Genomic DNA, 72089 nt, shown 5'->3' on the forward strand with positions numbered 1-72089 from the left:
TATAGCTAATTAGTTGAAATGACATCAAAATTTTCTAATTAGCTTTTGTAAACATCCTTGTGCCAAGAAAATACTAGGTGTTGAACCTCAATATATCTTTACTCCTAAAATATGATTAGAACAGCCTACAGTGCCGTGGAACGCATAAGGCTAACACCAGCTGTGAGAAATCAGTATCTATCAGCATCAGCTTAACTTACTTGGGAAGAAACACTTATGGCTCAGTTGGAATTAAGAAGTGAGGCCGACTCAGCACCCAGGGGTGTCTAAAGAAAGAAAAGGAAACAACATCCGGAAGTCCTCTTTTTTTGTTTTTTTTTTAAGATTTTATTTATTTATTTATTTACTTGACAGAGAGAGAGAGAGAGAAAGTGAGCACAAGCAGGGGGAGGGGGCAAGCAGAGGGAGAGACAGAAGCAGGCTCCCTGCTGGAGCCCGATGCGGGGCTCAATCCCAGGACTCTGGGATCATGACCTGAGCCAAAGGCAGATGCTAAACCGACTGAGCCACCCAGGGGTCCCTCCAGGAGTCCTTGTTGTGAACCAAAAATATGCTGTCTGGACCAAACCTAACAAGAATACACGATCCATCACGATGTCACCCAAACCTGCCTCTCTAGCTCATTCCCCAACTCCTCTCTTCTGATCCAGGTGACCTTCCTGGACCTAAAGCTGCATGGTGCCCACTGCCATGCTCTTTCTCTTATGCCTCTATTCTAGGCACATACTATTTTCTTTGTTCAAGAGGTCCTGCCACACACTCACTCAACCTTTAAGATCAAATGTCACCTCTGGAGAAAAGGTATTTGCTTCATTCTAGGGAGGGAATGGGGTCTAAACTCCTGCCACTTTTTTTTTTTTTAATAAGAAGCCGGAGTTTATTTCTATTTAAACAATACTCAAGGAATTTTCAGAAGGTCAAAAGGCCCAAAGATATCTGGGTTTAATGTAATATTATAGCCCGGTGCCGACTGCTGCTGCCTGCTTAGAAATCTTTAGGACAACCCTGGGTTGTTTGACGTCTCACTAATTCTCCTGGTCCACAAGTGGTGAATTCCTCTGAGTTTTGGCGTGATTCACATGAGGCTATCTCTCCAGTAATGATGACCAAAAACAATTCTAGAAGCAATCATCGTCATTGAGAGGAAGAAAGGTAAATGATCAGAGAAGAAAACCACCATAGCAATTTCAAGAAGCAAAATTATTAATTCAGTATAAACCAAACAGAAGTGTTTGCAGAATCTATATGAAAACCCTTCTTGCATTATTCTTTGAAACCTGGTCCCGTGACTCTGAGCTAGAGTAGCTGGGATCATAACAGATCTTATAATAACATGTATCTATATATTACTTTTCTCAGGCTCTTGCACAGTGCCTGGAAACTGGCAGATGTGTGATCAATGTCTTTCACGTAAATGGAGGAGTTGTTGATTCACCTGTATAAGTAGGACATTTCGCCCTTTAATCCGAGGTCAATCCCTCTTCTCTCTCGATCACAACAATAATAAGTTACATAGTAAGAGCAGCTAATATTGAGTACTTACTATGTGCCAAATGGTGCGAAGTCTTAACGTGGATAATTTCAGTTGACTTCACAAGTCATCCCCACTTTCCAGATTAGGAGCTTGAAGTTTAGACACCAAGTAATTTGCCCACGTCATTGGCCAAGGCAGTGCGCGAAGGGGCCAAGATCGAAGCACAGAAGCCATAGAGTGCGTTGCTGCGGTATGTGCTAGCAATTCATCACCAGCACCAGGCTCGTGGCTATTGACTCCTCCCCGGTGACGCCGATCTCCACTGAGCAGCTCTTCCCACCGCAGGCACGCGGCCTCAGACTCTCTACGGCTGGCCGAGGGGAGCACAAGCCCTTTGGATTTGTGGGAGAGCGTGGCGGCCATCTCAGTGTTGTCACCAGCCACTGGAAATGACCATGACGATGCGCTTGGAGTCTTTTTTGGTGGCTCTGGCCTGGTGGTAAGTGCAAGCTTCTTTACTCCTTATGGATCCCGCAGAGCCAAACCTTCCGTGGCGGGACCGGTTAGTACCTGGCTTCCTGTGATGTACCCGAAAGAGCAGGCCTCACCTAAGTCTCAAAGATAAAGCCCTGTAGTGGATGTGTAAGTTGTTGGCTAAAGGTCCCAAACTCAAAACTCGCAGTACCTCCTCAGTAAAGGCTTTCTGGCACCCAGACAACTCTTGTAAGTTATTTCTTTCCACTCCTCAATTCCTTGGTATTCTATCTGGAAGTCCTTTTCTGTTCATTCCCCACTCGGGGCTCAAGAGGAAAGCTGCTGTAAAACATGGCAGGCAGTCAATAAAAAATTGCAAATAACTGCATCAAAATGCCAGTTCACGTAATGTTTAGGTCCAATGAGAAGCATCCCATTTCTCTGGAAAAACTACTGATCTTTGAGATTTGAGAATGCAGCGGGCTCCCGATTTTATTTCTCCCTGGTAAAGGGAACAGTAGTGGCCTGGCAAATCTATGCGGAGGAGCGTGTGTGTTCTGCTTTGACTTTTCCCAGAGGTCAGTTACTGAAGGTTTAAGGCACAAATCCCATGCCTATTTTTCCTCGGTAGCCATCCGTGTTCAAAGAGCCCTGGGGAAGGCTGGTGGGACAGCTCCCACATGGACATCCCGTGTGCGTCCGTGCGTTTAATTCAGATACAGACCCCATTTTATAGCAACTTGAACATGTCATTCTAACGTACTGGAAAAGATGAGCAATGGGGCTGTGAGTTTTATCTGGATTCCTGGGCGCAGTACCAGCGAGACTCACGGCGCCTTTGCAGAGGGCTAGCAATGCCTGCTGATACCTGCCACGGGTGCCACCTCCGAAATGAGAGGCCCAGGGCGTCTGTTGGCTGGAGTCCGCCGGTGGATTCTCAGCTGGGGAGCGCAGGCTCCTGGGCAGTGATGGAAGTGTCCAGTAGGGGGCTGGCATTCTCTGTCTATAAGTAGCCCCAGTTCCTCTGCAGAGCCTCAGCTCCGCAGAGCTGCTGTTTGCTGGGAAGTCAGTGACGTGCACAGCATCCTGCCTATAGGATTTGAGGCTTTCTCAGTGCAGTTTTTTTTCTACCCACTTTAAACCTTCAGGTTCTAAATATCAGGAAAGATAGGAAATGCTGTATGAAAATAGCTGGCCAAAAGTTCTTAGTAAACTGCAGCCAGGGAGGCTCAGACTAGAATGGAGGTAGAGTTGATACAGAGTGGGTTTAATTCAGGCTGACTTTTTGTTGTCGTTTTGTTGTTAACTTATTGAATTTAGACATGCATTACTTTGGTCATATGAGGACCAGAGCAGCACAAGCATCGAAATAGTGCCAGGCCGTTCTGAATGCCATAGTGTATAGGTACTCAGACTTTTTGTCAAAGAAGATAAAGAGCCCAGCATAGATTTTATCCTCATCTCCACCCAACTACAAAATCAAAGTTAAGCAACAGCACGTAAGAGCACTTTTCAGGTGGGAAAGAACCTAGAGGATGGCTCTGAATGATTGTTTGCTTTTGAACTTGGAAGTGGACCACTTCTTGCACTGCAACATCTCCAATCGCAGTGCAACTCTCCCCACGAACGACGACTGGTTCCACCCAGGGATCTTCTATGTCATCCCTGCCGTCTATGGGGTCATCATTCTGATAGGCCTCGTCGGCAACATCACCCTGATCAAGATCTTCTGTACAGTGAAGGCCATGCGCAGCGTGCCCAACCTGTTCATCTCCAGTCTGGCCTTGGGAGATCTGCTCCTCCTGGTAACGTGTGCGCCCGTGGATGCCAGCAGGTACCTGGCCGACAGATGGCTGTTTGGCAGGATTGGCTGCAAACTGATCCCCTTTATACAGCTCACCTCGGTGGGGGTGTCTGTCTTCACACTCACGGCTCTCTCGGCGGACAGGTGAGTTCTGGAGGCAAAGTCACCCTCTCTCTGAGGGTGGCAGGTGCCCTGGGAAATGAGCCACCAGCTTGGGGCAGGCGTAGCTGTTTGCACAAAGGGAACTTTTACTCAAACTCGGATTTCCTTCCAGGCACGGTTTTCTTCTGGGGATTACTTCTGGAATTTGACATATTGGTTTAAGAAAGAAAAGTGAGTGGGTCGTGGGAAAAAAGGGGACGAATGAGAAAAAAAATTCTCTGAGCATAAGATTGACATGTATTTTCTGGAGACAAATCGGTTTAGCATTGCTTTTTCCTAACTTCTCCGTCCCTGCAAAATTAATTAACTGGTGAGGAAAAAAAAAACCACCACACCTAATAGAGTTTACACCCCAGGCAAATGTTTCTTAGAAGCAATTCCAAGTCTTCAGAGAACAGAAAAGTCCCACTGAATTTCTTCCTCAAAATATTCTTTCAGAAATAAACAAGACGAGAAAATAAGCAGCATTTCTTTGAAATTTATTTTCCTCAGAACATTTAACTTTTCTCACAGCTGATTTTGTATTTGGCTCTCTGTAATCAGAGAGCTGGTTTTTCTAAGTGTCCCTTCGGTGAAATCAAGCATTATTTGAATTTTTTTTCCCTTGAGAAAGTTCCATTGAAGTTTGATTTTGAATTTTAATATCTTTATTGATGTACTTCCACATACAGTGCCTTTGGTGGGGGCTGGTGGGGGAGGGAGTCCAACGTTCCATTCTGGGCAATACTCATATTTGTGAACTGCATTTCTCATGTGAACATGTTGCTTACAAATTCACATTTATTCATTCTGAAAGATTCATATTCATTCCTTGAACATTTACCAAGCATCTATTATGTAAAAAAACACTTGCTTGAATGAACCAGTGGGGAGATATCTGCAGGTTGTTCAACACATTGCTGCCTAGATCTAAGATGCTTCTGAGCTCTGGAAACTGGACACAGTAGTGAATAGACTCCAAAAACATCATGGAACATATGGTCAAATTAAGAAAAACTGGAACAATGAACCAGAGACTCTTAAGTTTTTATTTTAAAATCCACTGTATGTTATGCTGTTAAAGACACATGAGGATCTGAGCGTGTACGAGGAAGGGCATAGAAGCAGCTCTTGAAAGTTTATACTCTGAAGAAAATGTCCCACATTTTAATACATATGATAGTGGATTTTCATTTTATAGAGGAACAAACAGTCCCCAGGTGATCTGGCTTTGTCAGGTAATGGACAAATAAAGATAGTGTTATCAGTATTTGTAGACATGTGTTTATACTTGGCTGCCTGAAGTACGCTGTTCATTTTCAAAGATGGAAAAATAATAGCCCAGAGGCAAGGTTTGCACATCGTACCGGCTGGAGGGGGTTTCTCCATTTCTCCATTCTCGCCGCTCACCCCCCCCCCACCCCCTGCTTGCTGTCACCCAAACATTGGCCCACCAGGTTCGAGTGGCCACAGGCGGTCTTACGTGTTGACCCAGGACAGGCGAACTCTGGAGTTGGCAGAAGGTCTGTGGCTCATTACTAAGGGCCGAGGGCATCTCAGGATGGGGGTGAATTTGCCTGATGGGAAGATAAGGTTTTGGACTCCGGGCTGGTGGCCCGCAGTGGTGTAGAGGGTGTTTCCCGTCTTCTGGGGGTGGGGTGGGGGGGCAGAGAGGAAAGGAAGGTGTGGAATGTGAAGACGCAGCCGCAGGGGACGCTTCCCAGAGTTTCAGAGCAGCCCGAATTCCCCGCGGGCAGAAAGGCTCTTTCCGAAGCAGGGCTGCAGGCTTGGGCAGCTCCCGTGTGTTCTCAGCGGGGTTACAGTTACTGCGCGTCCTGCCCCTACTACAGGCTTCCCTGTAACGAACTTTCCGTGCCTTTGCTGAGGCTTCAAAAAGCTGATGGATCACCTGAATCACAGGTAGTGAGTGCATCTAACCGATTTCAACCAGAGTAAGTATTGAGCTAGTGAAATCATATAAAACCATACTTAGCTATTTATCTCATTTTTAAAACCTGCGGGGTCTCACAATAACCTCAGAGGCCGGCAGGGCAAATGCACGCGCACACACTCCTGTTTTGTCTCCACAAGGTACGGTCTACATGCAGTAAAGCGAACAAGTGTAGAGTTCAATAGATTTTTACTCATGTCTTCCTAACAACAGAACCGGCACCCAGATGGAGATACAGAATAGTTCCGGCACCCCAGGAGTTTCTTTTATGCCTCACTGCGGTTAATACCCACCCTCAGAGAGGAGCAATCACTCTTCTGAGTTCAGTTAACACAGATTATTTTTGCCAGTTCTTTCGTCTCATGTAAAGTGACGCCTGTCGTGTGTGTGAGAGCCCTTTCTGTTGGTGCACATGGCAGTGCTTTGTTCTTTTTAGCTCTTTGGTAGTAGTCCACGTATGCATACGCCTCCGTTTATGTATCTGTTCTTTTTTTTTTTTTAAGATTTTATTTATTTGACAGAGAGTGACAGCCAGCGAGAGAGGGAACACAAGCAGGGGGAGTGGGAGAGGAAGAAGCAGGCTCCTAGCGGAGGAGCCTGATGTGGGGCTCGATCCCACAACGCCGGGATCACGCCCTGAGCCGAAGGCAGACGCTTAACGACTGAGTCACCCAGGCGCCCCTATGTATCTGTTCTAATACTGATGGACATCGGGTTGTTTCCAGTTTGGGGTTCATAATAACCTACTCTGGATAATCTTATTCATGCCTTTTGGGGAACATATGAGTTTATTGCTCTTCGGTTTAAGCCTGGGAATGGAATCGCCGGATCACAGGGGGCACATAGTTAGTAAATACCATCAAAGAGTTTTCTAAAGTGCTAGTTTGTATTTGACAGGGTGGTAAAAGGATGAACCAGGAGACCCTCCAGACCAGATGGTCGTCACAAATCAATGGGGAGCTCAAAGCCCACACACCCATACACCTTCTCCCAACCCTATCCCAAATCTCCTGCCTCAGGGTTGCTGGGAACGGCCTGGTGATCACCATCCATCGCCGCCCCTGTAGGTTCACCAGCAGTGCCGGTACTCATCCCTAGCTCCCTTCTGCACTCCTCCCTTCCCCCAGGGGAACTTGAGAGTCGGTTAATATGAAGGGAATAACCATTTTCTGGCAAAATTTACACTGCTGCCACTGTGTCAGAGGGAGACTTCAAGGCAGTCCGAGAAACCAGAATTCTGGGTTTCACACAGCTGGCCAGTTGCAGGTTTGCATTCAAGCCCCTTCACTTTGGGTCCCTGCCCTCCCCCTCCTTCCGTGCCTTCTTCCCCTTACGCACGCATTGCTGTCCTCATACCTGGTGGTTACACTGACAAGTTCCTGGCTCTGCTTCCTTGCTTATGCTGTGTCCTGCCCACTCTCCAGAACGCTTTCTCCTTTCCTGCATAGAAGACGCTACTCCCCATGTGATGTACGGGCTTGGAATGGGCATCAACGGTCCTGCATTTTAGGCTTTTTGCTGCCATTACTGCCCATTTAAAGGAGTCAGACCAAGTCCCTTAACTGTCTGACCTTAGTTGAATCATCTGTAAATTAAGAGAGTTGAGCTAGATTATTTCTAAGGTCCCTCCAAATTTTTTCTTATCTCTCATCTTGCCTATTATTCAGAATATGGTTCGTTTCCTCCTTAAAACCCTAAGCTGGACCATTCTGGCCCCAAGTTCCTAACCATCCCCTAAACACAAAGCTTATTACTTGAGACATGAATTATCTTGTTACTGTATTCATCTTGCTCTTTTGAAGTATTTCACTCATTTGTCTTTTTTCAGCCTCTCGTATATTCATTGAGTTAACTTTTCAAGTAGATTATTAAGAATTCTGAGGGCAGGGGCACCTGGGTGGCTCAGTTAAGCGTCTGTCTTCAGCTCAGGTTATGATCCCAGGACGCTGGGATGGAGCCCCGCGGCGGGCTCCCTGCTCAGTGGGGAGCCTGCTTCTCCCTCTCCTTCTCTCTCTCCCCCTGCTTGTGTTCCCTCTCTCGCTGTGTCTCTGTCAAATAAATAAAATGTAAAAAAAAAAATGCTGAGGGCAGAGATTTCTTATATATTCTTCTATCTTCCACAGTGCCTCACATGGTTCCTTGCACCAAATGGGTGATCAATAAACAGTGATTAATTAAAATTATGGTTAATTAATGCATACTTCTCTTCTCATTCTTCTTCTCCTTTTTTCGGAATTCACCTGAAAGCATACTCTTTAAAATGTTTCATACAGTTGATGAGGTTGGGGAATATACGTGAGGTTCAGTGAGGTGGAGTCCGGAGCCGACGACCAAGAAAGAATTCTCGAGGCGTCTTTGGTGCAAAATGGTGGTTTATTAAAGCACGGGGACAGGACCCGTGGGCAGAAAGAGCTGCTGCCCCTGGGTTCTGAGGAATGGCCTATTATTTACCCTCAAGTGAGGAGGGGGTTAGGGATACCTAAGTCTCTAAGGAATTTTGGAAGCAAGGTTTCCAGGACCTTGAGGGGGCCGGCTTCTGTTGGGAAAGGGTCATTCGTTACTGTCTAATAAAACCTGAGTCATGAGACCCTTCAGATGTATATCGGTGGGCCATATGCTTGGGGGATGATTGCCAACACGTATCTTGGGGAGTCAGAGATAAAGGAAGTTTCCAAAGGAATTTTTTTACGTTTAAGTAGACTTAGAGGATCCTGGTGGAGGGGAGGGGGTCAGGCTAGGACTGCCTTTTGCCCTTAGCAAAGTATTAACATGCAGGCAGCTGAATTCTTAGAGGAATGTCACCATGCCTGTCTCAAGGATTTGTCAATGGGCTGTAGGTAGTAAGGACTGTTTCTTTGTCCTTTAGGGCAGCCAGGAGTGCCGGAGGAATGTTGCATACATCCAGGGGTGGGGTGGGGGGGTTACAGGATGTCAGCTTCTGCTTTGTCCTCAGTTTGCCTTCTGTTCCCTCATCACAGTCACCGGCTTCTTATCTTTTCCTCTCTATTAAGCTCTCACTGTTTGAGTAAACGTGAGAAAAACCTTTCTTTCTGAGTCTATGAACAGATTTGGGGGATGAAGACGGGTGCATGGATGGACAGATGAAAAGACAGGTGGATGGATGAGTGGATGGGCAGACGGATGGACAATGGTTGGATGGCTGGATATACTTTTTACACACTGGCTTTTCCTACTAGATGCCCATTTCTGTAATAGGTGCCTCAGCATTTTGTAAATGGAGTTTAAGACGAAAATTGGGTTCTCAACAGGAGAAGGGTAAGGAGAGTTGGTGTTTTCTTCTCCAGTAAATGTCAGGTTTAAATAGATGTAATGTTGGCAGCATATAATGCCCAAGTTATACTGTGCCTGCGCCAGTATTATTATTCAGTGCTGTTTCTGCTACAAGGGAGCTGGCAGAACGAATCCTGAAGGTAGATGTGTACAGGAGTTCCACTGTAATTGTGATCCTTCTTTGATTCCAGGGAAAAGACTGGTCATACGTTTTCCCCTCCCTTGTGATTTGGAATGTGTAAAGAAACAGGAAAGCATTACATTTCCGCAAACTGCTTGAAGTACAGATTATTTGAATTCATTGTGAGGAATTTATGAGACAATGTAGTTTCAGCCTTTCCTGCCATCTCAAGCTGCACGGTCCAGCATCTTAGCCACTAACCAAGCAAAACTGAAAATTCTGCTCCCCAGTCCCACCAGCCACATGTCAAAGGCTCAGTAGCCACATGTGACCCTACTGGACAGTGCAGATACAGAACATTTCCATCATTGTAGAGACGTCTGTTGGACAGAAAAGAGCTTGCTCTGTGTCTTGGGGCCCAAATCTCTTTTCCAAGATCCATGCTAGTTGGTCTGCCTCATTGAGGGCATCAGGAACTCCTCCCATAGGCAAATATCAAATGCCTCCTAGCTGCACGGGCTATTCCCATCTGTCAAATACCTTCTATTCGAGGATACCAAAAATGAAGAGGGAAGAAACCAGGCAGCCCAATACAATCAGCAGTCACAGGCTTGGGCAATTTGGGCTTATTGATGAGGTTTTGAGACCTTCTGAAAAATACATGTGTGGTGCACTTTCCAGGTCTGCATTACGAACTGCTTTCTGATCCTTCCATTCTCTTTTGCTGGGCCCTCTTCCGTCTGCCAGCCTGTCTTTCTATCTTCCTATCCCAAAGCTTGCCAGAACAAACACTGTTGTAGCTAAACTCTTTTTTTTTTCTTTTTAGAGAGAGAGAGAGAGAGAGCACAAGCATGCAATTGGAGGGGGGGTGGGGAGGGGCAGAGGGAGAGGAAGAAAGAATCTTAAGCAGGCTCCACACCCAGCGTGGAGCCTGACAACACGGAGCTCGATCCCACAACCCTGAGATCATGACCTGAGCAGAAATCAGGAGTCGGACGCTTAACCGACTGAACCACCCAGGTGCCCCTCTAGCTAAACTCTTCTCATTGCTTCCACATGTGCCTTCTGACTTCTCCCCTCTCTGACTTCATTTCCCTCTCCTTAATAGCTGGGCTCTATTCCCTCCATCTATCCAAATCCTTTAACTCCTTCGAGGTGCAGTTCAGGTCCCTTCTCTGTGAAGCATTCCCTGATCTTTTGCTTTCACTGATTTGTCCCCTTCTCAAGATGTTTGTGCCTGTATTGTCTATGAAATACCAAATCTGTCTTGCGTCGTCTTACTGGGTCCTTTGCATAGATGAGTTTTCTACATCCTTAATCATGTGGGAAGCTCCTTGGGGTCTGTGCCTTCCATGACACCCGGGCCCACCGTACAGCTAGTAAGAGGACAATAACCACAGCTTAGTTGATGTTTGAGCAGTGACAAGTAGAAGTCATCTGAAAGTTCAAACCCTTGTTTGACAGAGACCAGAAGATGGAATCTGGCCTTGTCACAACAGATTCAGAGTACAGACTATGATCCTGCTCTCCTCATTTTAAGTCCTAGTTCCTTCGGGGGAGCTGGAAACTTTTCTTCAGATGCCATCAAAACACAGAGTCTGAGTCCATTTCCCTCCCCTGGACAATGGGAGCTACTGATGCCAAACCTTACTGTTCTGAGGGAGGATAACCTGAGTAACTAAGGTGGTGTCCTTCTAAGGGGATCACCCCAGTGATGCCAAAGGCTCCTCTAATGTTCTAGAGGCCCAGCTTCACTGATTTCTAGGAGACTGGCCCTTTCACGCAAGAGAAGACTATTTAATTTCTTATAAAGCATCTCTTCCAGAAAGTCCCTCTGTTGGAGGGGTTTACATGACTCACCGGTTCATAACTTCTCTATAGTGTGATTTTTCTGAAGCATACTGCCTCTCTGGAAGGAAACTCAACTCGTGTTTCCCCAGGGTGATGGATCTGCCACGGCTGCTGGCAGACTCTGGAGTGCCCAGCAAGGCTCTTTCAACTGGACTGCTGTGGAGAGAAGGGCAGAAAAGGATTTTGACCTTGTCTCTCACATATTATCTTTGAAAGTGTTAGACTTTTGTGTGATCAATTAAGTATCATTTCTGGCAACTTAGTATGCATGGAGGCAAAAAGAAGAAAAGCACAAACTTGATCATGAAACACACTGCATAGCCTGAAAGGGCTTCCTGGTGAGGTTTTTTGAACTGTGCTTGTCAATAACATCCTTTGAAAAATAGACTAAATTAGCATTTTTGCACTTGTAAATCCTCCTGGTGGGTAGGGTTTGCATAAATTCTCTCTTAATTAAAACACATGTTTTGCAGAATAAAAGAAAAAAATTCTCCATTCCTCTCTTTCTACCTCCCAGTAATGGAACGAGGGATTTTGTTTCTTACAGTCATCTTTGGAATTCTGCTGATTAGTATCTGATATTTGCTGCTACTTGAAATGATTTGATTTGCCTAGCAACCTCTAAGAGGCTGCTGGTTCATTTTACACATTAAATATCGCTTTCTATAGGGGTGCCTGGGCGGCTCAGTTGGTTAAGCGTCCGACTCTTGATTTCGGCTTAGGTCATGATCTCAGGGTCCTGAGACTGAGCCCCGGTTGGGCTCTGTGCTGGGCGTGGAGCCTGCTTAAGATTCCCTCTCTCCCTCTCCCCCTGCCCCTCTGCCCCCTCTAAAAAATTAAGTAAATATCACTTTGTATAGGAGGTCTTTGCTGGCCACTCAGTCTGAAGGAGTGACCAACACTATTCCATCATCCAGTTTCTTTTTTCAGGTTGATTGAGGTGTGACTTACATATAGTAAACTCTTAGGTGTACATTTTTCTGAGTTTTGACAAACTTATGTAGTATGTAACCACCACCACTACAGTCTAGATGCAGAACCTCCATCACCCCAGACACGACCGTGTCCTTGTGCAGTCCCCTTCCTCCACCCTCCGCTCCGGAAAACCACTGATCTTTTCCAAAATTTCATATGAATGACATTATAAAGTGCATAGTTGGTTAAGTCTGGCTTCTTCCGACTCATGTCGTTGCATGTATCAGGAGCCCATTCCTTTTCATTGCTGGGCAGTGTTCCACTGCGTGGCTATACCAGTTTGTTGATCCCTTCCTCAGTCAGTGGGCATTAGGGTTGTTTTTGAGTTTGCGTGATTATGAATAAAGTTGTCATCAACATTCACATAGGGTTTTGTATGGATGAGTGTCTTCATTTTTCTTAGGTAAATGTCATCCAGTATTATTTTCTCGAGAACTATTTTGTTCATTTATTTGCTTACTTGTTTATCGTCTGTCTTCTACCACTAGAAATATAACCCCCTCAAAATCGGAGGCTAGCTCATTCATTAGCATATTCTCTAATACTAAAACCATCCCTAACCTGTAGTAGAGGCTTAGTAAGTGTTTGCTGAATACATGAGTGGATGGAAACATGAAGGAAGGAGTACAAAAATGAATGAATTCTGGTAGGTCCTACTGAGAGAACCTGAAAGGTTTTATGGGAACTACTTGGAGGACGCTTTTTAAGAAAAAACAAGTAAAATTATGAATGCAAAGTTAGATACAATGTGCCTGTTTTAAAAGGTTTAGAAAGATATGAGATTTAGAAATCACAATGGTATAAATTTAAATAAGTCGATAAATTCTACAAGCATCACAAAATCCAGAAAAATAACATAATATCTATTAATTAATTGCCTGACACACGTCCATCACACTTGTTTTCTTAAGTATTTTGGCTTCATCCTCATTTATCTCCTCTTAAAATGACAATGGTTTGGTGATATTCTTTCCTATAGAGAAATTAGAAAGACGAGTCAGACGTGTAGCATGGTTGATTAAAATGGGCTTATTATTAAGGAGAGGTTAGAAAAGTTTATTTCAGCTCCATAAGTCATTGCTGGTTATGTCATATATGTTTAGGATTATTGCATAATGTTTAAGATTATCTGAGAAAGCCACTCTCAAATTTCTTTCCTATATGGGCTGTACAATTTCACAGTATTTAAAGTCTTATGCCTTGAGTAATCTTAAATAATCGTTTAATTGATGTCCATTAACCTGTTTGCCACGGATGTCTTCGCTTTATGAGTTTTAAGTTTTCCTCATCGATGTTGCTATTTTGTGGGCAAAGTAACATGAGTCACTTTACACAGATGTCTTTGCTCTTTGTAATTTGGCTACAGGTTTCTGTTCTATAAACCCAGACGCTCTGAAAAATTTGGCTTTGCTGATATATTTGGATTTAAATCTACCACGTTATTGGATTTTTATTGGTCTCACCTGTCTCATTATCCTTTCTCCCTTTCTTCTTGCCTTCTTTTAAATTAGTGAAATATTTTAATTATTCTACCCCTCCCCATGAGTTTAAGTATATAAGCTCTTCTTAGTATTCTTTCAGGGGCTACCCTAGAGTTTACAACATGTATCCTTGACGTACTAGAATTTGCTATAAATTAGTACTTTCCCACTTCCAGCACAATTCAAGGATTGCAAAGCAAGGGCACTTTAACTTTATTTTATTTCCCTCCTGCCTTTTGTGGGCAGGGGAAGCTATTGTTATTTTATATTTTAATTCTCTTTGTATTTTAAAACCCACAACTCACTATATTTATTGTTTTTACATACTTTACCTTTACTCATATATTTACCTTTAGATTTAAATTTATTCCTATATTTCCCTTTTCTGTTGTTCTCTATTTCTTCCTGCTACTCTGACTTCACCTGAGATCATTTTACTTCTGCCCAAAGCATGCCCTTCAGTACCTCATTGAGTGTAAATCTAATGGGGATACATTTTCTGGTTTTGTGTGTATGAAATGCCTTTATTTGATGTCATTTGGGTAGGATATTTTCACTGGGCATAGAATCCTAGGCCAGCACTTCTTTTTTTTTTTTTTTAAAGATTTTATTTATTTATTTGACAGAGATAGAGACAGCCAGCGAGAGAGGGAACACAAGCAGGGGGAGTGGGAGAGGAAGAAGCAGGCTCATAGCGGAGGAGCCTGATGTGGGGCTTGATCCCATAACGCCAGGATCACGCCCTGAGCCGAAGGCAGACGCTTAACCGCTGTGCCACCCAGGCGCCCCTAGGCCAGCACTTCTGATCTTTCACACTTTGACGTTGCCATTTCTCGTACTCTGACTTCCGCTATGACAGATGTCAGTTTTGTTGGTGCTTCTTTAAAATTATTGATTTGGGGCGCCTGGGTGGCACAGCGGTTAAGCGTCTGCCTTCGGCTCAGGGCGTGATCCCGGCGTTATGGGATCGAGCCCCACATCAGGCTCCTCTGCTGGGAGCCTGCTTCTTCCTCTCCCACTCCCCCTGCCTGTGTTCCCTCTCTTGCTGGCTGTCTCTATCTCTGTCGAATAAATAAATAAAATATTTAAAAAAAAAAAAACTTGGAAATTAAAAAAAAATAAATAAATAAAATAAAATTATTGATTTGTCGCTCTGAATGATTTTAAGATTTTTTTCTTTATCTTTGGTTTTCAGCAGCATTACTATGATGCACTTATAGCTGTGGTTTTCTTTGTATTTTTCCTGCTTGAGAGTCATAGCTTTTCTTAAATCTGTGGTTTGAAGATTTTAACCAGTTTTGTCAAGTTCTCAACTATTACAACTTCAGATATTGCATCTGTCCCATTCTCTTTTTCCTCTCCTTTTTTATGCTGTCTACATATCACAGAATACTACAGGTTAACTTTAAGCTTTTCAAGTTTTCTTCCTCCTTTGCTTGTTTTTGCTTTTACTGAGGCAGAAAATTTCATCCTAGGGTCAGGCCTCTGTGACTAGGAACTGTTTTAAACACAATCTCATTTCACCATGTCTCATAAATTTCCTACTGCTTTTGCTGTTTTCCATCCTTTTTTCTCACTGTACTCCACTCTAGCCATTTTCAGCTCACGAATCCTCTCTTTAGCTGTGTCTAGTCTTTCCATTTGGTTCCCTCTTGTCATCTAATTTCTTGAATTAATCCCAGTATATTTTAAAATCCCTCTCTGGTAACGCTAACATGCGAACCTCTGTAAGTCGGTGTCTATTGTAGATTTTCTTCTTTTGTTTTTTGGCCATTTTGTTTTGCCTCCTGGTATATGAGGCAATTTTGTTTGACTACGTGATTTTGTATATGAAGAACTGTAAATAATTCGAGGCTCTGGATGTTATTCTCTTCCAGAAAAGATGAGCTTTTGCTTCTTGCAGATAATCAGGAGGTGGCAGTATATCTGACCCAATCAGGGACTGAGCAGATTGGAGGCTGGGCTTTGGTCTTTGCAAGAATTAGTTCACCCCTCCCGCTACGGTGTCCCCCTTCGGGAACCCGAACTGAAAGCCTGAAGTGTTTACCCGGCCTCCTCTCCTTCGTGGGCCTTGAACTCTGTTTATTGTCCTCCTTCCTCCTAAAACTGCTAGAAGCTCTGCTCAGCTTTATTTCTGTGCTGCTGTTTGAAACTTGGTAAATGCCTTAAGGGGGACATGGTAGTGAATAATAGCTTCATCTCTTTACGCTTCCCTTCTCTCCAGGATTTTGGCCCCTCAAATCCTCACCGCCTTGGTATTTCTCTGATGTTTTCAAAGAGATTTTCCAACTTTTCATTTTAGGGGAGTTACTCAGCAACAAGCTGGTTTGCCATTATCAGAAGTGGAAAATCCCATCCCACCTCTCTTAGAGACCTGGTCTGCTGCCCTCGAAGCTGCTCATATCCCAGTTCCTCTAAAGAAGAGTACAGAACTCCCTAGTCGGACCTGTGGGATCAGCATTCACAGCCTCACATTATCTCAGCAGTTTAGATTCAGAGAAGTGAGCTCTGGCTAACTTCAAAGTGAGTAAGTCAGGAGTCTCAGCTGAGGCCTGCAGCACTGGACACTGCCAAGGATTGTAGGTACATCAAAGCCTCTGGGATCTTTCAACTAAGCCAGGACTCTTAGCCCCAATAAGCAAGAGCTGGAGCCAACATTTAGTTATGCAGTGATTGATAACAGCTAAAATTTCGTGGGAAGGAAAGAGCCAAAATGTTCCTGAGCTACATTTCTTTAAACTTCACTTCTTTATTACTTTTTCTTTTTTTGTATTGTACTCAGACCAATTGGCCAGTGGGAATAGCTAAAGGTACATAGGAAAGAAGCGGGAAGAAAATGAGAAGTGCAGCACATAAAGAAATTTATTTCCAGTGTGAGAAGAACTTATTGTAACAATAATAATATGTCCATGTGACTCACTTATTTCTTTATGCTGTCTACATATAAATAGAATGACTACAGGTCAACTTCAGGCTTTTCAAGGTTTCTTTTTTCCCTTTGGTGGTGGTTTTGTTTTGTTCTGTTTTGTTTTGTTTTATTACCAGGCAGTGTCATACCAGGGTTGGGCTCTGTTATGAGAGATATGTTAAACACAATTAAAAATACAAAATTATATAAAAACAAAATTACAGTAGTTTCTCCATGAGAACATTTGGGAAATGCTTATTTCTTTTTAAATAAATGGGAATCAAAACAGATTTTTAAGAATTTCATTATTATCTATTCTTTTTCCCTTCCACTTTATTTTTTTTAAAGATTTATTTATTTATGGGGCGCCTGGGTGGCGCAGTCGTTAAGCGTCTGCCTTCAGCTCAGGGCGTGATCCTGGCATTTTGGGATCGAGCCCCACATCAGGCTCCTCCACTGGGAGCCTGCTTCTTCCTCTCCCACTCCCCCTGCTTGTGTTCCCTCTCTCGCTGGCTGTCTCTCTATGTCAGATAAATAAATAAAATCTTTAAAAAAAATAAATAAAGATTTATTTATTTATTGGAGAGAGAGCATGCATGCATGTGCACATGTGCACGAGTGGGGAGAGGGGCAGTGGGAGAGGGAGAGAAACAGACTTCCCACTGAACACGGAACCCAACATGGGACTCGATCCCATGACCCTGAGATCACAACCTGAGCTGAAATCAAGAGTCGACACTCAACTGACTGAGCCACCCAGGCACCCCTCCCCTTCTATTTTCAATGATTGGAAACACCACAGAAGAATAGGAAAATCAGAATTTGGCATCTTTTCAGGTTTTTCAGTAGAGGTGAAATTGAAGGTTAAAATGATGGTTTGAGGGAAACATGAACTACGGGATGAAGATAAGTATAGTAAATATTGAAAGTATTCTTTACTCATGCTTTAAAAAGACCTGAGACTGAAGAGCTATAGTCAAATATAACTAACTAGGGGATCCAGAGACCTACATTCTCGGCTAACCAAGTGTGGGGCCTCTGTGGGCACTAGTTTCCTCTTCTGTAATGTGAAGGGAATGGGACTCAATGACTCCTACATTTTATATTCCATAATTATATAGAAAACAGGTTTGTCATTAAACATGTACTCATATACCTGCACCATATAAAAAAAACACTTCATAGACTGACCCAGCATTGTCTGTTCTAAGAGCGCCTCACAAAGGGGAATGTAATATGTTAAGTATCATTCTGCTCTTCCTTCAGGGCTTTACCTGGGCCTAGCTTGCTTCCCCAACCAGATTTTAAGTCCTTCGTGGTCAGGGACTTTTATATCCATAGTGCCAACAGAGCCTGAGATATTAAATTACTACTTACCTGTGCCGATAAATTGACTAAGCATCCTGAACGATGAGTGTTTAGCCCTGGAAGACCAGCGGCAAAGGTCAGTGGCCTATTGTCTTCATTATCACAAATTAATAAGCCTAACAGGCAGAGCGCTGTGTAAAATGGAAGACAGACTCTCTCCTCCATTAAAGAAGGAACCAGCAATTTTGGTATGAACAGGCAGAGAACAACAGAAATGCTACCCACGTTCACACATTCAGTGCACATAGGCCAGGGGCCAGTAAACATTTTTTGTCAAGGGGCCATATAATAAATATTTTCAGCTCTGTGGACCATAAGGTCTCTGTTGCAGCCACTCAACGCTGCCATTATAGCACGAAAGCAGCCATAGATACTATATAAGAAAATGGGCGTAGCTGTGTTGCAGTAAAACCTTATTTACTGACCGTGAAATCTGAATTCCATGTACTTTTCACATGTCACAAAATGTGATTCTTCTTTTGATTGTTTCCTGACCATTTAAAATGTAAGAATTATTCTTAGCTCGTGGGCCATATGAAAACAGGCAGAGGGACAGATTTGGCCAGTAGATCCTTAGTTTGCTGTCCCTGATGTCGAAGTGTGTGCATGCTTGCTGACCGCAGTCATTTAGCAGTGAGTGTTGACTGTAACCTTTCTGAGTAGAGTTGACACACAATGTTACGTTAGTTTCAGGTGTACAGCTTAGCGATTTGACACGTTTCTACATAATGCCTGTTCCTCACGAGTGCAGCTACCATCCGTCCCATGACATCACTATTATAGCAAAGTAGGACCTAGGGGAATCCACGACCCCTGTGCAGTAAGCCAGGACGGACTTCCCAGGGGATATGGGAAAAACAGTACAACATGAATCAGACAGCTGGGTGCTGCTTTAAAGTATGAGGCACTGTCAGGTCCTGCGCATTTGCTTTCCAATCAAAAACTTGAGAGTCAAACCCCAACGTCTTTAAGATAGGTGTCTTTTCCAGCATGCCCTGGATCCACTGTGATACTAACAGTTGTTTAAATGAAAAAAAGGAGAGAGCTTTAACTCGAGGCTTACCCGGATTCCAGCTGGCATGGGTGGTGGGCATGGGGGCAGAGACTTCCCGTTGCTCATGGGGGGAGTGAAGATGTGACCAGGCGCTGCGCTTCTGACAACCGTCATGCACAGTGCAGCCTCTAAGTTCTTCTCGTGTAAGCAAGGCCCTTTTAAGTTGTGGAAAAGGGGAATTGTGCTCAGGGAGAATCATTTCCTCAGGACCTCCAGGGATTCGTCTGGGCTTGAAATGGTTAGAGAAATAGGAAGTGTTTGGGCTATGGGAGATGTCTTGCGAAAAGGCTGTTAGCACTTTTATACTAAAACTTTTAACTGAAAAAGTCATTCGAATGCACTGTCCAGACCATCTTCCTTGATGATAGCTTTGCTGACTCAAAGCAGACTTTTTCAGTTGGTTCTTAATTAAGATGCCCCTGAAGTTGCCTGGTGACAAACTTCTAAACTTTTCTTCCCTCCCTCCTTCCCTCCCCTCCTCCCTCCCTTCCTTCCTAAGTATATTGTGGTGAAATGTAAATAACATAAAATTGACTATTTTGATCATTTTGAAGTGCTCAGTTCTATGGCATTCTAGGGTACATTCACACTGTTGTACAACCATCACCACCATCTGTCCCAGAATGTTTTTCATCTTCCCAATCTGAAACTCCCTATTAAACTGTAACTGCCCTTTCTTTCTTTCATTGTATTGTTTTCTCTTTGTTCTTTCTTTTATTGTTAATTTTTGGAGGTCACGTTTACTGGAGCACTATTCATAGTGAGGACAAATTCAAAAGCACTGAATTTGAAACGATGTCTGAGTTTGAGCCCTGGTTCTTCTCATTGTCAATTGTGTAACTTTAGGCAAATAACTCTACAGGTCTCAGTTTTCTGATCTATAAAATGGAGATAAGGGTATTTACTTTTAACATATCATAGGACTATTGTAATTTTTGTAATGATGAAATGAGATACTATATTGACTTCTTTATGAAATGTTAGAATTCCTAGTCAAAATAGTGAGTGTACCATTAGCGTGATTGTTATTTATGTTCCTAAGGGAGCTGAGAGGATGCTGAAATCTCAACCAGGTGTTGTTCAGTGGACAATAATTTCTTTTCATGGAATTCGATAGCCTTTTATTTCAATTGTGCTTCCTTGTTTTCAAAGTGCTTTTGAAACACCTCATTTAGCTCCTTCTTCTAGCAAGTAAGGTTGATATCATTAGTTTCATTTCACAGATGAAGAAAATGGCAATCTGAAAGTCTCATGGTTTGAGATCTGGACCCAGGACCTCTGTTCAAACCCGAGCTCTGCCACTTGCTGGCTGTGTGAGCTCGGGTGACCTATTTCACCCCCTTGTGCCTCAGATTCTTCATCTGCGAGGAGAGGATGACCACAGTAGTACCTACTTCCTTGCATTGTTATAAAGGGATTCAAAAAGTTAATTCTTGAAAAGTGTTAAGAGCTGTACCAGGCACACAATCCTATGTTTTTCTTAAATAGTATACGATAAAATAAAAGGACCTGAGACAGCATGCTTATGCAAAAATAGCGAATTATGGAAGTGGGTGTAGAATGCAGGGCTCCCGGTCTCCCTCCAGGCCCTCCCCCTCACTAACGCTGCCAGGATCAACCTTCTGGGCCAGGGCACCCAATAAGCTACAAAGTTGGGTCAACATTTCACTCGCTATAAAGCCTCTCATAAAAGGTTATTTAAATATAGTGCTGTTAAATTTTTATAATTAGATGCAATGACTCATATGCCATGATGGTATTTTTGAGCCTTAATAACTGCTATTTTGGAAAAAAAAATGTGTTTTATTGAGATAATTTAGAAATTCTATCTTTATCCCCAATAATTTGAAATATATTCAAAAACTAACATTGTGTCTGATATTTCATTTTCTGTATATGCATTTGATAAACTGATGGGACCAGGAGAAGAATTTACATAGTGGTTGCTATTGGTGGCCCACCCCTATCCCTTGCACTCCCTGGAGGTCCCTTACAGACTTGGGCTTGCTTTTTCTCTGACTGAGAGGGATACCTGGCCATGGGAAGGTTTGAGGCAGGTGGGAGTGCTCCAGAATTAACAGTGGAGGACCACTGTCAACCAAAGAGGGATGGGAGTCCATGGGAAACACCTCAGCCTCTTCACACCTTTTTGGCACAGTTCTGGAATGTGCTCACCAGTCTCTCAGGAGGTCCCCAGCAGGCCTGTGCTCCAGTTGCCCAGAATGGCACACTTCATTGGCTTCCATTCCCTCCCTGTCCCACCTCCCCACTCCCTCCCTCCCTGTGCTTCCTGGGATCCCTTCTTGAACAAACTACTTGCACCTAAATCCTTGTCTCAGGGTCTGTTTGGCAGTGAATGACAATTTATGAAGACAATTTATTACGCCGAGTCTATTTCACCTTCCACCCTAGAGCACGGGTGATTTTTCTCTGTCTTTGTGATTTTTCCCTGTTCTCTATCTTCTATGTTACTCAGTAGAGCAAATGCAGGCCATGTCCAACTACAACTCGCAAGTGGGATTTATAAATGTTCTTCAAACTTTGGGGCTCATAAATTGCTAAAAAAGTCTAACAAGTTATAAATATATGTTCTTCCCTCCATAACATTTTTTGAGGAATGGCCTATGAACAGCTTGTGCCAGGATGTGTGCACAGCGACTGAAATTGAACTGGGTGACTGCTCTCCTTTGTCATTTGAAACATACCCACTGGCAACTGTAATATATCATCCCGCTTATACCCCTTCCGACAAATTCCCTTACAGGATTAGCACTGAGCTTTGGAATTAGGTCATCCTGCTGAAAGCCACTGGGGCCCAAGCGTCAATATTTGCCCAGCTCCTTCCGCCAGGGCACCGTGACATGTCCAACAGTGTTTGCAGCGCTCTTTCCAGTTTATACCTCAGCCTCTGCATCCCTTGCAGCCCAGAAACAGTACCTGCACTTCTCAACCTTCTCCGTGTCAGCAGCCCTTTCTCCAGGCCCGAGCCAGCCTCTGGATTTTAGAGCTTCCCTGACGCCGCTTTCAGCTTGGCTCCGATGTCTCATTCGGAGGGCCTCTTCAGACCCTGCGGCCTCTGACTTTACGAAAGCTCAGACCTCACTCTAGGCCTAGGCCACAGGGAACTGCAGGGTGTGTATATGGCCGTGAAAGAGGCAGGAGATTCAGTATAACAGACTCAAGGAAGAAGGGAATTTTGTCTCTACCTAGAAACACCGTGTTTTCACCATGGATGGAGCAGGTGGGGAACAGGCATTCTAATAAATTTTTTGCTCTTCTCCCTTAATTTCAATACCAGCAAAAGGGGGCAGAATTTGCCACCCCAAAATGTGCCTCTTTGGCATGAGAATTATTTTAGGCTAATTATTTTTTAAGAAACAGCAGACATAGGACAGGCTCTGAAAATCCTAAACAAAGTTACCCTTTTGTAAGAGACATTGACGTTTGTAAGGGAAATCTGCATCTGAGAGGACTGCAAAGTGGGGTTCACGTCCTCCAGGAGAGGTGCAACTTGATCTAACAGGTAAGGGAGGAAAATATCAAAACTTGTATTTATATTGATTTTTATTTAAAAATAAAGACGAATTAAACATTAGTAATACACAGTGTTGAAATAGAGGCTCACTCTCTCCCTGAGTCCACATCAGAGGATCCCTTCTTATGTGTGGCTCAGGCAGCAGGAGTACAAGGCCCAGCATATAGAAGGCTCAGCCATGGCACCTGGTTCTTCCCTGCACTTTCAGGCTTTGGAGAGGCTTCACAGATTGCTGGGTTTGGGTATGATCTAGTTTTAATTAAATTAACGTCCCCAAATGGATGAGTAGCTTTAAAATATTCCTGCAAAACAAAACCCCACAGACCGTCAATGATACTAAAATTGCAAGCCCAAGAGAACAATATGAACATAACAAAGGTATAGGCATATGACACATTCAATCACATTAGAATTACAGTAAAGTTGTTCTGATGACAAACGGGTTGACAGTTAATAAAATACAATAAATTATATAACACATTACATATATATATATATATATATATATATATATATATATATATATATATATATATATGTAGGCTCCATGCCCAGCATGGAGCTCAGCACAGGACTTGAACTCACAACCCTGAGATCAAGACCTGAGCTGAGCCACTCAGGTGCCCCTAACACAGTATCTTGAATTTGTTATTTTACTGTTAGTTTATATCTTTTTTAGTTTATCTTTTTAAAATTCTATATTTTAGCATGTTTTCTCCCTTGCTTATGAACTTCTGTATAATACCCACCCACATTCAACAATTAACATTTCCTCGACTTTGTTCTTGCTCTCCAGTTGTGTGTGTGTGTGTGTGTGTGTGTACACATATTTGTTTGTTTGTTTTGTTTTATTTTGTTGAACTCTGGAAAGTAAGGTGCAAATATCCTGAGTATTTCAGTGTGTATTCCCTAATAACATGGACATTCTTCTGCAGAACTCCAATACTATTATCACACCTAATGAAATTTCTTTTTTTAAAGATTTTATTTATTTATTTGACACAGAGAGTGAGAGAGCACAAGCAGTGGGAGCAATAGAGGGAGAGGGAGAAGCAGACTCCCTGCAGAGCAGGGAGCCTGACGCAGGGCTCAATCCCAGGACCCTGGGATCATGACCTGAGCCAAAGGCAGATGCTTAACCAACTGAGCCACCCAGGCGTCCCTTTTTTCCCCCCACACCTAATGAAATTAACAATGATTCCTTAATACCATCTGATATGTAATCACATTTCCCCCATTTGGGGGGATCAAATTAAGACATATGCATTGCATTTGGTTGTTATATTTCTTTTTTTCCAGTCCTCTTGAGATACAAACGACACATAACATTGTATAAATTTAAGATGCATAACAAAGTGATTTGCTGTACATACAAAAAGTGAAAAGGATTACTTGTTATATCCCTTTTATCTCCTTTAAGGTGTAACAGTAGCTCCCCTATATTCTTCTTAAAAAATGATGTTGACTGTTTTAATGAATCTAAGCAAGTTATCTTGTAGAATGTGCCAGAATTGGATTTGTCTGATTATTTCCTCATATATAGATTCAGGTTAAAAATTTTGGGCAAGGGACTGCATAGGCAATGTTGTGTTCTTCCCATTGCATTTTATCAGGAGGTACGTGACTTCAGATGGTCCCATTATTGGTGATGCTAAATTTAATCGGGGCCAAATTATGAATTTCCTGGGCCCTTGGCACATTTACCTTCATGGGACCCTTTCTCCGTAAAAAAAAATATTAAGAATTATATTTTATGGGGCGCCTGGGTGGCACAGCGGTTAAGCGTCTGCCTTCGGCTCAGGGCGTGATCCCGGCGTTGTGGGATCGAGCCCCACATCAGGCTCCTCCGCTATGAGCCTGCTTCTTCCTCTCCCACTCTCCCTGCTTGTGTTCCCTCTCTCGCTGGCTGTCTCTATCTCTGTCGAATAAATAAATTAAAAAAAAAGAAATATATTTTATAATTATATCAGCATAAAGATAAATATAATCCAAGACGGATTATATTCATTTTTTCTTCTCATTTTAAAAGAAATTGAAATACTTTCCTATACCCTTAAAAGTATCATGGGCCACAGACCTAGTGCCTATTCTAACTAGTAGAGAAGTTCACCCTGGATTAGACCACCTGGTTAAAGGGGTGACTTCTGGATCTCCCCAACATAAAGGTACATTTTCCTCTTTGCAATTAGACAGTAGTCTATGGGGAGACTCTCTGAGACTATATGAATATCCTGTTCCCCTAAAACCTCTCCCTCAATGGTTTTATCATTTTTGCCAGAATTAGTTATTACATTGAAGATTGCAGTTATTATCTTCCATGGAGGGATGAGAATACTAAAGTGCAGAGTCCATGATTTGTCCAAGACCATAAATCTACTTGGTAGAATCACCATTAGGAACCAGATCTCTGCTCCCAAGTCCACATTAGAGCCCAGAGAAAACCGGAGTATATCAAGAAGGAGTGAAAAAGAGAATTGGAGTTATTTGGCCTGGAGAGAACAGAAAAGGATAACTGTAATCTGTTACACACTTAAAGATAATGGTTGGATGCACACCAAGGACCAGCAAGTTCTTCATTGGCAGAGTAATACCTCAAAGGGAGATAAGATTCCATTGCTCTGGATTATAGTCATTTTACAAGTCAGCTAATAATTGCCTTACATTTCTTCAGAAAAGTTCCTGGCATTATTCTCAGGAGAAAATAAAGCCGATGTTTAATAGCCTCGTCAAATCTGATTAGGTGTTAGGATTCTAATTTAAGCCCTGACAATGTGCCAATTACCTAGAGACCATTTAATTCCTTTAGTTTTCTCTTCACCTCAGTCCACTCCAGGTACTGCGCATCAGGAGATTTTAAAATATTGTTGTTCAACAATTCCTACAGACTGCAGTAGGTAATTATGGACAAATGAGGGGTGAAATGCTGCATTCTTAAAAATAAATACACTGCCCATATTTGAATAAAAGACATAATCTTGTGTGGGTAAAGGTTTCCAACCCTGGGTGTGGGAGTCAGCTACTGCTACTTGCCAAAAATCTCTTTGAGACATTAATCTTATTAATGTCAGAACGTTTCTGACCTTTCCAATGTTTGCATAAGAAAAATGAAGCACAGGGGCACCTGGGTGGCACAGCGGTTAAGCGTCTGCCTTCGGCTCAGGGCGTGATCCCGGCGTTCTGGGATCGAGCCCCACATCAGGCTCCTCCGCTATGAGCCTGCTTCTTCCTCTCCCACTCCCCCTGCTTGTGTTCCCTCTCTCGCTGGCTGTCTCTCTGTCTGTCAAATAAATAAATAAAATCTTAAAAAAAAAAGAAAAAAGAAAAATGAAGCACAGTTTTTAGGAGTGGGAAGCAATTGTCTTGAGCCCCATAGTATCAGAGGAGTGAATTTGTCAGTCTATGGAAGATTCTTACTAAATATGTAAAAGTGAATCTACTCTCATTTTTGAGAAGTTGGGAATAAGAGACACACCTGCAAGTCACATATTATTAATTAATTAGCAAGTATGCACTGAGCCTGTACTTTGAAGTAAGTGGTATGCAGAACAAGGGACCTGGAGCATTTTTAGTGATACAGAAAGAAGAGAAGAGGAACAGCTGTAAGCTTCTCAGCTCAGGACATTTATTAGAAAGTCAGGTAGAAAAGATATACCCATGTTGGGGTGCCTGGGTGGCTCAGTCATTAAGCATCTGCCTTTGGCTCAGGGCGTGATCCCGGCGTTCTGGGATCGAGCCCCACATCAGGCTCCTCCGCTAGGAGCCTGCTTCTTCCTCTCCCACTCCCCCTGCTTGTGTTCCCTCCTTGCTGCCTGTCTCTCTCTCTGTCAAATAAATAAATAAAATCATTAAAAAAAAGAAAAAGAAAAGATATACCCATGTAAAGCTAGCAGATAATTCAAGATGGTGCACAGTAAACATAAAATGAAAAAACATCAATAATCCTGTCATAAAATTAGACAGGTTAGGAGAAAGAACAGAAATTATGGAGGCCTAGATTGGGCAGCAAAAGCTTCATCAAGATGATACTTATCAACTGGAATTTGGAAGGATAGATGAATGGAGACTCTGGGACTGGGCAGAAAGAAAGGAGGAAGGCAGGAAAGTAATGGAGAATTTAGGAACAGACCATAGACTAGTCTGTTTCTTGGGTACAATTAAAGTTGATAGTTCATTCTTTCAGAGGGCAGCAACTAGGGGATGATGTATGCAAAATGATGCTGGAAATAAATCTGATAACTTTATTTTTTTATTTTTTTTAAAGATGTTATTAATTTAGAGATTGAGACAGAGATAGTGAGAAGAGAGCATGAGCGGGGAGGAGAGGGAGAAGCAGATTCCCCGGCTGAGCAGGGAGCCCAACACAGGGCTGGGATCACGATCTGAGCTGAAGGCAGATGCTTAACTGACAGAGCCACCCAGGGGCCCCTGATGATAACCTGAAATGTCCATCATGTCTAACTGTTCTAGATAAGAGCTGTTCTTTTGTTGACAAAGAAGAGAAGCCACTCAAACTAACTCAACTGAAAAGGAAATGGGAGAATTGTTAGACTGTAACAGGAGACCTCTTGTACATTCAAAAGCAGTTCATGAGCCAGGAACCAAGGACCCTCCATTTGACTTAGGGCCACATCATCTCAGCTTCTACTTCTTCTTCTTTTTTTTTTTCTTTTCCTTTTTTTTTTTTTGAGGTGGGGGAGGAGAAAGTGAGAGGGAGAGAGAGAGTCTCAAGCAGACTCCACACTGAGCACAGAGCCCAACACAGGACTCAGTCTCACAACCCTGAGATACGACCTGAGCCAAAATCAAGAGTCACTCAACTGACTGTGCCACTCAGGCTCCCCTTGGCAGAGAAAGAATCTTAAGCAGACTCCACACTCAGCAAGGAGCCTGACTCAGGGCTCAATCTTACAACCCTGAGATCATGACCTGAGCTGAAATCAAGAGTTGGACGCTTGGGGCGCCTGGGTGGCACAGCGGTTAAGCGTCTGCCTTCGGCTTAGGGTGTGATCCCAGCGTTCTGGGATCGAGCCCCACATCAGGCTCCTCTGCTGTGAGCCTGCTTCTTCCTCTCCCACTCCCCCTGCTTGTGTTCCCTCTCTCACTGGCTGTCTCTATCTCTGTCAAATAAATAAATAAAATCTTAAAAAAAAAAAAAAGAGTTGGACGCTTAACCAACTGAGCCACCCAGGCGCCCCATCAGCTTCTTTTATGTCTGCCTCATTCTTCCTCTTTCTCTCAATCTACCTACTCTGCTTATTCATCTTGCACATGGTTAAAATATGCCCAATCCCTTTCTTGACATCAGAATCTTTTATTTCTAGCTTCTGTTATTGACTAACTACATCCTGTCATTTTTTTCAGTTTAAATGCTTAAGAGAAAGAGAGGCTCTTCAGTAGCTGGTCAAGCATTTCACTGGATGGTTTAGATTAAGTATCCGCCCCAGTCCAACTAGCCATCATGCCTAAACAAAAACTACCTCCCCCCCGCCACCACCAGTGGTGTCTCCCTGCATTGGGAGCCCTGGGGAGAGCTATCTATACCAGAAGAAGAAATAGACTGACATGTTGCATGCTCTATAGAACCATTAGACTTCCAGGGAAGTGTTCTATACACATTTGGGGAATTTCTGGTCTGTTTCTCTGCTTCTAAGAAGGATTTACCCAGAACTTTATTCTGAAAGAGCTATGATATCCTGAAAAGAGCTGACTCCACCACTTCTGAAAGTGAGCTTCAAATTTGTCACCTGTAGAATGAGGATAATAGCACCTCTCTGTTGTCTGGAACATAAATGAGATAATGCTATGCTCTGTTTGGCACAAAGCAAGAGCTTAGTAAATGGGATTTCTTTAATTACTGTTGATATTTTATGAATATTCTATAACAAAATTGTTTACAGTGCATTTTACTTATTTTTTAATTGCACAAGTGATATATGAATGTATCTGATTATTTAAAAGCAATTCCTAGACATTATATTATTTCATTGTAAATACATTCACAGTAAATATTTTAGGGTGTGTTTTTAATAAAGTCTTTTTAAAAACACAGAACCACAATACCATTATCACACCCAGTATATTAAAAATAATTCCTTAATATCACCAGTACTAAATCTACATTTGATTTTCCTCAATAGTCCCAAAAATATCTTTTTATCGTTGTTTAGTTTGAATCAAAATCCAAAAGGAGTCTACACATTGCACTTACTATGTATTAAACATCCCAGTAGGTCTATAACCATTCTCCTTCCTTTTTAAAAAAATTTTTTCTCCTTTTTTATACCATATATTTGTTGGGGAAAAAATTGAGTCATTCCTGTAGTATTTTCCAATTAGGGATTTGACTGTATCTTCATCATTTAGCAGATTCTTTTATCCCCACCATTTCCTGAAAACTGGTACATAGATATAAAGGCTTATTTAGACTCAAATTATTTTTCTGGCAAAACTAGAAAAGTAATGTTTTTATACTATCTTTTATGTTTTAAAAGTTGTGAATTTGAAATAGCAGCTCAACAGTTCCCATGGCATTTTGCACTTAGGAGTACAAGATTCCCAAGAGAAAAGGAGGTAAGCCATTCACTCTGATTGCTGCCTCCTGAAGAAGTGAGTCACTCATGCAGGAGTGAATCACCTTCACCTGGAGAGTCAATGGTACTTATGACTGCTTCCTGCCAGAAAATGCAGATAGAAGTCATAATTACTACTTTATCTGTAATTGATGTATCAGAGATAGCTTTAGTCATACACATCTTTGGCTGAAGATGTTCACGTACCTCTAATTAAAGATACAAATGCCTACATTCTGAACTAGGAACAAAAATGTTTGAGATAACTAGTGAGTAGAGCAAGTGCCAGAAGAAAATAAAACTTCTTTTGAAATTTTTGTTTTTCTGTAATTGTTTAAAATGAACTAATATAATCTATGGATGGAAAAAGCAAACTGAGGTACACTGAAGCAGGACCACAGTATTGTTCTGGAATGCTGAGGATGTCCATTAAATAAGAGCCCTCTCTTCTCTACCTGAGCTGGGAACAGAGAGCTAGATAAAGAAATCTAGAACAATAAAAATAATTGCTTCTATGCCTGATAAAGCTATTTGGAGAATGTGACTTAGGTCCAAAGCAGTAATGAACTTGCAAACACCTGATCTCCTATATTACATGTGCCATTGCCCTAGTCAGGGTCAGTTAGGCAGCCACAGGCTTCTCTGAGCCCAGTGTACATGCCAATGTCTTTTTCTCAAACTCACCTCTTAATAACTCACTCCCCTTTACCTGGAGGGAGGCAGAAAGTGAGTGAGGAATCAGGATGCAGCAAAGAGTGGTAACTCAATGGAAATTTAATCAACGTGGAAGCAAGTGGAAACAAGTGTTCCCCCATCACTGAAGTCCATCATATAAAAGAGTATCAGTGGTAGGACCAGTTTTAACATAGCATTATCAGCAATGAACACCCTCACATTTAGTTGGTCCCAACTCACATCAACTTCCCCACTATCACAGCTCATGTTCGACGGAACAAATACTTGTGGAGTGTGTGCAGATCACAGTGCTGGCAAATGCCAAGACGGAAGACACTCTTTGCCCACGAGAGGCTCATCCTCTAGTGGGTTCTCAGACAAGTGCACGCAAAACAGGTGTGCACCCCATTGTTCGAGGTATTGTACGGGGAGTTGTGGCAGACATGGAGATGCTCTACTCAGACCTCCCTCGAAGAAAAGATTCACTATCCAGCTGCAGGGACGGTGGTGAGCTGAAAGCCTCCAGCTGTCGATTCCTTCAGAGTCCACTTCCACTTTCAAACTATGGTCATGCTCTTCTTGGACAGTTCCTGCCCAGTGACTAAACCAGATAGTAACTAAGGTCATACTCTTTTTGGGTGGCCCCAGCCCATGGCTAAGCAAAGTGGTGATATAAGGCCTGGCCATTTCCACCCAAGACAGGACTCCTCCGCTGGGCAATCTCTGTTACCGAGCTCCCCATTAGGCTGGTAGAGGGTGACCAGCTGTCCTGGTTTGCTGGGAGCGAGAGATTTCCCAGGATGTAGGACTTTCAGTGCTAAAATTGGGAAATTTCCAGGCAAATTAGGATGGTTGGTCACTTTCACTGGTGTAGACCTTGTCAGGTCTGCATCAGGGTCTGACACTCCCCTCCATCCAATCTCGCATCCTTCCCTTTGCCTTTCACAGGTATTACTCCCCAATAAACTTTTTGTCCTCCTGGTTTCATCTCAGCGTCTGCTTCCCAGAGCACTCAGTCCAAGACAGGGGCACATATAGTACAGAACCCAGGAGGGACCTAAATACTGCAAGAGCTGAGAGTGAAAGAGAGAAGGAGGGCAGGGGAAGATTAATTTGGCAATTACAGGGATGCTCCTGGTATAACTTTTTCAGTGGGCTATTTGTTCTGCACCCTTTGAAAAAGCGAAGAGGCATATGTAAATACTCAATGACTTCAGGCTCCCTAAATGGCATCTGAATACTCAAAATGAAGGCTTTGCCAAAACAAACAAACAAACAAACAAAAAAACCCAACCTTGTCCCTGTGTCCTTCTTTATTTTTTTTTAAAGATTTTTATTTATTTGTTTTAGAGAGAGAAAGAGTGGAAGTGGGAACAGGGGCAGAGGGAGAGAAAAATCCCAAGCAGACTCCGTGCTGAGTGTGGAAACTGACTCAGGACTCCATCCCATGACCCTGAGATCATGGCCTGAGCCAAAACCAAGGGTCAGATGCTTAACCCACTGAGCCACCCAGGTACCCCCCTGTGTCCTTCTTTAAACATGCCTGTTACTAATTTCTATGATTTAAGAAGAAAAATGAAAGGAGCTTCAGCTTTTCTGAGAAGTATTCTTAAACTCAGGAGGAACTGTGGGTGAAGAAACAGGAACACATCCTTCAGAGCCAGAACTAGGATAAGGTGAGCAAGGCACTCAGGTATAACATTTAGGGAGGCACTCATTGCCATGGTTGTGTGAGTACAGAGCCAGCACTTGCCTGAACCTGAGAGTGAGCACCTCCTTAAATACTGCACCCAGCTGCCTGGCCCGCCTCACCCTAGCCCCAGCCCCCGCATCCATAATACTACTATGCACTTACGCACAACATTTGCTCTTTCCTGCCCCAGGTACAAAGCCATCGTCCGACCAATGGATATCCAGGCCTCTCATGCTCTGATGAAGATCTGCCTCAAAGCCGCATCGATCTGGATTATCTCCATGCTTCTGGCCATCCCGGAGGCTGTGTTTTCGGATCTACATCCCTTCCACGAGGAAAGCACCAACCAGACCTTCATTAGCTGTGCCCCATACCCACACTCTAATGAGCTGCACCCCAAAATTCACTCCATGGCTTCCTTCCTGGTCTTCTACATCATCCCACTGTCAATTATCTCTGTCTACTACTACTTCATTGCTAGAAATCTGATCCAGAGTGCTTACAATCTGCCTGTGGAAGGGAATATACATGTCAAGAAGCAGGTGGGTGCTTAGGATTGATTAATTTCCTCTTTAGGGCTTTGATCCCTTTTGCACTCCACTGACAAGTACATTATTACAGGTGGTCACGTCACCTGATTCTGCAATTAGAGGAGGTGGGTGATGGTAAATGGAAACTCCTAGCCACGGAAGCCCAGGAATTCAGGTGTTCTTTATAATCTTGTTCTCTTACTAAAGACCTCAGCTAGGGAGGTGTTGAGAATCTGGAAGATTTGAAGTATGGGTTTCTTTTTGAGAAATACCTGAAAAAGTATTGTTAACAAAATAAAATATTGAGACTCATAGGAATGTGACTTCTTTAAACTCCAGTCACATTGTTTGGATAGAAAGAGGGTTACCACCTGGGGACAAGGCAGAGGGAGCAGGAAAATGAGGCTGATTGAAGAAACAGAAGTAGTTTGATTAAGATAGGCTCACGTTGATTTGGGTTCAAATCCAGACTAATGACTGACTCGCTTACTCTCTCTGAGCCTCAGTTCTCACCCATGATATGGGGTGATAACCCCTATATTGTAAGGATGTTGGAAGATTAAAAGGCAGAGCATATCTTTGACCTAGAGTGCCCAGAATGCAGAATGCCCTCCATATGTGTTAAACTCCCTTCCCCATCCCCCATAACACTGTGTAATTTCAAACTTGAGGTATGAATAGCAGAAACCAGGGGCTCCAGCTTTCTCCTTTTTGTCAGTTCTTGCTTTCTAGTCCAAATGTAGATCATATGGTATTTATGATGGAAAAAGCAGAAAGACTCCCCATCTGTTTAAACGTACAGCTGACTCAGTTGGTGGCCTCACCCTTTAAAGTGCCTTTATTATTATTATTATTATTATTATTATTATTATTATTTTGCCTCAATTATGAGGAGACAGTGGAGTTCTCAGTGAAACTGTCTCCGTATTTGAAAGACCTCTCAATAGTGAACATCCACTGGACCTCAGATTCCTTAACGGGAAAGATGGTTCCCCTTGCCGTTGTAGCAGAGGGTGTTGGGAGTGAAAGGACATGCTCAGCCCACTTGGTCTAAGAACCTTCCTGTATAGCATAGCCCAGAAATAACTTGAGATGAAAAATAATAATAAGAGGAAGTTATTTTGGCTTGGCCAATGAGAAAGAACAAAGCTGGCTGCTTTGTCATATGGCTGATAAACTGCACCAGGGCTCTCCTGAGGAAAAAGAGGTCACTTACTAAGATTTCATTGTGCAATCCATTCAAGCATGTAATCAACTTTGTTTAAAGATCTGTTCTCAGTGGCACGTTCTAACTATATTCTACTTCATGGATTTCTGCTTCCTGACTTTTCCATTTCTGTGTTTCTGAATCCCCCCCCCCTTTTCTCCATCTGTTTCTGTTGCTTTTCTCTCATTTTGTCGGATTTTCTCTTGTCTTCTTTCTCGCATTGAACTCTTTTTCTGTGGCTTTGTGAGTTCATCTATTCCCCCAATTCTTTTTCCCTGTTTTTCTGTCTGAATCTTTGTCTCTCTGCATTCATCCCACACTGTCCCTTGGTCCCTCTGTCTCCGTGTACGTGACTCTCCCCTTAGATTGAATCCCGGAAGCGCCTTGCCAAGACAGTGCTGGTGTTCGTGTGCCTCTTTGCCTTCTGCTGGCTCCCCAACCACATCATCTACCTGTACCGCTCTTACCACTACTCTGAGGTGGACACCTCCATGCTCCACTTCATCACCAGCATCTGCGCCCGCCTCCTGGCCTTCACCAACTCCTGTGTGAACCCTTTTGCCCTCTACCTGCTGAGCAAGAGTTTCAGGAAACAGTTCAACACCCAGCTCCTCTGTTGTCGGCCTGGCCTGATGACCCGCTCTCACAGCACTGGCAGAAGTACCACCTGCATGACCTCCTTCAAGAGTACCAACCCCTCTGTGGCCACCTTCAGCCTCATCAACGGAAACATCTGTCATGAAGGGTATGTCTAAGCTGATCCTTGACCCTGTCACCCCAGGGGTCCCCGGTTTTGCTTTATGGCTAGTAAAGAACCTTCACATCTGTTGTTGTCTTTATACCCTCCAAAGACCCTTGGGAAGGCTATGAGTTTGTAGGCAGGTTGCAGAGAAGCCCAAATGGATTGCTGTTATGTTTGAAAGGCCCATCAAGGCTTACGCTTTCCATTTCAACTTCTAAATATTCTTCTGATGTAGAGCTAATTCTCCCCTTTTTAGAAAAGGGAATAAGAAATTATTATTTTAAGCATCAAGCCCTGATATACAGGTATGGCCAATTAAGTCTTAGAAATTATATGAACCACCAAATTTATATAGCAGAAAAATTACACGTTAAATGCCCACTTTGTGGAAAGACTTTACCTTGTCATTTCTTTAAGCAGAAACTAGTGCTTTAAAAAGATGATTTGAGTAATTTTTCAGGAATATTTATAATCACAAACCAAGGAACTGTTTTTTACACTCCTAACATGAAAGCCAACCCTATGAAAAAGTCCTATGAGGGACCATTCCCAAATTGATAACACTGGAAGCCAGTTTAAAACAAATCCTGAGTGTTGATTGTTTTTGAAAGATGTTACTGGGGACATAGAAACATTCAACACATCATTTTAAGGCAAAAACACAACCGAACACATAGACACATATACAAAGATCCGTGCGAGGCTGTGGATCGATATCTTACACTCTGAATTCTAACTCAGTGGAGATCCTTTTTGCTGTTTCCCCATTTCAGTCATCTGTGGTATAGTTAGTTCTGCCATAGAATAGAAATCCTTGGGGTGCCTGGGTGGCACAGCGGTTAAGCGTCTGCCTTCGGCTCAGGGCGTGATCCTGGCGTTCTGGGATCGAGCCCCACATCAGGCTCCTCCACTATGAGCCTGCTTCTTCCTCTCCCACTCCCCCTGCTTGTGTTCCCTCTCTCGCTGGCTGTCTCTATCTCTGTCGAATAAATAAATAAAATCTTAAAAAAAAAAATAGAAATCTTTTTGGGAAAAAATTGATCATGTTCTCAATTCATCATTTATAAGTACATATAGTATTTATTTTTGGTATACAGGTTTTCAGCCAAATGTATTTACTTAGATTTGGCTGTCCTTGTCTGCTACATTGAAGCAGTAATTTCTTATGGAAAAAAAAAAAAAGAGATCACATCTGAGTGGAAACAGCAGCATGTTTACATTTAACATATGCTTACCTAAAGTCTGGGAGGAAATGAATAAAATTTCAGTAATACACATTTCTGTTTGAATATGTAGAAGTAATTTGCAGGGGCTTAGATTTAAGAATGGATTAAAAAAACAGCCAAGAGGAGTATTTATGAAACAGCCATGTGTAGAAAAATACTGGACTGAAATCTTTTTATTTTTCTGAGTAAAGAAATTTGACCATCTTACTTTAGAAACCCTGAACCAAGTTTTTCTTGACTCCAGGATACGCCAAGTCTGACAGACTGCAAACACGTTAACCCACTTTCAGATAAAGCTGAATTCTGCAAATGTGCCCTAAGGTGTATCCTTCACATCCAAAGACGATGTTAGTTCCGGTTTTCTCTGTCCAAATGAGAAGGAACGGTCAGCGCCCTTTTCCATATGGCCTGTATGAAAATATTTTCATCTCTTGATACAAGGAAGTGCTGTCCGCAGAGCTTTAGAAGTTAGGACAAAGACAGTTGTAAAGATCTGTGTTTACAGTTGTATTAGCTGGAGTGAGACCTCTTCACTGCTGTCTGCTGTGTGCAGTTCTATACTGTACCCACCTGCTTTCCTGGTAGTCCATAATGACATCGGACAGTTTGAAAAGCAAGACAGGCAGTGTAGCTGAAAGAAGCAAGGTTTTTAGCTGGACATCCAACTCTGTCTCTAGCTATGAGTTTAGCTCGACTCATTTTTTCATCTTTAGAATAAGAGGACAGTACCGAGGTCCCTCTATTGCTAAAATCCTGAGTCTTGTCTTGTCACTGTTTCTAGTTCTGTCTCTAAAGCATTTATACCGCCCGCCTGCTCCCAGCTGCCCCGCTACTGCAACCTTTGCGACAACTCCTCTTGAGATTTCCTTCAACCGACATTCTACAGTCATGTTCACATTAGTGGAATGGAAGGAGACGGACTATTCTATCACTTCCAGGAGCTCACTGGAATAATTTGTATGAATAATGTCCCATTAGCTTGTTATGTTTTGGAATTAAAGCTGAAAGACACATAAAAAAACGTATTGCTTGATCTCCTCACTATACAGGGGTACTTTTCCCGCTCACCTCCAACCTCCATGCACCTGTCATCGTGAACTAGTGCTCCCCAATTTTATACCTGGATTTCTTCCAAATTCTTTGAGTATGAAGTGACTTCGTACCTAGTTAGGGGCTACAATGTCTAGCATTCTGGGTACGTAGTGTGACTTGTTCAAACATCTCTGATCTACCTGATTTCAAAGACATTTTGGGAGTAGGACTCATCTTAGTGTCTCCTTCAGGTAACGTCATGGCACAGACTGTGTCGGGCTCATCCCTAGCTTCTGGACAGTGAGGAGATTGAAGTCTAGGTCTAGCTGTGTGTCCCGAGGCAAATCTTATCACGTTTTGGGGACTCCTTAATGAAAGGCTTGGAGAAGGCCTCTGCCAGCCAATGAGCCAGGACTGGCAAAACTGTTCTGTGAATCAACTGATGGATGGACCCAAACCTTCTTACTGGGATGGACTTAGCTGGGCCCTTCTCTAGGCCCTTCCACTCAGAGTTCTTCAATCTCAAGAACCTGAAATTACGGTGAGAGACACCCCCGCCCCCACGTGATACCACCTCCCTGTTAGGGCAGAATGTGGCAGGGGCTGGAACTAAGACATTTCACGCCTGGCTTCCAAAGATAATCAGGTTTAGCGCTTATGTCTTTGGCAAGGAAAAAAAAAATCAATTTTTGCTGTGGAAAACCATCTGTGTTTATTCAATTGACAGACACTACCTTTCAATCTATCTTCAATTGAGCCTCCCTGAGGCAGGCAGCTCAACAGTGATAGATGAAGCAATAAACAAGGCCGTCTTCCCACCAACGGCTGCGGCTGGCAGGGAAGGCGCAGCCGCTGCTAGGAGCGGTATTCCACAGCAAGGTGGGCCCCTCCCAGTGGGTGAGTTGATGATTCCCCATAAACGCGCATGGCTCAACCCTGTTCTTCTGGCTGCCCTCCCTCCCCCCACTGAACCTGGCCTTCTCCCTCATTAACGAGTCTGGGATTTCCCTCTTTGCCACACCAGCAATTTCGTTTCATCTTGAAGGATGGAGAACCCTTAAGTAAAGAAACAGTTAAGAGGCTGCTTCAGATGAACCAAACTCAGCTTGTTATGAAAATGCACACTGAACAGAAATAAATGAACTTGTCCGTAGGACACGGGCACACTGAACTTACAAAGTCTTTGTTTATGCCAAAAGTAGAGACGGTTAGTGGTTTCAGAGTCTATTCATGTACCAAATGTCTTCTAGGAATAGAGAGTAGCTTTGTTTGGGGACTACAAGTTGAATGACATCCTCAATCTTGGACTAAAAGGTGGCTAAGTCACTTTCCCAAAAGCCAGATAGAAATGATCGCCCTGGGACCCTGACCATATGAGAGCTGAATGAATAGGACTAACTTCTGTGGTGGTGACGGGGTGGGGGTGGGGGGGGGGCAAACTTTCTGACCATTTCTACCCTTCACATCCAGGTCCCAAAGGAGCTGTTGCTAGAGGCTCCGAACTAACCCTGGCTTGCTGGGAGGAGTGGAGCACATTTCGCACATTTGTCTAATGTTCAGCTGAATTTTAATAAAATGGATTAACAACTGAAAACAAAGAAATGATTCACTCTCCTGGGGCCAGGTTTTGTGTCAGCTATCCAAAGAAACCAAGCCCTAACAAGCTCTAGTTTATTCTGTATGTGACGGTCATTCCTCTCGGCCCCCACCTTGACAGTCCCCCCAGCCTCCCACCCCCAACACAAACACAATACCTTTAATATCAAGCCATCTCTTACCATAACTTTGTCCGTCAAAGACACCCTTCTTTTAGGTAGGGGCCAAGAGTGAACTCCAGCTGAATGTATCCAGCGTAATCAACAAATCGCACCCTGAGAAGACTTTTCTTTTGTGAAACTACATTAGAAATGCGATCAGTGGAATTTATCTAATTTTTTAAAAGTTTAAGAGCCCCTAGGTTAAAATATTACACGTCCACGATTAATTCAAAAAACAATTTGCATTTACCTGGTGTTCATGGTCTATAAAGCACTTTTATACTCATTGCCTCATCTAATCCAAACTTTCCCTGCTGGCCAAAGAGCTGCTTAACATCCTTTACTATGGAAATTTATAAATGACATTTACTAGTGACCATCTACGATTAGATTAAAAGACCCATGGAACTCTGAGGCTGAAGCATGCAACTACAGATGTTGACCCGTGTTTGACCGACACAAGGGTGATTTCATACGGTCTAGCGTAATCTGATTTCATTTATATTCATGGCCGTTCTGTGATACTGAAGAACAGTGCTGCTCATCACTTTCCCAGTTTACGGGACAGTCTGTGCCCGCAAAGTGGGTCTGTTTAACATGGCCCAAGTCAGGGAACCAAGTCATTGTTGGTTTCCCCAGAAAGGCAGATTAGCCGGAACAGTATTCCATGTCACACTGAAGTGGAAGGCTAAGAGAAGAAGGGCGGGATCCTTGGGAGCAAAAACGCAAGCCACAGAACACACTGTATCTGTGTGAAACTTCAGTGGAGTTCTGTGGCTCTAGAAGCCCTGGAAAGGAAGGGGCTCGACTTCACCCAGCACCAATGATGTGCCAAACGCAGTGCTGAGCGCACGATTACCTTGAAAAGTAATCTCAGGGAGATCACTTCACCATCCCAAGGTCACATGGCACAGCTGAATGGCAGAGTATTAATGTGGACCTGGATCTCTCTTAAGACCCCGTCCATTCCACTGCTCAGCACTGCTTCCTAAATCCAGCCCATGTGAGAAATTAAGTTCACAGTAACTAATAGTCCCATTCCCTACTCTAGCCTTTGTCCAAAGGCATGAGCTACCAAGGAAGTTGAGGAATATACACAAAGGGCATGGAAGATGTTTCTAAGCACGTAAGTTAAGGACTCGCTGCAGGCAGAGGCTGAAATGTAGCAAAGAGCAGGGGGGCAAGGAAGTCCCTTCGTTCACACAATTCAGTTGCAACTGGAAGCCCTGGGAAGAATTTCCCACCTGGTTCTGTGACTAACCAAGGAGAAAAAAAACCTTGGCAAACAGCCATATACAGAGGACACAAGTGAGAAGAGTCAATCCAGGCATCTTTCTTTGAATTAGGATTCATTGGAGAACAGGTATCAGGAAGGGGTGGAACCCCTTCCCCATTCCCACCCTCACCCCCCCCCAAAAAAAAGTAAGATATGATAGCAGATGGTTTTCCAGAAGCCTAGAGACCCAGGCTACATGAATAGCCTTTAACAGAAAAATCTCTCCTGGACTAAGACATGAGCTCAGATATGGACTTAGGCATCTGAGTGCTTAGCCCTAGGTACCCTGTTTAAAACCCAGATACCATCGTCTCTCTGCCCATTCTGAGCTCACATTCTAGAAGATAAGATTATTTCCCTTTTTTTCTCCAAATTTAAAATTCATTCCCAGAGCCATATAATGACATGGAAGGATTCACATAATTTTATGGTCTTTTAAAAGGATCATTTTAATGGACAGTAAAACTTTACACATTCAACACCTCATTAATTCCCAGACGAGCTTGAAAATTTTGGTATACCTCGGGATTTCAGTGTTCAAGGTACATTATATAATTTAGGACTGTTGTGAATCCAAATTTTTTCATCACTTTGCTTCAGTTTTAGCCAGTGCTATTGATATATTATTATTGATAATGTATAACATTAAGAAAGTAAAACTGATTAAAGTTTTTTCCCCCTGTAATCTGGGGTTAACAGATTCAAACACAACCTTTCTTGCATCCAAGTCAGCATAATTTTGGGTAATAAAATTTGTTGAAAAGGTCTGAGTTGTAAAAATACGTGGCACAAACTTCTTTATGTCATTTTCTGTTTTGTTTTAAATATTAGACTCATATTTTGTAAATTATAATTGTACTTGTTACTATTAACTGTAAATATTTATTGCATCAAAAATGTGCTCTGTGTTAAATAAGTCAGAACAAGTTCCAGGTGTGGTACTTAGTATAAATAATGTCATGGCTTGGCTTTGCCTAGACTCCTTAGACTAATGAATTATTTATAAGAAATTCACAATATTAATATGAATGATTCAGGTCCTTTTAAATGTACAAACTTAACTGTGTGACCATGTGAAATTCTGTCTATGAAGTGTGCTCAGTGATTTTATTCTTGTTTTTCAAGACATGTTTCCAATGCTTCTATCACATTGTACATGATCTGTGTGACATTAAGTCAAATCAGTGTAGCTGAATATTTAAGTCATAGAAGGTAGGAAATGTGTTTTATTTCTTAACATAATAAAGCATAATTTATTAAATGGACAGATGCATGTATTCAATGTTCAATAAAAATAAAGTTCTTGCATGGATGTAGTTGATGGCCATCTGCTCTGGGGCTCTTCTTCCGTTCCAGAACCATCTACATCAGAATCACCCAGGCTGCTTGTTGCAAAATGCAGATTCTCCAATTCCCAACCAACTGGGAACATCTGGGGGTTTGGCCTAAACATCTGCATTTTAAAACAAGCTCCCCAGGTTATTCCACAGAACACAAGGGTTTTGTTTTATTAAACTTTTAAAATATGTATTTAACTTTTGAATAAGGAAGCTTTTCTCACGATTCAAAATTGAAAGCATAAAAAAGGTATTCAGTGAAAAGTCATGAGGCTACCTCACAGTTTCCAGCAGCCATCTCCAGTCCCCGCCATGAGTGACCATTGTTGCTACCTTGTTACATGTGTGTGCTACTGGACACGTCTTATGCACTTGCCAGTAAATACAAAGATGTGCTTTCCTGCAGCCCGCCACCATTTTACAGAAATGGTAGCATATTATAAGCATTGTTTTGCCCCTTGCTTGCTTCACTACACACCATATCTTGGAGATCTTTCCATATCATTATACAAAATTCTTCCTCATTCTTTCTTATATCTGCATAGCATCTTCTGCTTTATTTATTCAGTCTCCCTTTGATGAACATTTAGGTTGTTTCTGGTATTTTGCTATGATGAATTGTGTTGCAATGAATAACACATATAATCTCATACATGAGCAAGTGTTGCTGTAGGAAAACATCTTAAATGTGGAATTGCAGAAATAAAGACCATATAGTATTCTAATTTGACAGTTATTCCAAGTCGCTCTCTTTAGAGCTTAAGTACCAAGGTTTGAGAACCTCTGCTTTCTGGGATAATCCTAGCGATCAGAGAGCAAGAAAGCACGAAAGAAATAACACAATTGGTTGCAAATTGGGGCTGTCGACGCCCCTTGCACTCCAGGTGAGAAGAGCATGCCTCTCAGATACAATGAACAAATTCCTGAGGGGCACACTGACAGCCATGCCAAGGAGGCCCCAGAGTGCAGGGGTGTATATAACCACGACCACGGGGTCATCTCTGGATGTATCACCGTCCGTCAAATTGTAAATGCTGTCTGAGAGTGTCAATGTTTAAAACAGTTAAAAGTGGTGATTCATGATTGTGCCTAAAGTAGACCTTGCATCTCTCGTTTTCCTGGATTAGATGGGAAGATGAGCAGACTAAAATCTTTGAGACATCTAGGGTATAAAAATCCAATTGACATTTGAGGTTGGTCCATGTTAATTGCTGAGAGTTCTACCCAAAGCCCAGGGGAATTTTCGTATCAGGAACTCTAAAACTCTTCGTAAGCACGCTGCCTACCATGTCAGAAAAGCAGCTTCATTGATGCATGGATTGTAATATTGAGAATTTAATATTCTCCTTAGAGTCTTGGATTATTGAAGTTGGAACATACACCAGAGAATGCCCAGACACAACCCCACATCTCACAAATGAGGAAGCTAAAGAAAGTGTCATGATTTGGGTTTCCACATGGTCATCAGACTTTAGAAAAATGAAAACAACTGGCTAGGAAATGACGTGGGGAGGAGAGGTTCATCAGGCCCTTCTGCTACAGGGAAGGTAAATCTATGCATGCCTATCTGGTAACACATTAGGCAGAGAATGTTCCTGTTCACTGGGCTCAATAATGATAAACTTTGGCTTCTAATACAAGAGATTACAGATAACAGCTTATCAAGACAATGACACAACAGCAGGCATCTTGTCCCTCGAATATGGACTGAACTGTGTTCAATATTATAAATTAAGAGCACATTCCCCCCCCCCCCCCGCCCCACTTTCTAGAACTGAGATCAGAGAAGTCAAGCATTTTGTTCCAGGTCACTTGTCAACTATGACATCTACCCAGTATGTTTCCCAGTGTCCCTTCCCACCTTCTCTGACAGCCCAGTGCTCCTCAGTGCCTCTCAGAGGGACTGGACTAGCTCTGACTCCCCAGTGTGCTCTTTGCTAGAACAGTCTATGTTTGTGGGTCAACTCTTGGGGAGTTTTCCAGGATATTGCTACTTAAAGTATGGTCTGTGGACTGGTAGTGTTGTCATCATTCTTGTTAAAAATGCAGGCTCTTGGGACACCTGGGTGGCTCAGTGGGTTAAGCACTGGACTCTTGATTTTGGCTCAGGTCATGATCTCAGACTTGTAAGATCGAGCTCTGCATTGGGCTCCGTGCTCAGCACAGAGTCTGCTTGAGATTCTCAGTCTCTCTCTCTCTCCATCTACCCCTCCCCCTGCAAGTCCTCATTTGCACACACACACTCTCTCTCTCAAATAAATAAATAAATAAATAAAATCTTTTAAAGAACTGCAAGCTCTTGGGCCCTGCCTCATACCTTCTGCATTAGAATTTTAACAGATCCCCAAATGAATCCTATGCATATTCAATTTGTGACCACTGACAGAGGACATCATTTACTGTGAAGAAATCCATAGTGGGCTTGATACTTTTGCTACGCCATCTGGTGGTGTCCACACATTTTCCCCAGCCTTCTGGCTTGAGAGCCTTGGAATCTCTTTCCTCATATGGCATGTTTACCACCTTAGTCATTTGGACCAAACTCTGTCCATACAGAGTGGCCAAATCCCCCAGTGTTGCATCCCTGCTCTCCAGGGACTGGGAACATATCTAGGCCTTACAGGCCTAGAGTCATCTTTGAACTCATCACACAATTGATTATTTTTCCTTTCTTGTGGTCTGCTAATAAGGTCAACTAACAGTGGCAGCTGTCTGTTGTACTCAAATCATGCCTTGCCCAGAAAGACTAATTTTACCTGATAGTAACTAATGGGACATATCATGCTTCCCAAATTCCCATGAGAAACTTCTGTCCAAAAAAAAAAAAAAAAAAAAAAAAAAAAACATGTAGTACTAGATGGTGGCTAACTGAATATAAAAAATAAAATAAAATATTGATAAAAAAATTGTATCTGCTTATTGCTTAGTGATTTTTTTCAAAGAACTAGAAACTATCACCCATTAACCCACCTCAAAGAAGGTACTGGGTTTCTGATCAGATGTTATTGTTCCAATTTTATGTAAGAAGAGATTGCTAAAAGCTCCAGTGTAACTACCTTCTCGGAAGCAGAATTGAGATTGTAGGCAAAACCTTGTTTGCTGTCCCTTTAAAGCAGGAGGGTGTGGTTCTGTTTGGACAAATGAAAAAGGAAAATATCTCACAAGCCAAGGGTGAAAACCAGTTAGGTCCTACATGAATGTTGTGAAGAGAGCAAAGGGGCATCGACCCCCCCTTACTGGTCTGTAGCTCCAAAAGTGCCTTAAAGTTTCTGCCTTGTTGCACATTTTAAGAGAACACAGAAAACAGGTCACTCCAAATTGTGCAGGCGCCTAATAATAAAAACCAGTCCCACTTAGATGCTAACTGGTTATTTATATTCAAAACTAAAATCGCTCTCTCTCAATATCCTTCACCTCTTTTTCTGTCCTCTTTGCCTTTTAATGGCTGTCAAAATTCTCCCATTCATCTAAACTCAAAACCTGCTTAAGATTCTCTCTGTCTCCCTCTGCCCCTCCCCTCGCTCTCCTGCTCTCTCTCTAAAAAAAAATAAATAAATAAAAAATAAAATCCTGATGCCCAGGTCCTGCCCAAACAACTGAGTCAGAATCTCTGGGAGGGGAGAACCAGGCATCCCTATTCAAAGTCAATGAGCAGATGTCCTCCTACATCTCAGCTGGCCAACCCATTCCTCAAAGCTCAGCTCCAGGGTTCTCTCTCTGTGAAGCCTTCCTGCTCTCCTGTGCTCAAACAGCACTTTCTGCATGGGTCCTAGCTTTTATCATAAACTGCCTTGAATTATATTTACGTGTGTGAATGCTGGTCTCTCCCACTAGATCGGGGATTGACAAACATTTTCTGTAAAGGGCCAGGTAGTAAAATATTTTTAGGCATTGTGAGATCTACAGTCTCTGTCAAAACTACTCAACCCTCTTGTTGTAGCATAAAATCAGTCATAGAGAACATGTAAATGAATGAACGTGGCTGTGTTTTAACAAATCTGTATTTGCAAAACCTGATGGTGGGCAAGATTTGGCTTGAGAGCTGCAGGTGCTGACCCCCCAGCATAAGACTAATACAGCGCTTTAGGGGCAAGAATCGTCTCCCTACTCTAAAGTGTATCTCAGGCAGTGAGAAGAAAGGCTGCGTACAAAGTGCTGGATCAGAACACACTACCAGAGCAGTAAGAATACTAAAATAAAGGAAGAGTATGAATACAGAAAGAAAGATCGTATTTGCGATCCCATGATCTACATACTCAATGTCACATCACCTCTGAAGCGCAGGGGCTCAAAGATCCTGAGGCTCTGCCCCTTCCCTGTAGAAAGTTAATAGAGCCGAAGTTACATAAGAGGCTAAATCTGGCTGGTGAGAGCACACCACCTCTCCTAGGTCTCTTGTCTTAAGCTATAGCTTTTTCAGGTCTCATAACTCTGGGGCAAGGAACTATTTTCTGCAAAATTTACAGCCGGGAAACTGCTCAAGAGTTTGAAGGGATGTTGCATTTCCCGGGAAGCCTTTAATCAAGGAGACAGGAGCTGAAATGAGTATCCCTATGTAGGAGGATGGGGCAGACCAACATTCCAGAATATAGACAACCCACAGAGACTGGCCTATGGCTGCTTGAAGACCTATAGGGTCCCAGGCAGGCCTGTGCAGCTAAGTATCCCAATTACCCTACAGGATTGTCAGGAACATGACACCCTTGGTCTCAGGTCACCCTTGGCGACCTCAGGTCAGTAGAGGGAGGAATGTGAGCCTCTAATAGGCTTCAAGGGGAGGCTTCAAGGGACCCCAGCCAGAATAGTGGGGTCTCATCGAGTCCTGCCCTGGCCGTCAGTCATGGCAAGTCTGGACCCGGCTAACCCTAACTTCTAATTCTGTAGTCTCAAGAGGTAAGGGTTTTGATCTGAGGGGGACAGCCCCAGGTTTCCTGAGAGTGGAGTCCCAGGATTAGCCAGGTGTCAAGGTGATGAAATTTAGGGAGGAATGAGGGAATTACCCACACTCTAACAGAGGAGACACCATAGAGCCTCCCCCTGCTCCCCTTTCCCGCAACGTGGGAGGCCCAGGTTGAGGCAGAGTTGTCAGGCTGAAGGGCCCCCTCATTTCTGCCTACAGTGCCTCAGAAAGAGAAAGACCTTAATCTAGTGGGACTGGGCCCCACTCCTGCAGAGCGAGGAGACCCAAGAACTAACACGAGCCAAGGTGAGGACCTAGTGATATAATTCCCCCCAGCAAAGAGGGTCACATGTTCCCAGCGCCCTGTTCGTCGTACGAGGCCGACCGCTCAGCCCAGGAGCTCCTCATTTCTGTCTGGGGCTCTCAGTCGGGGAGGCCCTGGTAGAAAGGGAGCAGTGCCAGTTATGCCGAGGGAGGCGTTTTGGTCCTAACTGGAGTTCAGGTGAGGGGCCTGAATACTAAAGAGAGGACCTCTCCCCAAAAGAGGAAGGTGCCCAGAGCCCCGCCCCTGCTGCCAGGCCTGGCAGTCTGTAGCAATGGTAATTAGATGTGGTATACTCCGACTTTTCCTACTAGGGACTCAGGGACAACGTGAGATTTGTGGACTCAAGTGGGTAGAGGGAGGAGTCCCCGGCTTGGATTGATATCACTGGGTTGCCGTAGACCCGCCCCTGCTGACAGCCCTCAGAGACCCCTAGAGGCCTTGGCCGGATGTGGCTTACTCTGACTTCTGCCTTGAAAGTTCTGGAAGGTGAGGAACTTAGCCTGACAGATGCAACCTTGGGTTAGTGGAGAGGGAAATTTCAGGACCGCTCAGGTAAGGGCATTGAATGTGGACTGAAGCAACCACTCTGCCCAGCACCAAGGAAGCCCCATGAAGTCCTGCCCTAGCCGTAGCACTGGGAGCCCCGGCACAATTATTTGGCTTACCTGTGTGTGGAGCGCACCACGGAAGGGAGGGCCTAGGTATTGGTAGGGTGGCCACAGTTCTGCTACGGGAAGAATCATGGGCCCTAACTGGAGTCCTGGTGGGAGCCTGAGTGCTGAGGGGACCTTTCCCTCAAAGGGGGGAGGAGCCAACCGCGACTAGGAGCAGCAGGCATGGGTAGATGCAGTGTGTCCGTGTTTCCTGTCTAGCGCCTGAGGAAGTTAGGACTCGAGTATGCGGCTGGTAGATCCAGATCAGTAGATGGAGGAGTCCCAGGCTTTGATGTGTATCAGTGGGGTCCCAAACAGTCCTGCCCCTGCTGTCAGCCCTCGGAGGCCCCATATAGCCTCGGATATACCGAGGTTCACCCTGACTTCCACCTTGGGGAACTCAGAAGGGGAGGACCTTGGTCTGAAGGGCATGAACTCTAGTAAGTGGAGGGTGGAGTTCCAGGCCTGGCCAGGTATGAAGGTGGAGATCCTGAATATGGACTGACACAACCACCCAGTGCCCTTGCCCCCCAGCTCTGGGAGGTCCCAGCAGAGCCATGGGGCTGACCTGCTTGAAATATCCCAGGGAGAGGAGGGCCTGGTCTAAGGAAGTGGCCCCCGTTCTGCAGCTGGAGGAGACCAACGCCCTAGTGGGATTTCGAATTGAGGACCCTGAGGGCTAATGAGAGGACCTCCCCCCAAAAGAGGGGGCAGACCAGAACACTACCCATGCTCTCAGCTCCAGGAGGCTTGAGGCAGGTGTATCTAGATGTGGTGTGACCCAACTTCCCCTCCATTGACTCAGGGAAGGGAAGACCTTGATCTGAGCCTGGTTGACTCAGTTTAGTAGAATGAGGAGTCAGAAGTACCACCCTGAGCCAAGGTCAGAATTCTGGGTGAGGACTGAGCTGATGACCCAGTGGAGAGCTGTGGAATCCCACAGAGTCCCCACCCTGTTCTCAGCCTTTGCAGGCCCCGAGCAGCCTTGGCAGGATGTGGTTCACCCTGAACTTCCAACTCTGAGGTCCCATTTAAGCAAAGACCTTGGTGTAAAAGGCATGAGCTCAGGTCCACTGAAGGCGGAGTCCCAGGACTGGTCAGGTGTCAAGGTGAGGCTACTGAGGGAGGAAATGGGGACCAGTCAACCCCCCAGTGGAGAGGGTTGCACCAAGCCTCACCCATGGGAAGTCCAGGGCAGAGCTGACAGATTCAGATGCCCCCTGACTTCATTTCACAGGGTCTCAGTAAGCGAGGGCCTTGGTGTAAGGACTGGTTGCTCCGGTTTAGCAGAGAGAGGTGTCCCAGGCCCTGTTGGGAGTGAAGGTAAAAATCCTCTGTGAGCAATGAGAGAAACCACTCCAAACAGAGGAGGCTGCAGAAAGGCTTCCCTGTGGTGTCAGCCTGGAAAGCCATGGGCAAAGCTGTTAGGATGAGATGACTCATTTCTTAGGGGGCAGGGGAGCTGGGTCAGAGAGGAACAGAGAAGGAGGGTCTTGGTCCCAGCCAGGGCTGGCAGACTACAGCCTAAGGCGCGCTCTGACTTCCTCCACCAGGTCCTCAGGAGACAGACCGCCTGAGAGAACAGAAGCCCTACGGGTCCTACAGCAGTGCCCTTAAGGACACCTACAGCGGGGCATTTTTAAAGCCACAATGACATCTCCCTGCTGAGGGGACTCACACCCTTTTATCCTCCTCCTCCAGGTGCCTGCATCAGGTGCCTCCTGTTACACTCCTGCCTGCTGGTCCTAACCTCGGTCATGCCTCGAGGTCAGAAGAGTAAGCGCCGTGCCCGTGAGAAACGCCGCCAGGCCCGAGGTGAGAGCCAGGGTCCCGGGGGAGCTCAGGCCACCGCAGCAGCGGAAGAAGAGTCTTCCTCTTCCTCCTTGCCTGTTTGTGAGGGTGCGCCCCTCAGCTCCCCTGCAACAGGCCCTCTCCAAAAGTCTCAGAGGGCCCGAACCACCAGCAGTCCTGATGTAACCATTTCAGGCTCAAGTTCTGATGAAGATGCCAAGAGCCAAGGGGAGGAAAGTCCAAGTTCCTCCCAGGCCCCACCTTCCCCTGAGAGCTCTCACAAAGATCCTCTGGCCAGGAAGGCAGGCATGTTGGTGCATTTTCTGCTGTACAAGTATAAAATGAAGGAGCCCATTACAGAGGCAGAAATGCTGAAGGTTATCAACAAAAAGTACACGGAGCAATTCCCTGAGATCCTCAAGAGAACCACTGAGCGCTTGGAGCTGGTCTTTGGCCTTGAGCTGAAGGAAGTTGACCCCAGCAGTCACTCTTACGAATTTGTTAGCAAAGTGGGCCTTCCCACCGAAGGGCGTCTGAGTGATGGCGTGGGTTTTCCCAAAAGTGGGCTCCTGATGCCTCTCTTGGGTGTGATCTTCATGAATGGCAACCGTGCCACTGAGGAGGAGATGTGGGAATTCCTGAATGTGTTGGGGGTCTATGCTGGGAGGAGGCACCTCATCTTTGGGGAGCCCAGGAAGCTCATCACCCAAGATTTGGTGCAGGAAAAGTACCTGGAGTACCGCCAGGTGCCCGACAGTGATCCCCCTCGCTATGAGTTCCTGTGGGGTCCCAGAGCCCACGCTGAAACCAGCAAGATGAAAGTCCTAGAGTTCTTGGCTAAAGTCAGTGATACGATCCCCACTGCCTTCCTGGGCCGGTATGAAGAGGCTTTGAGAGATGAGGAAGAGCGAGCCCAAGCCAGAGCTGCAACCAAGGCTGCCCCTGGTGCCCAGGCCAGCGACTGCTTCTAGGCCATGTCCAGCAGCCCCCTCAGCCCTAGCAAAGTCGAGGACAGGGTCTTCACCTTGCAGGTGGAAAGGGCTGTCAACCTCCTAACGTAGTGGGGAGTCAGGTGGAGCTGGAGAGAGCAGAATGTATCTCTTCTCTGTGTTCTTGTTATTCATAAATAACGTACAGATTTACCTCTTTTTTTCTTATCTTTCCAATGTGTTTTTAAAAAAGTTTATTTAAATTCAGAATCTAAGTTTATGAATACCATGGCTCACATATTTATTGCTGGTTATCAAGTCTGAGAGTAATGGTTTTGTATTTTGTAAAACAAATTGAAAATCCTTGCATCTTTTATTGTGATCCAGTACAAGAAAAACATTGCACCGGAATAGGGATTTTCATTAAAATGTAAGAGAACACCACAGTGAAAATGTTGAGATAACAAGATAGTGAAAAAAAAAAAAAGTAAAAAGTGGTTAATTCTTGGCTTTTCTTATTTCTTTTGCTCTTTCTTTTGGTAGAATTAAAAGATACATACCTGGATTTGCTTAGCTTTTCAAGAATGTGGGAGAAAATAAATTGTCATGAATTAGAATTCTTGTTCACCGTCTCTTTAGTTCGCCAAACACGAACGGAGCATCTGCTCTTTGGAAGGCTTCATGTTAATTCTAGGACGTGTACGCAAAGAAGACCCAGCCCTGCCAATAACATTTCAGAGCCCAAGAGAAGCTCTCAGATAAGGAACGCGGGGAGAGACACTCCTCCTCCTGACGGACGGTGAACAGAAGGCAGAAGAGGGAGGAGATTCTCCACAGAAGCAGTCCCGGGTCAATCTCCTGAGACAAGGCAGGCTGGGAGCCCGGCAAGCTGCCAGTCCCTCTGTGGGAGGGACTTGTAAGTTCGGCTGCACCAAGGGTTGGTTGAAGCTGTTGAAATGGTGAGCAGGGACCAGAGCCCCAGATGGTGGGTCTCACAATGGAAAGACTATGTCTGCAATGGAAAACTGCTCTTAACAGTTCCTTAGGGATGTGGTAAACCAGAGAGAAGTCCCCAGACACCTGGGGCAGGGGTAGAGGGACTCCTGGGCTCTGTTTCCGGGCAGGTGAACACAGTGCACTCACTAGATGTTTTGTGCACTCAGCGTCCAGAGAGTTTCTGAGAATAGGGTGAGAGTCAGCAACCACTTTGCCCTAGCCTGGGGTGGGTTGGGGGATTGACCGCTCCATTAACAAGAAACCTAAATTGGGCGTTCTTCTGTGTAATATGGCAAACTCTAAATGATGTCTAGATTTTTGGTGGTGGTAAAATGAGTAAAAACCGAGACGGGTTACACGCAAGGGCAGCTGAGAGGGAGGCAATACCTGTAGTGATGCATCACCTGTAGTAGCTTCACGGTGTATCCAACCGGGAAATCTCCCACACACCCACATCAAATGACTTACCACCTTGTGGGGAAATATTATTTAGTTTTAAGCAGCATTTTGGCTGATTTGGGTTTGTTTGGTTTTCTCCCTAAAACACTGCATATTCTCTGACCTCCTCCACGATTAAAAAAAATAAATCCCAGTGTGGTATATGGTATCGTCTGGGTCAAAATAATCATGGTAATAATTGCTATTCAAAAATATCTCAATACTCGTCAGGCTCTGTGCTGGATTTGTACTCCACACATCCATCGGTCTTGGGAGACAGGGCTTATCAAACCTGCTCCACAGACAGAGAACCTGAGGCTCGGAGGGTTTGCTAATGTGAGTGAGCTCACACTGCTGGTAAGTTGCAGGGCCAGGGCTGGACCCATGGTCTGAATTTATCTAGAGCCCACACTACCCTGTGCCTCTCAGCCAGATGCAGATTTTGTGTCATAATTCACATTTCATTTCACGACCCTGAGATCTATGTCAGGTGATAAAAAGAGGGCTCTGTGCACAAACTACTGGTTTGGAACACATAGCTAGAGCAATAAAGACTCAAAATAAACAAGTGGTGTGAATAAAGAAAAAGAAAATAGTTGGGGACCGTATGATCACCTACATATGCAGGGTCAGATCACCTTGAAAGACGGGCTCGCCGAACCATGCAGCTCCACCCCCGCCTTAGAGAGAGTCAGTGTATTAGAACCAAAGTTACAGAAGAGGCTAAGTCCAGTTGGTGAAGAGAAGGAATAACTCGGCTGGCTTTTTCTCGGACAGCCACCACCTGTCCTGGGCATGCTGCCTTAAGCTACAGCTTCCCAGTCTCCCACCACTCCGGCCACACTGATTCCATCTGCAAGGTTTGCAGTAGGGAAGTTGCTCAAGTGTTTGCAGGCATGTAGCATTTCCTACGAAGCCTTCAATCTAGGAACAGGAGCCAAGATGTGGAACCCTATGTCGGAGGATGGGGAGCTCAACACCCCACAATATAGGTGGTCTCACAGAGACTAACCTGCACCTGCCCTCAGACCTATAGCGCCCCAGGCAGGGCTGGCCATCCACTCATCCTTCGGGGTTGTCTGGGACATGAGAGCCTTGGTCTCAGGAGAGCAGCCTCAGCTCAGTAGAGGGAGAATCGCGAGCCACTGATAGACATCAAGGGGAGGACCTAGAATGAGGAATGAGGAAAGGACTCAAGCAGCACAGTGGGGTCCCATGGAGTCCTGCCCCGGCTGTCAGCTCTTGAGGGTCTGGAACAGTTGTGGCTGGATTTGGCTCACCCTGTCTTCTAACTCAGTAGTTCCACGAAGGTGAGAATCTTCGTCTAAGGGAAGCTGCCCCAGGTCAGCTGAGGGTGGCATCCCAAGAATGAGCCAGACACCACAATGCTTGGTGTCAAGGTGAGGACAGTGAAGGAGGGAGGGAAACACCCACCTGAAAACACAGGAGGCCCCACAAATCTCTCCTGCTCCTGCCCCAGCTGTTAACCCTGGGAAGTCTAGAGAAGAGCTGTTAGATCAGGAAGCCCCCTCATTTCTGCCTGTAGGGCAGCAGGAAGAGAAGGGCTTTGGTCTAGTGGGGGTGACCCCAGTTCTGCGGACATGGAGACCCAGGAACTAACAGGAAACAAGATTAGGACTCAGTGATATGAGGGGACTCCCATTAGCAGAGAGATTCCCACAGGGCCCTGTATGTTCTTATCCTTGGCCTTGGGAGGCCTGAGGCAGGGGTAAGCAGATGTGTTACACCCATGTTCTAGGCATTCAGAGAGGTGAGGACTTGAGTGTGAGGCTAATAGACCCAGATCAGTAGACAGAGGAGTCCCAGGCTATGATGCATATCAGTGGGGTCCCAAACAGTCCTGTGCCTGCTGTCAGCGCTCGGAGGTGCCATCCAGCCTTGGCTGGATGCAGCTTACCCTGACTTTCTTCTCGGGGAATCCAGAAAGTGAGGGCATTGGTCTGAGTGGTACAGACTCAGAAAAGAGGATGTGGTTCCAGGACTAGTCAAGTTTCCAGACTGGGGACCCTGAATGTGGACTGAAGAGCTCACTCTGCCCATAACCAAGGGAGCTGCCCAGTGCCCCCCGACCCCTACCCCTGCACCCTCTCTCAGCATTAGGAGGGTGGACAGAAAGAGAAGGCCCTTAGTTTAAGGAGATGGTCCCAATTCTTCCAAGAGAGGAGACTGGGTCCTAACTGGAATCCAAATGACGAACCCAAGTGCTAACCAGGGGACCTCTCTCCAAAAGGGGAGGCCACCCAGAGCCCCGCCCCTGTTGGCAGTACTGGGAGCCCCACACAGGGGTAGGCACATGTGATATACCCCAAGCTCTCCCTCTAGGGAGGCAGGGAAATAAGGGTTTTGTTCAGAGGCTGGTGGACTCATATCAGTAGAGGGACTCCCAATGAGCCCAGGCCAGAGAAGGTCCTCACTGAGCTATTAGCCTCAGGTGCCCCTGGCAGGGATGGTGGGCTGAGGGGTCCCTTCTCCTCTTAGGGATTCCAGGAAGGTGAGGGCTAGGTTTTAGGCGTCCACTTCAGTACAGCAGAAGGGAGGGGCCCAGGCCCTGCCAACAGTTGATATGATGGTGCTGACTGTAAACTGAGAGGCCTCCACCCCAGCAGAGAGGATCCCCACTACCAGCCCCTGCTGTCACTCCAGGCAGCCCCAGGCAAAGCTGGCAGGCTGCAGCCTAAGGCACATTCTAACTTCCTCAGGGGTCCTCAAGGGACAGGCTGACCAGGCGAACAGGAGCCCTGTGGAGTCCAAGAGCAGTGCCCTGGCAACGGGGCTCACAGCCTCTCATCCTTCTCCTCTAGGAGCCACACCACGTGCCCTCCTGCCACAATCCCTTCTGCTGTCCTTAGCCACAGTCATCATGTCTCCAGCACAGAAGAATAAGCTCTATGCCTGTGAGAAAAGCTGCCAGGCCTGAGATGAGTCCTAGAGTCCTGGGGATGTACATGCCACTAGGGCAGTGGAAGAAGAGTCTCCATCCGCCTTCTCTCCTTTTGGGCATATTCCCCAGAGCAAGGGTGATGTCAGGTCACATAGCACTCTCCAGGAGCCTCGGAGAGCGCCAAACACCACCCCTGCTTTCTGTGGGTGTTTTATGCACAGAATCTTAAGAAGGTGCTAAGCGTAATGATGAGGAAAACACAAGTCCCTGCCAGGCTCATGTGAATATCTTTATATCATTGTTGACTAGAGTGGAGTCCCCTTAGGTCAGCTATATGGAGCCAAGGAAAGCAGACACACTATGAAACGGCTTTTCTTTTCCAAATTAACCCAACATGCACCAAAAAAAGTGGCAAAGCTAAGTGCGTTGGTCTATATACCCACAAATACTCAAGAATGGGCAAAATGAAAACTGAAAAACATGCCTGGGAGGAGAACAGGAGAGGAAGAGTTGGCTTCAAACTAAGCTCTGAGAAGAACTCATAGAAGGGCAAAGCTATGAGCAAGCACTCTGAAGGATGGGCAGATGTGTGATGAGGTGGGGAGGAGTGAGAAGGACCTCTAGGGCAGAAGGGGTCTCCCTCCACACTTCGCCATTGGACACTGTCATTCAATTCTCTGTGCATTTATTGGGGAGCCAGTGGGCTCCAACAGGATGGCTCCCTGCACAGACAATAGATAGGTGAACAGGACAGTCCCCCTCTTTTGTGGGCCAACAGGCTAGGGATAAAAGATCTTAGTATTCTTTGACATTTAGATTTTCTAAGGAATTAGAACCCTCAAACACAACAGTAGCAGGGAAAAAAACCAGAGCTTGACAAAATCAGGTGTCTTTCTTTTCTGGGTTAAAGTTAATTTTGTTTCTTTTACCATGAGTCAGAAATTTCAGGACATCAATGCACTGAGATTATCCAGAGGGACTTTGATACCCCTTTTCTTTTTTTTTTTAACTCTGAAATCTATATTGCATACAGAAAAGCCTATAAAATATGCATGTAGAGTCTAAAGAATAATTACATGAACACTGTGTGCCCCCATGTAGATTAAGACACAACATCGTCAGTATATCAGTAACCCCCAGTGGTCCTTCTCTAGTGATATACCCCTTCCTACCTGCTATGGACTGAATCACTGTGCCCCCTCCCCCAATATGTTGAAGCCCCAGTGGCATGGTATTTGGAAGTGGGGCCTTTGGAGAGGTAATTAGGTCATGAGGGTGGAACCCTCATGATGGGATTAGTGTCCTTATCAGTGGAGAGCTAGCCCTCCACCTACCCCTTGTGACGACAAACAAGAAGACAGCCTTCAACCAGCCAGAAGAGGGCCCTCACCAAGACCTGAATCTGGACCTCTCAGCCTTTTGAACTGTGAGAAATAAATGTTTGCTGTTAGAGTAACCCAGTCTATGGTAATTTGTTCTAGCAGCCCGAACGAAAACACTACCCCAGAGGTAACCACTATTCTGAATTTTGTGTTGTTTTCTTTTCTTTTTCCCCCACTTTGAATATACCTTTAAACAATTGAATCCTTTGTCCAGTTTTACCTGCTTTTGAACTTTATATAAATGGAACTGGGGCACCTGGGAGGCTCAGCTGGTTAAGTGTCTGCCTTCAGCTCAGGTCATGATCTCAGGGTCCTGGGATCGAGCCTTGCGTCAGTGCTCTCTGCTCAGCGAGGAGTCTGCTTCTCCCTCTCCCTCTGCCTGCTGCTCGGTCTGCTTGTGCTCGCTCTCTCTGTCAAATTAATAAATAAATAAAATCTTGAAATAATAATAAATAAATAAATAAATGGAACTACACTGTAGGTAATCATCTGTGACTTGCTTTTTTTGTTTTCTATTATATTTGTGACATTCACCCATGTTGAAACATGTGGTTCTAGTTTGCTCATTCTCACTGCTGTGTAACATTTGTGTTGTGCCGGTCTTAGCAATGTTATGGTTGGACCAGCCCTTGTGGTTCTTATTATGATTGTAAGGTGCTCTTCAGCAATAACCATCAGGGAATTTTGAAAAATGAAGGTTTATTGTTTACAGGGCCTGGAAACTACACAGCACACCTGAGGCTACACGATGAGTTTGGAGCTAGAGAGAGACAGAGCCAGCTAACTTGGGATTCTGCTTTTATTTGGGTCAAGGATGGGGGCCTAGGGTATCCGCAAGTTCACTTTTTATTGGTAAATTTAAAACATAAGAGCAGGAATTCAAAGCATAGGGAGAGAAAGAAAAATAGTGGCCCAAATGTTCAGTTATGGAAATCAACCAAGATCTCTAAAACAAAGAAGTCTGGGGGATAGGGAGTGGCATGGCTCTTTATCTAGTCTAGTGTGGCTGGCAATGTATTTATTCGAGATAGCCCTCTTTGAAGTAGATCCTCAGCAATCAAAACTTAAATCAGTCATTTGCATTACAAAAAGAAAAGCCAACTGTCAGAGCTTACAATACAGGTTCCAATGTATAAATATGCCTCAATGTATTTATCCACTTTACTTTGGTTAATATTTGAGTTGTTTAATGCTACTATGAAAACTTTTGTAGTTATCTCCTGGTTCACTTATACAAAAGGCTTCCTAAGTTTCATATTACTGGGTCATACGACATGCACATGTTCAAGTTTACTAGGTAGGTGATGTCTAACTCTTTCCAAAGTGGTGATTCTAATTTTCACCACAATGGGAGAGAATATGTTGATCTATATCTTTCACCAACATTTGGTACTTTTCCACTTTTAAATTTTTGTCCATTTGATGTGTAGTGATGTCTTATTGGGGTTTTAGTTTGCATTTCCCTGTTTACTATTGAGGTTGATGGCCTCTCCATGTGTTTATTGCTCTTTGGATATCCTCTTCTGAGATGTCTATTTAAATTCTGTACTTATTTTTCTGTTAGGTTGTTTCCTTATTGGTTTTTATATGAGTTCTTTATATAATCCTTGCGTAGTTAACATGTTTTGTAAATATCTTACACTACCTGTTTTTTCATAATTTTTATGGTGAATTTTAAAGATGTCTTTAATTTCAAGGATTTCTTTCAAATTTATCAGTGCCTCCCTCAAAATTTTGTAGTTTTTATTTCTTGTGTAAGAAATCCTGCCCTACTTTAAGATGATAAAATATTCGGGGTGCCTGCGTGGCTCAGTTCATTAAGCATTCAACTCTTGATTTTGGTTCAGGTCATGATCTCAGGGTTGTGAGACGGAGCCCTGCATTGGGCTCCACACTGAGTGTGGAGCCTGCCTGAGGTTCTCACCCTCCCTCAAAAAAAAAAAAAAAAAAAAAGATAAAATATTCTCTTGTATTTTCTTCTAAAACTTCATTATTTTGCTTTTCATATTATTTCTTTAACTCAACTGGCATGAATCTTTGGGTAAGTTGTGAGAAATATATGACATTTCTTTTTTATCCATATTCAATGCCGATTACTGAAAAATGCATCCTCTCCCCAGTGATATCCCGTGCCTCCAGTCTTGTACTAAAAGTCCACACATGAGCATATTTCAGGGTTCTGTGCTGTTCCATAGGTTTATTAGTCTATCCCTGAGATGACACTACGTTGTCTTAATCACTATAGCTTTAATAGTAAGCCCTCCTATCTGGGAGGGTAAATCCCTCCATCTTGCTCTTCTTCATTGCATTTTTCTTCTTTGCCCTTTATACTCTTCCACATAAATTTTAGAATCAGCTTGTCAATTTCCATAATTATTGGAGTTTTGATTGCTATGAATTAAACTAGAAATCAGTCTGAAAAGACTTTATACCTCAACAATACTGAGTCTTCCAATTCGTGAACGTGGATCTCTCTAATGACTTAAGTCTTTTTAATAATTTTCACTAAAGTTTTATAATTTACCCCACATTGTTAGATTTAATTTGAGGTGCATATATTTTTGATGCTACTAAACATGGAAATCCCATTCCCTTTCAAATTTTAATTGACAAAAAAATGTAATATATATAAGTACTATAATAAATGTTATATATACATGATCAAGTAATCTTATTAAACTCTCTTGTTGACTTTCATTTATATGTACATGGTTTAGGCTTTTCTATAAACATAATCACATTGCTGTGAATAATAATATTTTGTTTCTTCCTTTCCAATTCTTCCTTATGTTTCTTCTTCTTGCCCTACTTGAGTCCTTCATGCTGTATCTGACCTCAGACAGAAGGCACTCAGGATGTCCCCATTGACTATGATGTTTGTTCTAACTTTTGGTATTAGGTTGAAAGATATAAAGATTGATGACATTTGACCATTTTTGACTTACAAAAATAGCAATTTCATATGTTTTAACCTAATAGGTGCTCTTAGCAGGTTAAGGTAGTTTCCTCCTACTCTGATTTTTTTTTTTTTTGAAGGTTTGAGGTAATTTTTTATATGATGAATGATGCTGGGGTTTTTTTTCAAATGCTTTTTATACATCTGCTGAGTTAGTATGATATTTTAATGTTTTCTTGTTAATTATAGATTTCTAAATACTAAATCTTGTGTTTCTGGGCAAAACTCAACATTTTTTTAAACTTTTTAGAGATTTTATTTATTTATTTGAGAGACAGACAGAGAGAGAGAGAGAGAAAGAGAGCACAAGCAGAGGGAGGGGCAGAGGGAGAGGGAGAAGCAGACACCCTGCTGAGCAAGGCACTTGATATGGGGCTCCATCCCAGGATCCTGAGATTATGACCCGAGCCAAAGGCAGATGCTTAATCAACTGAGCCATCCAGGCACCACTAAACTCAACATTTCTTATTTAATATTTGGTAGTTATGTTCTGGAATGAACATGTCCTGTGAACATGAATTATGAATTCATGTTGAATGAATTATAAATTATGTTCTGTGCTTTTATTATGCTGTGTGTACAAATATTACCTGTGCCCATTTTTTCTTTCTTTGGCATCTATAGTTCTGATTAGATATATATTAGTCTTCTCATGCAATTCTTTCAACCTGTCTTTTACTTTTTCTTTGTGTTTGTCTTTCTTTGATGCATTCGGTTAATTTCTTCAGATAAATCTTCCAGTTTATTAGTTTTTTCTACAACTGGATCTAATTTCTGTTAAACTCCTCTTTTTGAGTTAGTTATCTATTTTTAAGCTCTAAAAGTTCTATTTCAAATCTATGTGGCCATTTTTCACAATTTCTTGTCCTCTGCACATATTTTTTAAATTATCCATTTTTTTCTTTAGGTATAGCTATTTTATATTCTGTGACTAATATGTGAAATCTTTGTAAGTCTGTTTCTCCTTGCTCTTATTTTTTCCGCTAACTCTCACTCTTGGTGCCACATTTTCTTCCATTTTTTGAATTTCTTTTGCTTCTTGCTTGTATTTTTTTAATTAAAGATTTATTTATTACTTGAGAGAGAGAGAGAGTGCACATGAGCAGGAGGGATGGAGGGAGAGACAGTTTCAAGCAGACTCCCCACTGAGCACAGAGCCTGATGTGGGGCTTGATCCCATGACCCTGAGATCACAACCTGAGCCTAAACAGAGTCAGATGCTTAACTGACTGTGCCACCCAGGTGCCCCTCTTGCTTGTATTTCTCAAAAAAATTTATTTGCTGGAATCATTGGAGATTTGAAATTAAGTTCCTACTATAGAGAGAATTGGCTTTTGCTTTTGCCTGCCAGCTGTGGGCACTCAGCAAACCTGTCTAAAACCATTAGGTTATTGGTTTCGGGTTTTGTTGAACACTCAAGAAATATGAATTTGGGCTGCCTAGGCTCTAAAGAAGCAGTTTATGATTACATATTCCTGAGGGCATCTCTTCTCTCACTTCTCAGTACAAAGGTTCAGAGAGCAATTTTCATTCCAGTCCCCTGACACTATAGCCCTTCAGGCTCCCAGTGTTTTCGCTGGGGCCATTTGTTAGACTCTGCCTTTTAGGCAGGCCCTTGATTTTTCTTCCTGAATCTATGCCACACACCAGTGTGACAGTGAAGTTCAAGTTCACATCAGTTTGGCCAGTACTTTCAGTATCAAAGATTGTTTCAGTACGCTATTTAACCCTCTTGGTTTCCATCTTTATACAATTTATTACCTATGTGTTCCTTTCTTCCTAACTATCAGCTCTTCTAATAACTTTTTAAATCTAGTATTTTAAATTGTTTTCAGCAGGAGGGTCAATCTGGAAACTCTGCCTATGCTATTACTGGAAACTGAAGTCCAAAGGCAATATTTTTTACATAATTACTTTGTAACTGGTTACTTTTCTATTGTAACACCTATCATGTAGTCAATGAATGTAATTAGCAATCCTTAGGCTCAAACTTATTTATTTCCCTGGGCAAGCTGATGCAGAGAAAAAAATCAGATGTATTCTAGTACTTAAGAAAAGATGGCATCCTGTTCCATCCTGGCTCATCTCACATAGCAGTAATGAAGATCACAGCATTGACTTGGCATATTCCTACTGCCTCTTTATTCTCCTCCCCAAACAATATTAAGCAATATTCAGATTATGCCCACCATGACTTAAGCCCTCCATTTGTGAGATTTCTTTGCACTCCAACCCACAGTCCAACTGTGTCTGAATCAAAATGCTCAGTGGTTTTCAACTGGGGTGATTCTGTCTCCCAGGGCACACTTCGCAGCATCTGGAGATGGTTTTTGTTGTCACAACTCAGTGTGGGAGTGCCACTGGGATCTAGTGGGTAGAGGTCTAGGATGCCACTACACAGTCCCCCACAACAAAGAATTATCTGGCCCCAAATGTGTATAATGGTGTGGCTGAGATATGCTGGGAACTGATGAACCTAGAGGGTTTTGCCTATGAGAGATCAATTCCTCAAAAAGTGCCAATGGCAGAAAATATAAACTACATTATCAGCCAAATGCAATTCTACTGCCTCGCAAAAAGAAAGTTTAATTGTTAGGTCCCTCTCTAATGTAAAAATTACATCATTGTAGCAAACTGGCACCATCTGTTCTGAGCTGAGTGAAAACTTTCACGGAAATATTTAAGCAGGGGGTGCCTGGGTGGCTCAGTTGGCTGAGCATCTGACTCTTGATTTCTGCTCAGGTCATGATCTCAGGGTTGTGAGATCAAGTCCCATGTCAGGCTCTGTGTTGGGTGTGGAGCCTGCTTGAGATTCTCTCTCTCCCTCTTCCTCTTCCCCAACCCCTGCTCATGCTCTCTCTCTAAAGAAAAAAAAAACAAAAAAGATAAAAAGAAATAAAAAGAAATATTTAAGCAGTCCATATTTCATTCATTGCAGTACATATAAACTGTCTTTGGGGACATGCACACAGTGTGACTTAGTTAAGTATAAGAGAAAAAAGTCCCAATTTCTAGTTCTATTTGTTTCCAACAAGAGTGGACTCAGTTCGGCACCCGGGTGGCTCAGTTGGTTAAGCGTCTGCCTTCTGCTCAGATCATGATCCCAGCATCCTGGGATGGAGCCCCAGGTCAGGCTCCCTGCTCAGCGGGGAGTCTGTTTCTCCCTCTCCCTCTGCCCTTCCCCCTTTACCCCTTCTCGTGCTCTCTCTCTCTCAAATAAATAAATAAAATCTTAGAAAAAAAAAGTGGACTCACTAACTGTATATTGAGTGTTAAGACAAATCAGGGCAATTCAGGACAATTTAAACTCCCACAAGAGGAAATCTGACCAATGGTCTCCCAGGACAGCCATGTAATAATTTAACGGAAATATGATTATTAGAGTTGCAGAATCAACATACATTACCAACAACTTCAGTGCCTTCCATTCAGGAAACCACTTTCCCTCAGAAAACCATAATTTACTAGCACTTGAGAAACAAGGAAATTTTCCTCAAAATGATTCAGTTACATTTTAATATTGATGTTTAACTTATGACACAAAATATATAAAATTACAATGATTCTGTATGAAATAACAATGTACCAGAAGACTTCCTAAAGTCACCAATGAGAAGGGGTGAAATAATTTCTAATTACTAGCTTCAGAGAAAATCTGAAACAATCAGGGTTCAACAGAGAAATGCAATGCGTGTAGAGTAAGGGATATATTATAGGGTTTACTGTAGGGATGGTGGAATAGTTTGTGTAAGACTGTTTTCTCTGCACCTAATGTTGAGCCAGAAATCACTATAGTTCATGCCGACCAGCAACTGGAGATGAGCTGTGCATAGATAAAAGCAAAGACAAACTGAAACCTGCATTTGTCTCTTACTACCTCCAGCCTCAATGTCAAGGGTAACCTTCAGGAGGAGCTGGCTTTGCCATAACATAGCACATGCACCTGTCCCAGAGAAGTCTAAAGAGGGAACCTATAAGAAGCTGGATGAGCTATGTGTCCAGGTACTACCCCCTGCTGACAAGGTGAGCCAGCTGATCACCGACAACTTGGCTGACACTCTACAGCTGTTAAACATTGCTGCTTAACTTCCAAACTTCTTTTTTTTTTTTTAAAGATTTTATGTATCTATTTGACAGAGAGAGACAGCCAGCGAGAGAGGGAACACAAGCAGGGGGAGTGGGAGAGGAAGAAGCAGGCTCCCAGTGGAGGAGCCTGATGTGGGGCTCGATCCCAGAACCCTGGGATCACGCCCTGAGCCGAAGGCAGACACCCAACGACTGTGCCACCCAGGCACCCCAATTAACTTCCAAACTTCTAATCTCATGCAACTTTTCCTTCTGACCAACCCAACTGGAAGCACAGGAAACACAATCAAAAAGGCATCACAAATACCCTGCTTTCCAAAGGAAGAGCAAATACTCATGGACGAGCACTTCCCACCATGAAATTAGTGGATGATAATATGAGACACTGGCAGTAGCCTTGATAATGTGGATGTCAGAGAACAGAATTCCAGAGGATGACAAATTAAAATGACACTTGGAGTCCTCCCAAGGAACCCTCTATCCAAGAGGATGTGAACTATGGAACAGACCATGGGCATCATGTTTGAGCTGACAGCTAAAACTATGATCAGAAGTGGACAACAGTGAGGACCGAAAGTTAATTCCTTAGAGATTATGATTCTACCTGATAAATGTGGGACTATAAAAAACTTGTTTGGAAGACTAAGTAAGCTGGAGATTGGAAGGTTAACAAATCAAAAGAAAAGGACTTATAATAATTTTCTATAGAATCAGACAAAGCATTTGACACATTCAACATCTGTTTATGATTTTAAATCAACTATTAATAAAATAGAAATTGATTAATTTACTCCCTTATCATGATAGAACATAACCAAAGTCAGTATTATGATTTATGGGAAAATGCTAGAAGCATTTCCATTAAAGCAAGGACAAGACAAGAATAGTTTTTATTACCATTATTATTTAATTTTTTAAAAATTTAGCCAAAATGATTAGACTAGAGAAATAAAAGGCATAAAAATTGGAAAAGAGGAGAAAAAGTTATCATTATTCATGGATAAAATGATACTTTTGGAGAGAAACCAACAGAATGAACCGAAAAACTTATAAATGATACAGAATTTCACAATATTTCTGGTTATAAAATCAATATACAGAAAATGATTGCTTTCATACAAATAAACAACAACCAATTACAATCCTACTTGAGCAGTTGTGACTCAAACCATATATGCTGCAAAGGTGAAAATATTTATTATCTGGCCTTTCACAGAAAAAGTTTGTTGAATCCTATTCTAGATGATGGGGAAACATTAGAACACAACACTCAAAACAAAATAAAACAAAAAATCCTTGCCCTCATGGAACATACATACCAGTAGGTTCTAGATGGGAGCTACCTATTAGACAAAGAAAAAAAATAAATTAAAAACCTAAATACCTTTACAAAATCTATGAAATCTAAAGCAAAATTTAATAAAGGTATTCTAAGTATTTAGTATTATACAGAGAAGGTATCTGATCAATTTTTGAATTCCTATCAGTCCTTAAGAAAATACCACCTCTTGGGGCGCCTGGGTGGCTCAGTCAGTTAAATGTCTGCCTTCGGCTCAGGTCATGATCCTGGAGTCCTGGAAGCAAGTCCCGCATTGGGCTCCCTGCTCAGTGGGGAATCTGCTTCCCTCTCTGCCTCTCCTCCTGCTCATGTTCTCTCTCTCTCAAATAAATAAAATCTTAACAAAGAAGAAAGAAAAAAAGGAAATACCACCTCTTCATGATTAATCTCTGTGTGAAATAATTACTTCCTATCAAAGGCCTCTTTCCATTAATACTATTTATCTTATGCTGATCTCTTATGTTGAATTCAGTAATATATCCTGAATTTCAAGTTTGTCATCCATTAACTTTGAAAATATACTTCTACCTTGTACTTGTGAGTTCCTTTCCTCAATGCAACAAAATTAAGACACTTATTAAATAAGTCATGAGAATATAGTCAATAATAAAAAAAATCAGAGCACTTAAAATATGCATAATGTTTATAGTAATAAAACTTAAATATTTCCTCCTCTGATCTCAACAGATTAGATTTAATCTATGAACAAGGTTTTTCAATCTTGGCACTACTGACATTCTGGACCAGATGTTTTTCTTTGTTGTGGGGCCTGTCTTGTGCATTTTAGAATGCTTAGCAGCATTCCTGGCCTCTACCAACTAGATACCCATAATGCTCTCTAGTGAAGAAACCAAAAATGTCTCAAGATATTGTCAAATATCCTATAGATGGCAAAATCTCAATTAAATTTGCTCTCTTATGTCTTCCTATTACTTGTTTATCTACAAAGACTCAATTGTAACCTTTAACATTAGATACTCCCAGGAAAATTATTTTACATCTTCAACTACTTAGTTTGAGAGCTTGCCCAAGGAAAGCTTTTGACTAGTATCTTAAAACCACACCATTCCACAGAAGCAACCAAAGACAAAGGTACAGCTTTACCAGGCACTGAAGTGACAAGTTAAATTACTTTTTAATACTGATGTCATCAACCTAAAGAAAGCCCTTGTTCTTTGACAGCATCATCCTAAAGCTATTTTCTATTTCCTGTTCAATTAACTGTAGTGGAAAATCACTTCCAGAATAGTAGCATAAGGACCTCTGAAAATTCACTCCTAAAAAGCATAAGCAATGCTATAAGCCAACTAGACCTAACATACATGCATAGAATATTCTACCCAACAAGAGCAGAATACATATTCGTGTAGAGTGCACATGGAACGTTATCTAGGACAGACCATATGCTGGGCCACAAAAACACATCTCGATAAATTTTAAAAAACTGAAGTTATACAAAGTATATTCTCCAATTACAACTGAAGGAAATTAGAAATCAAAAACAGAAGGAAATTGAGGAAATTCACAGACACGTGGAAATTAAAGAACACACTTCTAAATAGCCAGTATATCAAAGAACAAATCATAACTTGTGAGCTGTAGCTAAAGCAGTACACAGAGGGTAGGAAAGAAGAAAGATCTCAAATTAACAATCTTCCACCTTCAGAAACTAGCAAAAGAAGAACAAACTAAACACAAAGCAAGCAGAAAAAAGGAAATAAGGAAGATCAGAGCAGGAATAAATGAAACATGGAATAGAAAAACAATAAAGAAAATTGATGAAACCAAATGTGGATTCTTTAAAATATCCACAAAATTGACAAACCTTTAGCTATACTGATGATAGGGGCCAAGGACAGGCTGCTCCAAAATGCTCCACTTTGGTATATTGATTATTTTAAATGAAAGTGACTTAAGAGAGAGCCTGTGCAAGAAAGACACACATACCCTCTGTCCCTCTGAAAGCAGGAAATAAATCTCCCATGTGAAAGTTGCCCTCCCTGTACCAGAAGGGAAAGAGACATTCTTATCACCAGAGATAGGAAATTCAGGGCCAAAAAGGTTGTATAAACAACCCTTGTTACTTTTTACTAATTTACTCTGACAGACAAAATTCTGTTTAGAATTCCTTACTAATTCAAGCTCCCAAAGTTTTTTCTTTGTCCTGTCAATTCCTCACAGATTTATCGTCTCCTTGTCTAAAAAGTATAAAAACATCCCGCCTTTGTCATTTCTTTAGGTTTCAATGTCATTATTGGGCCTCCTTTTTTATTAATAAATAAATGAAAAAGATCATAAGGGAATTCTATAACAAGTATATGCCAACATTTTAGATAGCCTAGATAAAACGTACAAATTCGAGAAAGACACAAACTACCAAAACTGATTTCAGAAGCAATAGAAAATCTAAGTAGTCTTCTAACAAGTAAAGAGATTGAAATCGTAATCATAAACTTCCTACAAAGAAAAGCTCAGGCTCAAATGTCCTCATTGGTGAATACTACCAAACATTTAAAGAATTAATGCCAATCCTTCACAAAATTTTCCAAAAAATAAAAGAGAGACTCCAACACTTTCATAATAAAAAGACTCAACAAACTAGGAACAGAAGATGCTTAATGAAGGACATTTACAAAGAAATGAAAGTTAAATTATACTTAATGGTAAAAGATTTAACAGTTCCTCCTGGAACAATACAAGGATGTCTGCTCTTGCCACTTCTAGTCAACCTTGTACTAGAGGTCCTCGCCAAGACAGTTAGGCAAGGAAAATAAATAAAAGGTACCAACACTATCTCTATTAGCAAATGATATGACCTTGTATATAGAAAATCCTAAGAAATTCACATACCAAAAAAAACCTATTAGAACTAATAAATGAATACAACAAGGTAGCAGAATACATGATCAATATACAAAAATCAATTTTATTTCTATACACTAGTGATGAACAATCCAAAAATGAAATTAAGAAAAGAATTTTATTTTTATAGATCAAAAATTAAAAAAATACTTAGGAATAAATTTAACAAAAGAAATACAAGACTTGCACACTGAAAACCATGTAACATCATTGAAGGAATTTAAAGGAGACCTAAATAAATGGAAAGACAGGCCTTGTTCATGAATTGGAAGACTTAATATAGTTAAGATGACAACACTCCCCAAATCGATCTAGAGATTCAAAACTTTCCTTACCACAACCCAGCTGCTTCTTTTGAAGAAACTGACAAGGTGATTCTAAAACTCATATGGAAATACAAGGGATCCAGAATAGCCAGAAACAATCTTGAGATGGAGGAACAAAGTTGGAAGTGTAGGTGCCAAGGGCAGGCTGCCCCAAGATGGGCCAATTTGGCATGAATCTAATTTTGAGGTAAAAGTGAGCAAAACCCAGCAGATTCAGGAAAAGCTCTTTACCTTGCCTTCAACTGCCTGCTTGTACCAGAAAGAGAGCTATTAACAGAGATTCTTCTTTACTTAAGAGACTTATATGCATAATAGGGCAACCTTTGTTTTCCAAAAATCTCCTTTCACCTTCTTGATAATGGTCTTCCTCCCCTTTGTATCCTCAGACCCCTCTCTTTGGCTCATAAAGCCTCATTGTCTTGGGAAGTTCATGTCTGTTGATTCCTGGTCCATTATTAAATTTGATTTTCTCCTGTTCATCTGTCTCAAGTCAATTTGATTCTTAGTCCAGCGAAAAGGACCTTGAAGGGCGGAATAATTCTTCCTCCCCAAGAGTCGCTATAGTCAGCAGAATACTTTACTCACTGGACACTGCTCACCCTGACAATGCTGCAGCTGAGAGATCTTTGGGAAATCTGACATATAGCAGGCAGAAGTTAATATTTCCTGCTATGTCAGTCTCCTCGAATCAATATCTACAGAGTCTGATGGAGCAAGAATGATGAGATTCCTTTTTCTCTCTTTCCAAATTTAAATTAGCATAGAGGAGAACATAGGCAGCAGCCTCCACGACACCGGCCAAAGCAACCTTTTTCATGACATCTCCAAAGGCAAGAGAAACAAAAGATAAAATGAACTTGTGGGACTTCATCAAGATAAAAAGCTTCTGAACAGCCAAGGAAACAGTCAAAAAAACTAAGAGGCAGCCCACAGAATGGGAGAATATATTTGCAAATGACACTACAGATAAAGACTGGTATCCAAGATCTACAAAGAACTTCTCAAACTCAATACGCGAGAAACAAATAAACAAATCATAAAATGGGCAGAAGATATGAACAGACACTTTTCCAATGATGACATACAAATGGCTAACAGACACATGAAAAAATGTTCAAAATCATTAGCCATCAGGGAAATTCAAATCAAAACCACACTAAGATACCACCTTATGCCAGTTAGAATGGCAAAAATTGACAAGGCAAGAAACAACAATTGTTGGAGAGTATGTGGAGAAAGGGGATCCCTCCTACATTGTTGGTGGGAATGCAAGTTGGTACAGCCACTCTGGAAAACAGTGTGGAGGTCCCTTAAAAAGTTAAAAATTGAGCTACCCTATGACCCAGCCATTGCACTACTGGGTATTTACCCCAACGATACAGATGTAGTGAAGAGAAGGGCCATATGCACCCCAATGTTCATAGCAGCATTGTCCACAATAGCTAAATCGTGGAAGGAGCCGAGATGCCCTTCAACAGATGACTGGATTAAGAAGCTGTGGTCCATATATACAATGGAATATTACTCAGCCATCAAAAAGAACGATTTCTCAACATTTGCTGCAGCATGGACAGCACTGGAGGAGATAATGCTAAGTGAAATAAGTCAAGCAGAGAAAGACAATTATCATACGGTTTCTCTCATCTATGGAACATAAGAACTAGGAAGATCGGTAGGAGAAGAAAGGGATAAAGAAAGGGGGGGTAATCAGAAGGGGGAATGAAGCATGAGAGACTATGGACTCTGAGAAACAAACTGAGGGCTTCAGAGGGGAGGGGTGGGGGAATGGGATAGGCTGGTGATGGGTAGTAAGGAGGGCACGTATTGCATGGTGCACTGGGTGTTATATGCAACTAATGAATCATTGAACTTTACATCAAAAACCAGGGATGTACTGTATAGTGACTAGCATAATATAATAAAAAAACATTTTAAAAAAATTAGCAGGAAAAAAAATATTTGTTGAACTAGTTCCTTGGGCTTAGCCACTATTTGGTTAAATTTGGTAGATCACTCTTGGTTACTGATCCATTTCATCCCAGAGATGGTCTTTGTTTTCCTTTGTATTTTGTGTCATGTTTCATAAAAAGGAATTTCCATAGGGCAGAACACAAGCATAGGCACCACAGCCTGCAGTTTGAACTGGCCTCACAGACTGGTGAGTTCATGGTTCTCATCAGATTGGCCTCTGTTTACATGAACTTTGCTGTGAGTTAAAGACTATTGCTTTGGGGCGCTTGGGTGGCTCAGTCTTTAAGCGTCTGCCTTCGGCTCAGGGCCTGATCCCAGAGTCCTGGGTTCGAGCCCTACATCGGGCTCCCTGCTCCACTGGGAGCCTGCTTCTTCCCTTCCGACTCCCCCTGCTTGTGTTCCCTCTCTCACTGGCTGTCTCTCTCTCTCTGTCAAATAAATAAATAAATAATCTTTAAAAAAAAAAAAAAAAGGCTGTTGCTAAGGGACATCTTAAAAGCCAAAGCCCGGGTTTGAGTGGGCCCGGGTTGAGCACCTAAAAGCTGTTAGAGCACTTGCCACCTCAGGAAGACTCCCATGTTAGGATAAGTTGGTCACGGAATAAGTTAGATTGATGCAAGTTCACCCACCAACCTCAAGAAAACTTCTGCATAATGAAGTTCACTATAAAACAACATATAATCCCCAACCCTGTGGCACATCCCTCCTAGGTATTAATGTGGCTCCCAAAGACCCAAGACTTAGCCAAAAGAGAAAGCAGATGAAGTTTTCCTTTCATCTTGTACTATGTCCTAAGAACTTGGCTTTGTGACGAGTGAGAAGATTCTCTTCAGCCTCCACCATTCAGAGGGTGCACCTTGGTGGCCAAACAGACTAGGAATCCAACACACACTCTCTCTCTCTCTCTGTCCAGCCATGCCAGCTCTCAGGAGTGTTTGTCATGAGAGGTTCTAGCCCACTGGAAGCTTTGTCGAATCAACCTTCATCACTTGGTAGTGCTGAAAAGTGCCATTCCAGTAGCACCTGTCCAGTTTCACAGGTGAGCAGGTCTCTGACTGGAGGTGTGTCATGTTCTTGTGGGAAACCAGAGATACCATTTTCACTACGCCACTCTTACCACCTATGCAGCAAAGGCCTTTGCTTTCTTAGACTCATTTTGGGAGTTGTAGGAATGCTGAGAACAATGACTCCATCTTTGGCCCTCCATCTTGTTCATAGCCACACAATCACCTCCCTCGGCGCTACAGGTTCCAGGCCGTGTAGAGGTTAATGTATGCCCAGAACGGAATGCAGGAAGGTTTGTTCTGCTCTTCCCTAAAATGGTGCACGGGAGGCCCCACTGTAGCTAACTAGTAGAGAGCCTCGATGACAGATGGTGTCACTTCAGATAACTACTCTGTGACCTCACCATCAAGCCCCTTGCTCTATAAAAGCTGGGAATTAAGACCCAGAATGGGCAGAAGATGGGGGCAGAGAATGCCCGCATACTGCCCAGATCCTCTGCCTGCTTGACAACCCTCCACCAGCCTATCAGTAAGTTACTCTGAATACAACTTTGTAAATGGTAAGGAGGGGCTTGCTTCATTTTTTAGTCTTAAAGTGTTTATACTTTATTGATCCTCCTCCACCTTCTAACCAGGAGCAAATTTTTGGATCCTGGGGGCTGCATTATCTGTGCCTTCTCTGGATGCCTCTTGCGTCTTTGGTTAAGCCATTAAGGGGTTTATTGTTTTAAATCCTGTTAACAAATGCTACTCATCAATGACCAGACAATGGATCCTTTAAATTGGCTATATTTAAAAGAAAAAGATTCTTTATAAAGAGTTCTCAATTGTCTTATCAGTATAACAGTGAGCCTTAGGGACTCCCTTGATAAGATGAAAGAACAAAAATTAGACTTAAGACTTCAAAATAAATGTCCACATCCAACGTAAATTCCCTTTAAAATCTGGCCTCACCTGCCTGTTTTCCCTTTCCTTACAAGACTTACAGAAAGCACTCATGCCTAATCTCTAGGTTAAAAGTATACACGTTGATCATATTAATGCTGAAAGCCAGGAAATGAATTTAACAAAAGCACGTAAAACTGGCAATAAAGTTTACTTTGCTCCTACCTTTCAGGGATGGGTAATCCGGTTTTGCCAGCTTCTGGCATTGCTACACCATGTACTTTGCAGATATTATCCTAGGACCCTGCCCCATTCCCCCCCACCCTCCCCCTGCAAAAGAATTCATGGCCCTGGACAGCAGCAGAGCTTTAAATTGTAAAAGTTCTTTTGCCTCTACTTTTAGAAGATGCTACCAAATTTAGAGAGGACTTAAAAGGTTAGTGACTATTCACAGCCCCCCCTTCACAGAAGAAATAGGACCAAAATTTCTCCTAACCCCTCCTACCAGTGATCTCTGAAAGCCCAATATTCAGGGGCTAATAAAAGCCAACGTTGAATTGTGTACCTGGAAAGAAGGCTTTCATTAAAATGCTTTATACAGACTTTACAAAGACATAATTTTTTTATTCCATTTTCATTAAACATTTCCCTGATAGAAAGAAGCAAATTCAGTTTAAAAAAATGAGATAGTTCCTTGATATTCAGGCTGTAATCTAGTTCCTCGGGGAATTAGAAACCATTCTTTGTCTTACAAGCATCTACAAAACCAGAAATGCAACTCTAGAAGCAAGCCCACCTATCTTACCACTCCCCAATCCTCGCTTATTCCTCTTAAAACGTTTGTAGACATTATAACAGATCAGGATATTGGAATAAAGTTATCCTATACTTAAGAAGAAAAAAGTACATTTTAAATAGCAATTAGCCTGAAACACTGGGGGGGAATTTTTTTTGCATTTTTTCTCTGTCCCTTAAAATCATAAATCTTATGTCTTTAAAATATAATATAAACACAGCCCATAATCACCTGAGAATGAAGGCAGGAGAAAGGCGAAAGAGACCTTTTTGAAATATAAACTGCTACAAAGGCTCTTGTGCCCAGACTCTTAGACTTCTGATAACAGGACAGATAATGTTGCAAATCTCCACTTTGGAGAAAACTTGGGTACTTTCTCTGAGACTTTGTGATGTAAATTTTCTATCATCTTCTCTAGGATCTAAGAGCCATTTTTTTTTAAATACAAACTTTAGGAAGAAGTTTTTCATAAGAAAAAAAGGAGGTATTTGGAAATTGGGCCTTTAATGTCCTTTCCACAAGTATTTGTAAGAACAAAAGCTGTAAGACTGTTTGCATCTTGTCTGTATGTGTGTCCCTGCATCTTGTCAGTGTATGTGTGGCCATATATGTTATAAAAGTGAGAAATTTTCTCTATCTCCAGATGGTATTGCTAAAATTAACATAAAAGAGTTCTATTCAGTAGGATTGACGATAAACGTTTCTAAGGATTGGGCATTCCAAAACTCAGAAAGATAGAAACTAACCCAAGTGTTTTTCAAGTTCATGTGATCAGGGAAAATATTCGCTACTAAAGCTCATTTGAGATTGTTGGCTTAATTACAATAACATGTCTTTAGGGGCACCTGGATGGCTCAGTCGTTAAGTTAGTGTCTGCCTTTGGCTCAGGACGTGATCCCGGGGTCTTGGGATGGAGCCCTGCATCGGACTCCCTGCTCCGCTGGGAGCCTGCTTCTTCCTCTCCCACTCCCCCTGCTTGTGTTCCCTCTCTCGCTGGCTGTCTCTGTCAAATAAATAAATAAAACCTTTAAAAAGCAAAACAATAACATGTCTTTAGAGTTACCAGCGTTTAGTAT

The 72089-nt window shown here is 42.9% G+C and overlaps 2 protein-coding genes across 3 annotated transcripts; both read left to right on the forward strand.

The window, feature by feature from the left end:
• Positions 1 to 1625: 1625 nt before the first annotated feature.
• GRPR (gastrin releasing peptide receptor) lies at positions 1626 to 34859 on the forward strand. 2 transcript variants are annotated; one of them, XM_057310257.1, is made up of 4 exons: positions 1626 to 1973; positions 3686 to 3896; positions 31556 to 31907; positions 33468 to 34859. In XM_057310257.1, the coding sequence occupies exons 2-4, from the start codon at positions 3694 to 3696 to the stop codon at positions 33855 to 33857; spliced, it is 945 nt and encodes a 314-aa protein (XP_057166240.1). In that variant the 5' UTR covers positions 1626 to 1973; positions 3686 to 3693; the 3' UTR covers positions 33858 to 34859. The 2 variants fall into 2 exon arrangements, with proteins under 2 accessions (XP_057166240.1, XP_026336056.2); XM_026480271.4 differs by having other exon boundaries at positions 1632 to 3896.
• A 13248-nt stretch (positions 34860 to 48107) lies between these two features.
• MAGEB17 (MAGE family member B17) lies at positions 48108 to 49112 on the forward strand. The gene has a single exon (XM_044377573.1). The coding sequence runs from the start codon at positions 48108 to 48110 to the stop codon at positions 49110 to 49112; it is 1005 nt and encodes a 334-aa protein (XP_044233508.1).
• The last annotated feature ends 22977 nt before the right edge of the window (positions 49113 to 72089 follow it).

The sequence above is a fragment of the Ursus arctos genome, chromosome X (assembly GCF_023065955.2).
Source record: "Ursus arctos isolate Adak ecotype North America chromosome X, UrsArc2.0, whole genome shotgun sequence".
NCBI lineage: Eukaryota > Metazoa > Chordata > Mammalia > Carnivora > Ursidae > Ursus > Ursus arctos.

Excerpts from the sequence above, each read along its gene's own strand:
- GRPR (XM_026480271.4), top strand. The coding sequence starts at position 3,484 with ATGGCTCTGAATGATTGTTTGCTTTTGAACTTGGAAGTGGACCACTTC. Across the intron at positions 3,897-31,555 it reads ACGGCTCTCTCGGCGGACAG|GTACAAAGCCATCGTCCGAC; the intron begins GTGAGTTCTGGA and ends TTCCTGCCCCAG. Across the intron at positions 31,908-33,467 it reads ATATACATGTCAAGAAGCAG|ATTGAATCCCGGAAGCGCCT; the intron begins GTGGGTGCTTAG and ends CTCTCCCCTTAG.
- MAGEB17 (XM_044377573.1), top strand. The coding sequence starts at position 48,108 with ATGCCTCGAGGTCAGAAGAGTAAGCGCCGTGCCCGTGAGAAACGCCGC.